The following is a 71,709-nucleotide window of genomic DNA, read 5'->3' on the forward strand; positions in this document are numbered from 1 at the left end:
TGTCTGTCTCCCCCTCCCCTTCCTTCTCCTCTCCAAAGGAAGGTAAATTTGGATGGCCAGAAGATGTCCAGTTGACTGGATTTCACTGGCTAGTTCCTCTCCTCTTCCCTCCTCTCCTCTCCCCTCCCTTCCCCTCCTCTCTTCTCCCCTCCCTTTCCCTACTGTCCCCTCCCATCCCCTCCTCTCCCAAAACCTTAAACCTACTGTACTCAGAAGCTGGGTCACCAATGGGGCCCTGCCTAAGGGCTCTTCTGGACCCTCCTAGCTTTACAATAATTATCAATAGTAACTGTTGCTGTCTCCCTCCCAGCCTGATGTCTTTCTTTTTCTTGGCCTCATTAAAAGCCATGCCCTGGCTACCTCTTAAACAGTCCTATTCAATGAATGCTCATTGCCGCACCCTAAGTGAGTACCTGCAAAGACTTTGGTCTAAAGGGCCCAAGGTCTTCCAGTGCATCCTGGGTCATCTCCAGTCATCCTGATGAATGGTTACTGGATTCAGATGACTCTGGAGGAGAAGTGAGGCTGGTGACCTGCACAGCCCTCCCTCACTCAAAACAAAGTCAAGTGCAAGTCATGTCATCATTTCTGTGATGGCATGGTCTTCTTCAGCAATGAAGGACGAACACTATATGCCATGCACTGTGCTGGTTAAATCCCATGATTTTAAAGACAGATCAGTTTTATATGTTATTTGCTGGAACTAGTAGTCCTTTCCTCAGTCTTTATCTTTCCTGACTTCTCTATTGTACCTAACACTGTTGACCACAAACACTTTCTTTAAAGTTATCAATGTAATTTTCTATGTAAAATCCATAATCCAATTTTGAGAACTAGTTGCTAAAACATACTCCACCTGTATTTCCTATTAGAAACATATGGAAACCAATCGTGTGTGTGTGTGTGTGTGTGTGTGTGTGTGTGTGTGTGTGTGTATCCTAGTTCTTAGAAAAAAAGAGTCTGATGCTGTTGCTTTCTCAAAATTTACTCTTTCATTCAATTAGAAAACTTTCTTATCTTTATCTTATCCCTTTCTCCCCTTTAAAGATATTACTCTGATACCACCCTGAAAGAAAGAGATACTTCAAGGGTCTAATCTTATACATGATTATATAACTGTTACTAAGTATATGGCAAGAATTCATTTGCTCAGCTGCTTAGGATATGAAATTGATTACAATTAAGTAAGATCTTTCCCACTTGCATTCTATCATAGTAACTCAGATGTTTAAGTATTAATCTATTAATTAATAGATTTAGTACTATGACAACAAAAATTTGACTTTCAAATATAAGACCCAAGAGAGGCATAAAAAGGTGAACAGGAAAGAAAAATCATAAGGGATTTAATAAGGTTAAACTATTTACATTCCCCATGAGAAAATGTTCCATTCCTACATGAGAAGATGGTACTTGTAACTCCTAAAAACGTTCTCCTTACTAGGGAATTAGAATGTATATAGACAAGAGGCACAGGGATGAGTTGAATATGATAGGATGATATCTAAAAAAATAAAATTAAGGGGCAAGAAAGAGGAATGCATTAGGAAAGGGGGAAAAGGAGAAGTAGAATGGGGTAAATTATCTTCCATAAAAGAAGTATGAAAGAGCTTTTACAGAGGAGGGGAAGATGGGGGACACAGAGATTAGCACTTGAGCTTATTCTTATTGGAATTGGCTCAAAGAGGGAATAACATACACTCAGTTGGGTATAGAAAATGACCTTACTCTATAGGAAAATAGGAGGAGAATTGGAAGGGAGGAGTTGACAGAAGGGAGGGTGGATTGGGGGAGGTAAAAATCAGAAACAAAACTCTTTTGAGGACAGATAAAGTTAAAGGAGAGAGAGAATAGGATAAATAAGGGAAAAATAGGATGGAGGGAAATACAGAGTACTCATAACTGTGAAAAAATTTTACAGCAAGATTCAGTGATAAAGGTCTCATTTCTCAAATATAAAGAAAACTGAGTAAAATTTATAAAAATAAGAGCTATTCCCTAATTGATAGTCAAAGCATACAAACAGGTAGTTTTCAGATGAAGAGATCAAAGCTATTTACAGTTATATTAAAAAATGCTCTAAACCACTATTGATTAGAGAAATGTAAATTAAAGCAATTTTGAGGTACCACCTCACACCTCTCAGATTGAATAATATGTCAGAAAAGGAAAATGACAAATGTTGAAGGAGATGTGGGAAAAGTGAGGCACTGATGCACTGTTGGTGGAGTTGTAAACTGATTCGACCATTCTGGAAAACAATTTGGAACTGTGCCCAAAGTGCTATAAAACTGTGCATACCCTTTGATCCAGTGATACCATAATAGGTCTGTATCCCCAAAAGATTATAACAATTAAAAGGAAAAGCACTTATGTGTACAAAAATATTTATAACAGTTCTTTTTGTGGTGGCAAAGAATTGGAAGTTGAGGCGATGTCCATCAACTGGGGAATGATTGAACAAGTTGTGGTATATGATTATGATGGAATACTGCATACTATAAGAAATAACAAGTAGGATAATCTCAGGAAAACCTGGAAAAACTTACATAAACTGATGCAAAGTGAAATGAGCAGAACCAGGAGAACATTGTACATAATAACAGCAATATTGCAAGATGATCAGCTGTGAGTGACTTAGCTATTCTCAGTAATATAATGATCCAAGAAAATTCCAAAGGACTTAGGAAGAAAAAAGCTATCCATCTCCAGAGAAAGAACTGATGGAGTCTGAATGCAGATCAAAGTATACTTTTTGAACTTTATGTTTTCTTGCATTGTTGTTTGGTCTATGTTTTCTTTCAGAATATGACTAACATGAAAATATGGTTTACGTGACTGCACATGTATAATCTATACCAAATTGCTGGCCTTCTCAATGAGGGTGTAAGGGAGGGAGTGAGAGAGAGAATTTGGATCTCAATATTTTTAAAATGTTAAAAGTTGTTTTTAAATGTAATTAGGAAAAAATAAAATATTAAAAATATATTAAGCTACATAAAATGAGCAAATATAAGAACATTTCTTTCATAAATTAAGACATTACATTCTGGAGTTTCACATATACAGTGAATCCATGATAGTTGATTCAAAACTTCCAGAAAACTGTTTTAACTATAGTAAGCCTCTAATCTGTATCACCTACTGACCCCGAAGGCAACACTGAAATCTTTGAATTTAAGGTCCATTGCTAGTAAGTTTCACAATTGTCATAAGTGATGCTCAATCATCTATCAGATAACACTCACTTTTTACTATAAACTAACTAGTAAGTTACCCATTTTGGCTGGGAGTTGGTCCTAATTTCTCAACTTTCGGTAGTTTAGAATTTTATCACACTCTATCAACAGGGCTGACCCTGTGTGAATAGAAAGTCCCAAGGAACCTCACAGAAAAGGATAACTCAGAGATCTTTCCTACTTTTTCTCCCAACAGTAAGTTATCATTATTATCCATTTTATATATATATATATATATATATATACCCCATTAAATACTGAACAGTTTTCCAACATTTTTATCACATGCTTTTAACTGCTCAATTTATAATCTAACAGTATCCAGATTAAAAGAGAGAAATTATTTTTCTAATAGCATTTCTGATTCAATGGTTTCCCAAATATCATAATATCAAAAATTTAATAATATATAATATTAATAATAATAATTAATATTTGAGTCACAATAACATGCATGACATCATGTATTTAAGACATGAAAACACTACTAGTCAGGTAACATCAGTTCAGTGGAATGCATTTCCAAATTTTCTTAGAAAATCATTCATTTTATCACTTTCGGCATTCCATACTGATTGCATTCAAGATCAATATAGAGTATTTACATTTACTAACATTTACATAGTGCTTTGGGTTCCTTCCAAAATCACCAATGAGCCAAATCAATTCTTTGGGTTCTAACCAATTTCAATTATTTGCAATAATTGAAAGTCCCTTCTTCAGGCCAAATTTGGCACCCATTGAGATTCTCATATATCTTAGACTAATCTTTGTATAATTTGAGATCTCTGTTCTTAGAGATCTCAAATTCCCATTCAGAAAATCCCTTCTGAATGGGAAATTCCTCCAATCTCAGGCCAATAAGAACTTCCATATTGAGGTACATGGTGGTTTACGAGAGCTGGTACCTATGGAACTCTCCTCATGGACCACTCACCTCTAAGGAGGTAACTGTCTGGATATGGTTCAGGAGAAAATGGAGGGCTAGGGACAAGTGATCCTTAGCAGAGGAAGTCTCTTGTTAGAAATCTTACCAGAGCATCCTAGGGCATTCCTTTGGTGAAGTTCCAGTCACCCTGTGGAGACCTGAAATCTCAATTCCTTGGTGGTTTCCATAACTGTTATGGGTAGAATAAAGACACCAAGTAGTTAGAACCAGACAACAATTTATTTAGTAATGCGTGTAGCTGCAGAAACAAATCAGGTCCCATGCTCTTGGTGGCACAAAGGACCCAAGACCTGGGTTTCTACAGCTATTCTGTAATTGAAGAAAATGGGAAAACAGGATTGTAGGGATTGAGACGCCTGGTTTCTTCCCCCTCTCCCCATTTTGTTTTTGGTAAATAGTATTTTACTTTTTCCAATTACATGTAAAGATAGTTTTCAACATTCATATTTTAATAAGATTTTGAATTTCAGATATTTCTTTCCTCCCTCCCTTCCTCCTCCCCAAGATGGTAAGCTGTCTGATATGGGTTATACATGTGAATCATGTAAACATACTTCTATATTAGTCATGTTGGAGACACCTGGTTTCTTATTGGTGAAGGGGAATAGAAAACACTAAGGTGGGGGGGAGGGGCTGTAGTCTTGTGATTTTCCTTCTTGTAACTTACAAGAAGTTGGAACTTAATTTCACAAAATGGGGGATAAAGGCAAAATAGAGTTACTTATGTTATTTTTAATGTAATAAGCCAGAATCTCTCTCCCAAGCCTCAGTCATGCGTTACCATCAGCCTAGGAGACATTTGAAACTGAACACGTCCATAGCAGAACTCGTTTTCTTTTCCCCAGGCTACTCCTTTACCAAACTTCCCTCTTTCTGTCTTTCATTCTCTTAGTTTTGTAACCTCTGTTTTATCTTCAGTTCCTCTTAGCCTAACCCCACATATGCAATCAGCTGCCAAATATTGCCATTTGGTTTTACTTTTAAAATATCTCCCACATCTGGAGCCTCTTCTCCTCTCACACAACTATTACCTTAGTTCAAGCCATCATCAACTGCTATCTGAATGGTTTCAATGACATCCTATCAGTCTCCCTGCCTCAAGTCTTTCCCCAGTCCTAGTTATCCTCTACTCAGCTAACAAAGTGATTTCCCTTAAACATGGTTCTCATGGTATTATTCTCCTCAATAAATTCTAGTGGCTTTCTATTGTTTTTATGATAAAATCACTAATAATTAAAGAATTGCAAATTAAAACAACCAAGAGAGCACCTCACACCTATCAGATTGGCAAAGCTGACAAAAATGGAAAATGACAAATGCTGGAGGAACTGTGGGAAAGCGGGTATATTTAATGCACTGTTGCTTGAGTTGTGAATTTAATGCACTGTTGCTTGAGTTGTGAGCCATTCTAGAAAGCAGTTTGGAACTATACCCCCAAAATTATTAAACTGTGCCATACCCTTTGACCAACGACACCCACCACAGCTTAGCCTATAATCCAAAGAGATCAGACAGAGGAAAAGGACCCAAATGAGCAAAAGTATTTATATCAGCTCTTTTTGTAGTAGGAAAGAAATGGAAATTAAGGTGGGATGTCCATATTTTGGGGGATCAATGAACAAATTATGGCATACAAACAGGATGAAATACTATTGTGCTATAAGAAATGACAAAAGAGATGGTTTCAGAGAAATCTGAGAAGACTTGTATGAACTGACAGAGTGAAGGAAGCAGAACCAGGAGAGCAATTTAATTATTAACAATAATAATATAGAGACAAACAACTTTGAACAACTGACCAATACAACAACCAACAATAATTCCAGAGAACCAACGATGAAGCCAGCTATCCATCTCCTGACAAAGTGGTGATAGGTTCAGGATACAGAATGAGACATTTTTTTGGACATAGTCAATGTGAGAATTTTTTTTCTTGAGTATGCATATTAGCTACAATGGTGTCAGTTATTTGTTTTTGCAATGGTGAAAGGGATGGAAAGAGGGAAAAGTGACTTTTGTTATTGAAAAAACAATGAATTTAAAATTTTTGTTGAAATCTGGGCAAAAGACATTCTTCATCAACTTCGTCTTATCTAACTAGACGGACATTTTAATCCTTACAACAACCCTAGAAAATAGGTGTTATTATTAACTTAAAGAACAGGAAACAGAGGAATTTAAAGAACGGGGAAACTGAAACTTCCCCACAGTTTGCCCCGGAGCTAACAAGTGTCTCAGGTAGCATTTGAACTTCTTGTTCAGTTGTTTCTAACTCTCCATCACCCCATTAGGGGTTTTCTTGGCAAAGATCCTGGAGTGGTTTGCCATTTCCTTCTCCAGCTCATTTTACAGATGAGGAACTAAGACGGCATTAAATGACTTTCCCAGGGTCACACAACTAGTAAGTGTCAGAGGCCAGATTTGAACTTGGGAAGATGAGTCTTCCTGACTTCAGGCCCCACCTACTATCTACTTCACCACCTATCTGCCCTGGGATTTGATCTTAGATCTTCTCAACTCTAAGTCCAAACCTTTCTCCCCTATTTCCTCTGCCCTGTTGGTTTTGGACTAATTTTACCCAATCAGACTGCAGGAAAGGATGCCCTGAAATCAGTTAACTTTTTTTTGATGTCACAGGATTCCTTCACATAACAGCTTTCCATAAAGTAGATTAAAAAAAAATTGTTTTTTTGTCTCCCCAGCTTCTAGCATATATTAAGTATTTAACAAATGCTTGTTGAATAAATTAAAACTATATTCTTTTAAAAAAGGGTTTTCAATCTCTAATTTCTCTTCTTAAATTCTTTGGGGAAGCATCATGTGGCCTTTGGTTGGATTTTGTAAATTTCAAGCGATGATTTAACAACTGTCCTGGAAGCAGAGATGAGGTTCAGAATATGCAATAATTATCTAGAGATACATTCAATGTTTTTGTTAGTAGGGAACATGAATCATTAAGGCATCAGAAATTAATGTGACAAATAAAATATGATTTCAACTCAGGGTTCATAGGACCATTGATTTAGAACTGGAAGGGAAGGACCTTAATATGTAACCCAAGTCCTTCCTTTTACAAATGGGGAAAGTGAACGTAGAAACAATGATTTGCCCAAGGTCACACAGATGACACAGCTGGAAAGGACATTAAAGGTCATCTAGTTCAAAAAAAGAGGCAGAGAGATTTTCAATGACTTATCCAAGATCCCACAGCAGGAGAAGCAGGATTTGAACCCAGGTCTTTTGATTGGAAATGTGCTTTTCCCACCATACCATACTAAGTCCAAACCTAGTTTTCAGAGGGTCCCAACAGGGACTCTGGAGCCTAGACTTCTATGTGGGATTCAGAAAAACAAACAAATCTTTTCTCTACTAGGGAAAAAGAAATCAGTGATTATGTTTTTAAAATATCAAATTTCTTATCTTTGACAGTGAGGGGTCTGGAGATGACCTCTAAGGTCCCTTCTAAATCCAAATCTATTGACCTATTAATTTTGAGTGTGATTCTGATCTGTGATTTCAGAAGTGTTTTCCAATAATGGATGCCAACTGGAAAATGCTCTCCACAATCCAGAGAAAGACCTATGGAGTGTGAATATAGATAGACTATTTTCACTCTTTTTTGTGGCTTTTCCCTTTTGCTCTTCCTTCTTTTACAACATGACTAATGTGGAAATATGTTTACATGACTGCACATGTATAACCTCTATCATAGCTTTCGGTCTTGGGGAGGAGGGATGAGAGGGAAGGAGAAAATATTTGGAACCTGAAACCTTATAAAAAATGAGATGTGGAAAGTCATCTTTACTTGTAATTGGGAAAAATAAAATACAATTTACCCAATTTACAGTTAAAATTAAAAAACTCAAAGCAACAATGGACATCAGCAACTATTCTTCAACTTACAGAAAAAGCACTGCACTGAGAGGTGAACTGAGTGTCCCAGAGTCATGCAGCTAACAAGACTGACTATTCAAACTCGTGGATGAAGGTTTCCCAGGCTGTGTGGAGTCTGACCTGGCCCACTCCCCACAAGCCTCATACAGCCTGTAGTTCCCAGGTGGGCAGAGCCCAAGGTGTCCTGGGGGTGGGGGTGGAGGGGGTGGAGTGTATCCTTGAGGGTCAAAGGCCAGACTTTCAGGATCTAGGAGAGATCGCAGAGAAGATCCAAGGAGGGGGGGGGGGGGAGCATCAGATTGTAGGGCTTCAAGTTGCTGCCAGAGTAGTGCGTGCATGGACGGGGCGGTACCTGTGGGCATCAGAGGCTAAGAGCCTGCGACCCACAAGGGATCTCAACGGGGCGGGGCAGCAGAGCCTGGGTCCCCAAGGCGCGCTCCTCTGGGTGTGTGCGTGGGGTGGGGGGCTACCCCGAGGGTCAATGAATTCACCAGATTTTAGAGAGGGGACCAAACAGAGCCTGGGGTCAGTCACGTCTGGGCGGGAGTACCCCTGGAGGTCAAAGTTTAGGTTATCAGCTACCGGATCCCAGGTAGCGAATTTCAGGGGTTGGGCGTGGGGTCCCTAGGGAGACAGAGTTGGGGAAGGGGGCCGCAATCCTGACTCCGCCCCCACGGGAGGTGGAAATCACTGACTCCACCCCTGTCCTGGCTAGCCCCAGCAAGTGCGAGAAACAAAAGTGAAAGGAACCGTTTTCCATCTCGGCACGTCCTGGGGCCAGGAACTTGGAAGGAGGTGGTGCCAAGTCGGCCCGCCCCCACCCGGGGGGCGACCGCTTTGTGACTTCACCCCCTTTCGCAGCCACTCCCTCCCCACCCTCTCCGGGGAGATTCGGCCTCGACCCCGCCAGCGTGCCAGCCTGTGTGCCCCTCTGTGCCCGCCTCCGCCACCTAGCTCCCCGTCTTTCTCCTCTTCCCCTCCAGCCTGAGCTAGGACTGCCCCGGGGCTAGAGCCCGGCGCCTCCTGCTCCTCCTTCGCGTCTGTGCCCGCCTGTCCCCGAGGTGGTGCTGCTGCTGCTGCTGCCGCTGCCACCCGCCGTGCCCCAGCACATGTCCAGTCTCCGCGGGAGCCACGGGCACCGCAGCACCCCCTCTGGTACCAGGCCCTGCTGCCCCCTAGCTCGCTCTCGACGACAGGATGCTGTGCTTCATGAAAGGGATGGCCTTTGTCCCCTTCCTCCTGGTAACCTGGTCCTCCGCAGCCTTCATCATCTCCTATGTGATCGCCGTCCTCTTTGGACATGTCAACCCCTTCCTTCCATACATCAGGTAAGGAAGGGCCCAATCTATTTTGGGTAGCACATCCATCAGTGCAAGGTAGGACAAGTAAAAAAAAAAAAAAGACCCAAACCAAAGAGACTGCTGGTGGAAGGGGCAAGGAGAAATTGGCTTCAGATCTTGTCTCATCCTCACTATCTGTGAGGCATGTTGCTTTAATCTCCCTGAGCCTCAATTTCCCCTTCTGTCAAATGTGGGCAGCGGGGTAAATGACCTCCAAGAACCCGCTCCAGCTCTTTGATGTGATTCAGGAATGTTTTGTGACTTTGGACAAGTCTCAGTTTGGGATCTCAGTTTCTTCATCTGTAAAATGTGGGGACTGGGCTAGGTGACCATAAGTCTATGACAGTGCTTCAGAAAAGTCTGTGTGACCTTGGACAAGTCTCTTCACCTCTCTAGATCTCATCTTCCTCATCTGTAAAATGTGATATTTGGGCTAGGTGATGTAAAAAGCTTCTAGATTTCCTCCAGAACCCCAGAATTACACTTAAACTGGAGAAATCCTAGTAAAACCTTGAGGGTACTGAAGAATTTTATTTTCAAAGAGAGAAGAGGAGTGGAATAAGAGTGAGATCAAGTATAGCAGGAAGCATAACATTTTTGACCGGTCAGAACTGTGTGATGAGTGTTATGGGATCTATGCTTTGAAGTTCTTCTCTGGAGCTTTTAAAGAAAAAGGTAGTCCATTTCCTTGAAGAGCAAACTCATGTCCCTCCCAAACTTAGGCTATCCAGAAGAGAGACTTATTAATGTCCCACTCCCCCAAAACCATCTGCCCTCAATTTTCCTATTTCTGTAGGGGGCACTCACTTTCATTCTCTTGTCACCCAAGTTTTCAACTAAAGCCTCATTCATAACTTCTTTCCTAGATGACATCAGTGGTCTACTACTCACGTTCATGTCCCTGCTTCTAGGGCTTTCCCTCTCTTCTCCCTCTCCATAGGAGTGAAGTGTTGCTTCTGAAGACAGAGATCCTGGAATCAGATCCTGCTTCTGACTCTTACTCCCTATGTAACTTTGGGGGAAACTATTGAATATCCTTGGGTCCCAGTTTCTTCATCTGTAAAATGGGTTGATTGGCTTCTGAGTTCCCTTTACCCTCTTCACCTCAAAAACCTTTAATGGTTCCCAACTGCCTCTAGAATAAAAAGCAAAATCAGTTTTGCTTCCCCTTTTGTTTACAGTAATTTCATATTCCTATCAGTCAACAAACATTTAAGTGTTTATTAACTATGTGCTAAGTCTTAGGGGTACCAACTAAGGCAAAACAAAACTCTCCCTGCCCACAAATAGCTCACCTTTGAATGGAGAGGTTATCTACATTAAGAGATACATGGAGAACACCAAGGTAATCTCTTTAAGGAAAGGCACTGGGAAGGTAAAGGGAGAGCTGAATTGTGGGTAGTAAATGCTCCTGCACCAGGTGGGATTTGAGCTGAGCCTTGGAGGAAGGCTTGGGAAGCTAGGAAACAAATTGTCCTTTTTAAGTTCCCAGTACATGACACTCCTTGTGCTTTTTCACAGATGGTTCCCCAAGCCTGAAGTGTCCTCTCCTTATCTCCACCTCCTGGAATCCTTGATTCCCTTCAAAGCCCAATTCAAGTACAAAGCCCCCAGTTGTGAGCTATCTGTCCTCCTTGAAATAGCTTTGCATTACATTGCTTATCTGGATAGACTCCTTGAGAGCCAAGATTTTGTTTTTGTCTGAGTCCCCAGCACCTTGGGTGGTGCCAACACATAGTAGGTGTCCTGCACGCAGTAGGTGTGGATTGATAATCTCTGCTACCTCTGTATTTATAGCAATTTATGTTTCTTTGGTCAGATTCAAAACAAAACAAAACTGCACCATTTTGTTGGGATACCTTTTATTATCTTCTCTCTAACTAGAGTACAAGCTCCTTGAGGACAGGGATTGGATTTTATTCTTTGTTTGTTTGCCCCTCCTTTCCTATCATAGCAGTTAGCACATAATAATCACTGACACAAGGGAAGGGAGGGCAGTGTATTTCAGTCTTGAAGCTAATTGCCTAATCATAGAGTTAGAACCTCAAAGGCCATGCAGTCCAAAGTTCTCATTTTACAGGTGAGGAAACTCATACAGATAGTGTAAAAAAAAAAAAGGATTTGGATCTGAGTCAGGATCAGAGAGCTCGTGCTGGCAGGGACCTTAGAGAATGTCGAGTAGAACTTCCTCACTTGACAGATGGAGAAACTGAGGTTCAGCCAGGTGAATAACAGTTCATATTTGTATAATGCTTGATTTTAGGGTTCACTGTGTTGTCTGCAGATAAAGACATAATAAATATTATTGCCACTGATGGACCTTAGAATAAGTAATCTCTACGATTTGGGGAAAATAAACCAGATCTCTCTGAACTTCGGTATCCTTACGTGTAAAAGGAAAGTTTTTCGATGGCCTCTCAGTTGTCTTCCAGCTCTTGATCTATGATCCTATGTCCTGGGTTCAAATCCTTCCCCTGATACTTACTACCCATGTGACCATGAGCATGATGAAGCCCCCCCTCCCCCAAGACTTAGGTTCCCCATCTTTTGAAGGGACTGGAATAGATGGCTTCTGCCTTCCCTTTTGGCTTCAGATCTGTAACACTAAATCACCTCACCTTCGAGTCTCATTTTCCTCATCTGTAAAGTGGGTTAGACTAGATGGCTTCTGAGGTTCCATTTTGATTCCTGCTCTATGACCCTAAGTGACTTTAACCTCTCTGGGCCTCAGTTTCCTCATCTGTACAGTGTTGGAAAAATGGCCTCTCAGGTCCCTTTTGGTACCAGATCTATAACCCCAAGTCATCTTATCTCCCTGGGCCTCAGTTTCCTCATTTGTAAAGTGAGTTAGACTAGGTGGCTTGTAAGATTCTTTTTAGCTCTAGACCTATAATCCCTTGTCCTCTCAAGATCTGGATTTATTTCTCTAGTTTTATGAATGAAATCTATTGCCTTCCCCTCCTTTGTGTCTTTTCTCCCTGTTAGGGTAGTAGATATTTAAGGTGGATAGAGCCGAGAGAAGTGAGAAGGGGGTTACAGACAGTATTCCGTGTGCCAGACAGATGTATAGCAACGGCTCCTAAAGAGATAGTTCTTGATGCATTTAGGGAGACTTAGCAGTCTGTGTGCCAGAGAGACCAGGGCCTTATTTGGACCATATTTCTTAGTTTATCTGAGGCAGTCTTACAAGGAATGGGATGTCTATTCTGTAACACATGATCCTGGGTAAATATTAACTACCTTTAAGGAGCTGTGATTTCATTGATGTGGGTGCTCACTATCTAGAACTTGGAGAGATGCCTGAGGCTGAGAGATTAAGTGAGCCCCCACAGTTAGCCTGTGTCTGAAGATTATGAATTTAGATCAAGAAGTAGAAAGGACCTTAGAGGTCATCTGGGCTATCCTCATTTTACAGATGAGGAAACTGAGGCTGCAGAGAAATTGTCCAGGGTTGCCCGGTTCTTCTTGACTCCAGTTCTAAGATTCTCCTCACTGTATTATCATCTTCTGTCTCTTTGAATAACAGATCATTCCATTTCTTTAGAACTGAAGATAGGGAAGGCAGTTTTTGATACTCATTTTCAAAGCCACCGTATGAATGAATAAATGAAAGACTGAATGAAAAGGCATTTTATTAAATTCTTAGCCTGCGTGATCTAGGATACAAATATACAACCTGGGCCATTTCTTCCTTCAAAACACTTAAATCTTTTTTGTTTGTTCTTTTTTTTAATGATGAACTTAAAAATATTCACAAATATGAGCATTTCAACAAACAATGGAAATAGAAAATTGTATATAAAGCTGTGAACTTCTGTTACGCAGATTTTTAAAGTACATATTAAATTGAATAGTTTAGTAACAAATCTTCTTATCTGAATTAAAGCACTTCTAATTAACAGGGGAGAAGACACAGATAGGGAAATCCGGGACCAGGGAAGAGGTTTTGGTTTGAGGTGTCCACTAGTGAATGGACCTAGAGCCTTTGGGATGCACTTAGGGGTGAGTTGACTTTAAAGAGCTGGTCAAGTCTAGCCTTAGGCATTTCTAAAGAGAACTAAATTTAGCCTTCGATCTGGTCCATTGACACTTGCATTTGGTCCTAGGGCTTTCATCTTTCTGAATTTCTAAACCTTCCTGCCTTGGGCTTGTTGATCCCCTGACCCCAAATCTTCTGCCCTTGCCTCTGTCACTACCTGTTTGATGAAAGTACCTGCTAGATCTTTCCCTTTCCATTCTTAGATACCACATGTTCTTGACCCAAAAGGCAGAACCTTTTACGTTAATTCAGTGCAACCCCTCATTTTATGGACGAGGAAAATGAAGCCCTTGTAATAAGTGAAAGAAATGGAATTTGAACCCAAGTCCTCTGACGCCATATTTATCCAGATGTAGATAACACACTCTATTATAAGTTTTCTGGAGATGTAGTTGGTCCTTGCATTGATCAGAATCCTCAAATCTGTCAGAGTTATTTTTCTTTTCAATACTGTCGTCCTTGTTTAATCTGCTTAGGTCACTTTGCATCAGTTCATATTACCCAGGGTTCTCTGTGGTCATCTCTTTCAGCATTTCTTACAAATACATAATATTTCATCACATTCATATGCCACATTTCATTCCTTGATTGATGGGCACTCTTCCCCCCACTTTAGATACTAGCTCTTTTCTTCTCTCCCCTCCACTCCTCCCTCCCCCATCTTTTAATCCCCTCCTTCAGGATCAGGAAATGTGTTTCTCTTGCTACTATTGCTTCCTTGGTATGTTTCCTTTTAACACTCCCTCCCCCATCCTCACTTGTTTTCTTGTTAGTTTGATGTATTTATACATAAAACTGTGTGTGTGTGTGTGTGTGTGTGTGTGTGTGTGTGTGTGTGTGTATGTGAGAGAGAGAGAGAGAGAGAGAGAGAGAGAGAGAGAGAGAGAGAGAGAGAGAGAGAGAGAGAGAGAGACCTTCCTTTGTCCATTTCAGATAAGAGTAAGGTTCATGTGATGCCTTCTGCCTCCTACCTCTTCCTTCATTTCAGGATCTCCTCTTGTTTATAGATGAAGCTGCCATGTCTTGTGAGATCCTCATTGTAGTTCTTCGATACTTGAATTGCTTCCTTCTGGATGCTTGCAGTATTTTTTTCTTTGACATGGTCTGCTCTGAATTTTGCCTATAACATTTCTGGAATGATTTTCCTTTGGGGGTTTCTTTCAGGAGGTAATTAATAGACTCTTTCTATCTTCACTCTGCTCTTTGAACCAGTTTTGGGCAGTTTTAATTTAGGGTTTCTTAAATGTTTCAGGTTTCTTTTAAGCCCTGGTTTTCAGGGTTTCAATGATTTTTAAGTGCTTTTTTCTTGACTTTTCCAGGATTGTTCTAAAATATCTTTACATTTTCTAATTTTTCAATCCCTTTATTTTGAGCTAATATTTCTTACTATTTTATGAAATCTTTGATTTCTATTTCACCTATTCTAGTTTTCAGGGAGAAAATTTCTTGGGTAAGATTTTCCATTTTGTTTTTTTAAGTTATTCTCTTTCAAATTCTTTCCTCCAGAGATTTTATTTGTTTGTTTTTTATTTCTTGCTTTATTTCTCGTAGGTATTTGTGTTGTCCTTGTAGAAAATTTAATTTTTTTCCCTTTGAATCTGTAGGAGTTATGTAGTTTATTTTCTCTTTTTACTTCAGTTCATCTCTCTAGCTTTAGTTCTTGGGTTAGGGCTTGGTGCCAGAACTGGAATCCATTTTCTGCTTCACTTTTGGGTAGAGTGGTCCACCCTGCTTGGTCTTACTCTGAGTCTCCTAGGCTCTTGATTTCAGCTTTCCAGGGCACCCCCTTCCCATGTTTGAGGCTTAGAATGCTTGGATTTTCAGGGTTCTGTATAGAATCTCGGGACAGAATGATAGGGACTGCTCCTCAAGATCCTGTTCCCCCCCTTCCCCTCCCCCCATGTGGTTTACATACACTAGAAGGACTTTTTTTCCGGAGAACTATTTCTTCTTATTGCCTCAGGACAGAGAGCCCAGGAGGCAACAGGTATTTTTAGAGCTTCTTTGGTCATGCTTGGAGTCTACAGGCTTCTTTTCCTATGCTCTTGGTCCCAATTTCTGTTACCAGTGGGTTGCTCATTGACTTTGTGTAGTTCTGGGACGAAATAAATCATTTTCTGTAGTTTTTCATTCTTGACTGATATTTGGCCAGACATGCATTTCATTCTTTTGTTGGAGTGGGTATGGAGGAACTGAACAGCGAAACTCTATCCAGTTAACTCTCCATCTTGGTACCCCCTTTTAGGTAGCCAGCTTCCATCTTGGCTGGAAGTAAGGAATTTAGAGGAATAATATATATGGGAGAGAGATGGCCAGGGGAGGTTGTTTTGGTAACTAACTTCTAAGTTTCCTTCCAGCACCAAACTTATGGTCCTGTGATTTCACTATTTGGGGGAGTCTATCTCCTAGAACCAATCCCAACTCCTAACTCCTCTGATGGGTAGAAGAGTAATTCATTACTCTTTGACCAAGCTGGTGACAGAACCTTTCCAGATTTAGGTAGGAGAGTTCTCTGGAATAGTCTCAAGTAGGCACTTGATAAATACTGGAGTGATTGATTGTGAATGAGCCAACAGTCCATAAGCACTTACTAAGTTCCTTACTGGTTCCTTACCATTTTACTTAAACTTCTACAAGGACACTCTGAAGTAGGTGTTACAGGTATTAATATTTAATATCCCTGTTTTATAAATAAGGAAACTGAGCCTCAGAGACATGATGTGACTTTCCCAGGATCACATAACCAGTAAGAGTCAGGAGGTAGGATTTGAATCAAGTCTTTCCTTCCTATGGAGTCCCAGGAGCTCTTGGCCCTATCTAACCCAATACCCTTTTTATGTTTATTGACTCTCAATCCTTTCAGCATAGCACAACCACCATTTTTTACCTTCAACCCTAAATATTGGCATTGGATCAAATGTAGTGTATGTGTTGAGAATCCATTAGTAAAAGAATACCAAACCATAACCATAGCTTGAAAAAGCAGAAGACCTATGATCTCGTAGGATATAGGCAACTCCCAAGGGAGGAAATGAGTTATCAGTGCAAGTTGTATTTTCTCTGAAACTTAGAAACTTAGAGAGTTGTCTAGAGCACAGAGAGGTTAAGTCAGAAGATCATAAGATTTAGAAATACCGGAGGAATTTTAAGAGGTCATTGAGTCCTCTCCTTTTTAGAGATGAGGAAATGAAAACCAAAAAAAGAGTTAGAAGAAACACCCAGGAACAAATTTACTAATATCTCAGTAAGAAATATTGTTTCTTAATTGGCAGAGACAAGCAACTTTTTCACTTATATGTGCTCTTTCTACTTGTCTGTGTATCTCTTTTTATGATAGTAATAGTGATAGCAATTATTATATAATATAAAAGAACTTTCTTCAAAGTAATTTTATTATGAAGTTTATTTTGGAGTAGCTAGGTGGTGCAGTGGATAGAGAACCAACCCTAGAATCAAGAGCACCTGAATTTCCAATCCAACCTCAGATGCTTAATAGCTGGGTGACCCCTAGGCAAGTCACTTAACCACAATTGCCTCACTTTCTTCATCTGTAAAATGAGCTGGAGAAGGAACTGGCAAACCCTCTAGTATCTTTGCCAAGAAAACTCCAAATGGGATCACAGAAAAGTTGGACACAACTGAAATGACTCGATAACAACAAAAGCATTTTTTAAACACCTGCTCTGTGCCAAGTTCTGTGCTAGTTACTGAGGATACGAGGACATCAAGGAAACAGTTTCTGCCTTTACTTAAGAGGTTTAAATTCCAGTGGGGTTATACCAATGTATTACAGGAGTGGTAACTAGGAAAAGGGATTTGGGTCTAGGCAGTCACAAGGACTCTGAGGGGAACCATAGGGAAGTCCAGTTGCTTAGTAAATATTTGTCCATTGTTTGGTGGTCATTGCCCTTTGTCAGGAGCAAGGATCAGATTACTGTTTCCAGAGCTAGAGGGAAAGATGGGAAACTGGGGATGGTTGATATCTTAGTGGATGGCTGGATGGGGGTATAAAGTATGGTCTAACACTCTATTCCCAAGAGTCTAATTTAATGAGTATTTCCGTAATTTTAGGCAATTTATCTTTCAATCAGATTTCTTACAAATGGAACATCCTTTTACATCTTTTCATTTTCTCTCCTTATTGCTTAAAAAAACAAACAAACAACTCTTTGGAAATTCTAGAATCTCTGAATTGGAAGGGATCTTGGAGCTCTTCTCATCTAATCAGTACCTGGATAGGAATTTCCTTGATAATACCTTCCTGTTTGGAGAAACATAAGATCTTGGTATTTCTAAAAGTTTGGTTCTTTTTGCCTTTAATGCCTTTAACTGAAAACTTGCATCTATCGGATATTTTCTTGAGACATGATTCCAAAGATCCTTATATAGTTGATTGCTGCGTCTGGGATGAGAGCCAGGATTCTGATTAAAACAGACTAATTAGATTGTCTCCAATGTTCCTAACTCTACACTTCTTAAAAGCCATAAGAATATGCAGGTATGAGCCTCAAGTCTCAAATCCCTGGTGGAGCTGGTAAAAAGCATTGACTAGTCCTTCCAACGCAACCCCAAACTCCAATACAATAACATGCCATCATCACTGTGCTTGCTCAACCAATAGGAATCTAGGGAAAGGGGTAAAAATTGAAGAATGGGGCCTCCAACTGTTGTATGTCTGGATCATGAAACCCATTAGCCAAAAGGAAAGCAAAATAATTTGCAAAATGTAACTAGGAAACAATGTTGTTCCTTAGTACCTATAATTACTTCTTCATGTTTCACTTTCTTCTGTCCCATGCAGTCTTATGTTAGGTATAAACTGGTATTAAACTTACAGAATTATATAGATCTTACATCTGGAAAGGACCCTAGAAAACTTAGAAGAGTGCCTTGAGTAGTTTTTTTTCCCTAGTTTTGTAATTTAGTCAGTTTAAGAAACTTCCTTCCATGCTTATGTAGATTTACGTCTGCTCTGTACACAATAGATGGTTACCTGGGTCATTCGGTGAGAGGTTAAATGATTTTCCCAGGGTCACACACAGACAGGACTTGAACCAATGGGTTTTTCTTACTGGAAAGTCAGTTCTGTATCTCCTAAGCCACACAGCCTCTGCTATTAATGGTCATTAAAAGATAACATTCAGGAAAGGTGAAATAAATTCTTAGATGCTAGATCAATAAATAATAAGTCATTATGGGATGATATGACCATATCTCACCTAAGAGATTGGACAAGCCATGGGGCTAACTTATGGCTGTGATTTCTTCTGTAAAATGGGAGAGTTTGACTAGGTGACATCAAAGGTCCATCCCAATTTGAAGATTCTATGTCAATGAAATTTTAATTTTATTTAACTTTTTGAGTCAATGAAATTTTAACCAACATCCTGAATGTCTCACAGTCCAGAGACATGGTGCACCTTTTTCTTGTTAGACATGTTTTAATCGCACTGTTTCAAAGTTGCTTCATTCCTGTGCATATGGGAAAACATGAAGTGTATACTGGCTTAGCCTCATAAATTTGTTCAGTTAAAAGAAGGGGAAGGATATTACAAGAACTACTTGGAGCTTTTCAGGCTCAGATTAACTGACAGAAATGTAAATACAGGAAATGTACAAATAAACTGAGTTCCTTAGCACACTAACCCACTCCAAAAAAGGCAGCCAGATTTTATTAATATCTTTTGTTTTTATATTGTCTAGATTTCCCTCAGTATCTCCCTTTCCCAAATTCTGGAGAATCATTCACTATAACAAAGGATTTTTTTCCAAGAGGAAGAAGATGAAAAACCCTAGCCAAACCAATCAATACATAGAAAAAAAAATCTGAAGTATTTCATACCTATGATCCAATGCCTCCTTTCCTGTCTCTGAAAAAGAAGCTTTGGTTCAGGATAGAATATAGCTCCACTTTTCATCTGTTATTGTCATCATTGTCATCATCATCTTCAATAATTAGAATTATTGTTATTTCGCTTCTACCTGCCTTCTTTTAATCTTTTAGGTTATACCTATATGATTTTAAATATTCATATAAAACTGAAATAATAATCAGACCCCCAACGTTTTTCAGAGAGTTGAATGTTGAAGATCACGTGGACACAAGAAAGGAGTCTGCTTGGACAAAGGTCATACATGGCTCTGGCCTGGATTATTGCAGTGATGTCTCTTTGTATTCTGTCTCTTCTGGCTTCATTCTATCTTCCAAGGGAAGGGGAGGGAACCAATCTGTGAATTCATTTATATTAATGAATTCATAATTCATTTAAGGAGGAAACTCCCTCTGCTGTTACAGACTGGTACCTCGTCTGCAAATTAGTTTTGGAGAGTTGTTTGGACCCCTGAGAAGTGAAGGGACTTGTCCAGAGTCATGTAACCAATATGGCGGGGCATAGACCCAGGTCTTTTTGGCTTCTTGGGCACGCCAAACAAACCCCTTAGTGCATCTGACCATATTACTCTGTGCTTAAGAGGATATGACCCTAGGATAAAATACTTTTGACTTTTCCATTTATAGCCTGTCATAATCTGGTACCATCCAGTTCAGGATAATTTCATATTACTTCTCACTCACTATGCAAACCTGCACAGTGATCTGAGATAAATCCTAGAGTATTGGATCCAAAATCAGGAAGACCTGGCCTCAATGTCCTCATCTGTAAAACAGAGGCACTGATAGCCCCTACATCATAAGGTTGTTATGAGGATGAATTGAGTTCAAATATGTAAAATCCTTTATGAAACTTATAAGGCTGTATTCATACTAGCTAATAATTACTGATTTGTCCCCCACCTTTCTCAAAGTCTTAAAAGGGAGTCTTTATTTTATAATTTACTCCTGATTTCCACCATCTACCTAGCTATTATTTTTTTTAAAAAAAATAATACTTTATTTCCCCCCAGTTATTTGTAATAAACAATTTTAAAGCTTTGAGTTCCAAATTCTATCCTTCCCTCCTTTCTCTTCCCCCTCCCTGAGAGAGTAAGCCATCTCATATAGGTTATACATGTTACCTAGCTATTCTTGAATCTAGGCTAAACTCCAGCAACTTCCCTAAAATAGATAATGAATGAATGGGGAAAAAAAGACATTTATTAAGTGATAACTAAGTGCCAAATAGGTAGCTAGGTGGTGCAGTGGATAGAGCGTCAGACCTAGAGTCAGGAAGACCTGAGTTGAATTCCAACTTTAGATACCTACTAGCTGTGTGACCCTGGACAAGTCACTTCACCCTGTTTGCCTCAGTTTCTTTATCTGTAAAGTGAGCTGGAGAAGGAAATGGAAAACCACTCCAGTATCTTTTCCAAGAAAACACCACATGAGATCATAAAGAATAAAGACAACTGAAATAAGTGAACAAGCACTGAGTGCAAGTGATACAAATAGAAAAGCAGACTGTCCCTGCTCTCAAGGAGCTGACTTTCTAATGGGGGGGGCGGACAACACAGAGTAGAAAGTTTTAGCTTCTGAGGGAAAGGGCCCACAGTCCTTGGGCTTCAGTGGCATCTTTGATGTCATTTCCACTCATCAAATCATATCTTTTTTTTGGTGTTGAGGGTTAGAATTTGCTTTTCTGAGTCTCCTGCAGGTGACAGAAACAGGTGGAGGGTGGAGCCTGAGTCACAGTACAAAGTCTACTGAAGGACCTTCCTTAGTGGCAGCTGGGAAAGGAATCATTTTCCATCCCCACCCCCATCCCACCTTCTTCTACGTTTCTCAACCCTGTTTCTAGGCTGTTCCTGGACACATTGGGTTCAGAGAATCAATAAAGTTAACAAGCTTTTATCATACCTTTGCTGTGAGCCAGACACAGCAAAGTCTGAGAATAGAAATATAAAAATGAAACTTTCCCTCCAAGAGGTTACATTTTAACCAAAGAGAACAAGCCCATCGGAATCCATATAAAACAAATGCAAGAGAGCTTTGGGTGGGAAGAAGGCACTAGCAGCTGGGGAGAACCAGGAAAGCCTTCATGTGGAGGGTGGGGATGAGGAGGGTGGGGATGAGGAGGGTGTGTATTCTATTTTTTTCTTCCTTCCTTTCTTTTTTTCCTTCCTTCCTTTATTTATTTCTTTCTTTTTCCTTCCTTCCTTCCTTTTTTCTTTTTCTTTCTTTCTTCCTTTCTTTCTTTCCTCTTTCTTTCTTTCTTTCTTTCTTTCTTTCTTTCTTTCTTTCTTTCTTTCTTTCTTTCTTTCTTTCTTTCCTCTTTCTTTCTCTCTTTCCTTCCTTCCTTCCTCCCTTCCTCCCTTCTTTCTTGAAATTGCAGTTAAGTGGCTACATGTCTGAGGCTGGATTTGAACTCAGATCTTCCTGACCCCAGGACCAGTACTCTCCACTGTGCCACCTACATGCCCTAGAGCCAGTGTATTCTAGGCATTGGGGGACAATGAGGTCAAGGGAAGGTAAGAAGGCAGGAAATAGTGTCCAAAACAGCAAACAGGCCAATGTGACAGAATCAGTGCACAGTAAACTGGGGAGTAAAGTGTGAGAAGATTGGAAAGGTAGGAAGGGCCAAGTTGTGGAGAGATTCAAAAGTAAAACAAAGGAATTTCTGTTTGATCCTTGAGGAAAAAGAAAGCCACTAGCACTCATTGAGCAGGAAGTGATAGGTCAGAGCTGTGCTTTAGGAAGTAACTGTGTAGAGGAAGTGTTAGATACAGACCTGAGAGGGCCCTTAGGGATTACCTTGGCCAATCCATTTCTAGATGAGGAAACGGAGTCTCTGAGGGCAAATGACTTGTCCAGGGTTACACACCTATGGCAGCCACACCATCCAAAGAGTTCTTAGTCACATCACTGAAAAACAGGATCCTTTAAAAAACTGCGGTCCAGCTAACTGGGTCAGCTCACCATTCGTTCCCCACCTACTAAAGCATTCCATCTCCGCCCTCCTGCCTTTTCTATCCTGGCATTGGCAGTCCCTGCATGACTGGCCTGTTCTCACTCCTCACCAAATGTGGGGGTCCTTTTCTGATGGCCATGGTTCTCCCACGGACGTTTTTTATCATTTTATCATCTAGTGTCTAGCACATAGTCAGTGCTCAGGGTCTTACAGCTAGTAAGTTTCTGGGCGCAGAATTTGAATTCAGGTTTTCCTGACTCCAAGTCCAATGCTCTTTCTACTAAGTCACCAAGTTTGACACAAACAGCACCTTGTATTAGTAGGGGCCAGGACCCATGAGTACAATAAGACATTGATCAAACAGCATGCCTTTTGATCCAGTAACACCACTAATAGATCTGTATTCCAAAGAGATTTTTTAAAAAGGGAAAAGAACCTTATTTGTGCAAAAATATTTATAGCAGTTCTTTTTGTGATGGCTAAGAACTGGAAATTGAGGGAATGCCTGTAAGTTGGGGAATGGCTGAACATTAGTTGTGGCATATGATTGTGATGGAATTCGATTGTAAGTATACAAAATAATGAGAGGAATGGTTTCAGAAAAACCTGGGAAGACTAATGTGAACTGATGCAAACTGAAGTGAGTAGGACCAGGAGAACGCTGTACACGTTATTAGCAGTATTGTGCGATGGACAAGTATAAGTGCCTTAGCCATTCTCAGCAAAATAATGATCCGAGGCAGTCCTAAAGGATTCATATGAAAAATGCCGTCCACCCCCAGAGAGAGAACTAATATCGTTTACAGATTAAAGCATGCTTTTTCACTTTTCTTTTCTTTTCCTTTCCTTCCCTCATTCCTTCCTTGCTCCCTCACTCTCTCTCTCTTAGCTCTTTTTTGTTGGAGGGTTCTTGCACAAAATGACTAACATGAAAATGTTTTACACGATTGCACATGTATAACCTATATCAGATTGCTTACTATCTTGGAAAAGGGGAAGGAGAGGGATGGATTTTGGGACTCGAAACTAAAAAAAAAAAAAGAATGAGTGTTAAAAATTATTTTTGATAGAATGACTTTTTGGTAACACAACATCTTGGGTTCAAGTCCTGCCAAATACTAGCTGTGTGGCCCTGGGCCCCGGCAGCTATTAAGAAAGGCTTTATGAAAGAGGTGCTTTTTGAATTGGTCCTTAAAAGATGGCTAGACATTCAAGAGTACAGTACACATTGATGAATATCTGTGAACTATGAGCACTTGACTCATTAAGTTAGCCACATATTCTAGAAAAGGGATCCTTTTTAGAAAAGAAAACAAGCTAGGAATTGAAATCATTAGATTCTTCCTCTGGTCATTTGCAGGAGGCTTTAGAAGACTAGCACACAGTTGAGGTGTGTGCTGTAAGAACTTGAAATTATTTGGATTGCACTTCAAATATAAAGGGTTCAGAGGATTCAAAGGACTTAATTCTTGCCTTCTGGACCCTTGCTGAAGGGAAAGCTTCAGGTGAAATCTTCAAAGGTTTTCAAGTGTGACTTTTAGAAGTCACCAGGTTTTCATTACTTAAGTATTTCAAAACTGTTTCTAAATGTAGAAACACTCCCAGCTGGTCCAAGGGTTTCACTCTGAGCCCTCTCCCCCGCCACCCAAATGTCATCCATTTCAGAATTAATGTATCTTCAAGAAAAGAACAGACTGAACTTCAATTTAATAAATGGTTTATTGAAAACTCAATACTGAACATCAAGGTGGTTAATTAAATGTGCTGCGTAACTGCTTGGATTTAGCGTAATTCAATCCAATGCATAAAATAGCCTAATAGTTTTTCAGACCGTCCCTCTACAAATTCCAGTTTCCAGTAGGATTTTTTTGTCCATTCTCCTTTACCTTTGGTCCAAAGGCTGGAGAGCTGAACTTGAGGACAGTGAATTGTTGTTGAGTTATTTCAGTTATATCCAACTTTTCATGACCCCATTTGGGGTTTTCTTGGCTGAGATACTGGAGAGGTTTACTATTTCCGTCTCAGCTCATTTAACAGTTGAGGAAACTGAGGCAAAGAGGATTAAGTGCCTTGCCCAGGGTCACACAGCTGGGAAGTGTCTGAGGCCAGATTTGAACTCAGGAAGATGAGTCTTCCTGCTCCAGGCTTGGCACTCTATCTGCTGCACCACCTAGCTGCCTCAGGTGCTTAAAAAATACTTTTAATTAGACTGATAGTCTTGAAAATAACAGTGTAAAAGGGATATTATGATTAGTGTTATAGTTGACAATGGCAGTGCTAATCACTGCTATGTCATGGAAAATAACTGATAATCAGTATTATGTCCTGAAACTTGGATTTTGTATATATTGATTCTTTGCAAAGCCATTTGGGAAAAAAAGAAAAAGTGAATCTGTGCATGGACCAAAAAGGAAATGTGTTTAAATGAAACACAGCCAAATTTTCAATTCTCTGATGAGTATATGTGACCCTGGAAGAAACAGAGCTGACCAATCAGTCAAGTCTCCGAGTAAACTAAACAGCGTTCTGGAAGAGAACCCAGACCCTTCTCCTTGGGAAGATCCATGGAAAAAAATCAGTGATATTCATTTTCTTTTTGTAGTGACACAGGGACAACCCCTCCTGAGAGTGGTATCTTTGGATTCATGATCAACTTTTCTGCATTTCTTGGTAAGTTCAGTATAACCAACTATTTTATTTCATTTTTTGTCAATGAACAAGTAATTCATTTGTCTGACTTCCCACCCTACCCTCACTGGGAAGACACAGGAAAAATGTAGCCCTGACCAATACACAAAGTCAAACAAACACATGCTGGTACAGTGAGTTGAAATTTGTTTTGAAAAAATTAGCAAGCCCGGTTGAAGGGACCTATCATTTATAGGTTATGGCCAAATTTTTAAAAATGCTTCCTTTTTAAATAGAGGTTTGCTATACTTTACAAAAATAAGGAAACATATTTACAAAGACTGGTAAATAATTAATAAGAAGAGTTCCTAACTCTACAGAAGTTTGCCACTGGGTTCTTTTAAAAAGAATAATTCATGGTCATCTAATAAGTTAAGATTTGCAAAAGTTTATAATTACTTTGCCCTTTAAAGAATAACACCCCTAAATGTCTTTGGAAAATTGATATTAGGCTTAATTTTTTTTTCTGATTTCTATTTAACAGAGAGAAAGGTTGTATGAAGTGGTAGATTATAAGTCGGCTCAGTTTCAGAAGGTCCTGGGTTCTCACACACAGCTCTCCCATCTCCCCCAGCTGGGCATTGCCACTGCCTTGGATGCTCTCCCTTCTTTATCTCTGCCTCCTGGCTTCCCTCAATTCCTTCACATCCTAGCTAAAATCTCACCTTCTACAAGAAATCTTTCCCAGTATTCCTCAGTCTTAGCAACTTTTCTCTGAGACTACCCCGAGTTTTTCTTCTATCCATATCCCCTCCCCCATTAGACTGTGAACAGGTACTGTCTTTTGTCTTTCTTTATATCCTCAGGACTTAGCACTGTGCCTGGCATATATCAATGCTTAATAAACCTAATTGATTGCTTGATTTATTTAATCCCGCAGATTCCAGGCAACTGTTACTTTAAGTCTGCATTGGTAGAGGGAGTTTCCTCACAAGTTTCATGAAAAACAGAACCTAGGATCAGAGGTCTAGATCCAGAAAGGACCTTGGAGGCTATCTAGAGCTAGAAAGGCAAGCCAACTAGTCCAAGTCTCTCATTTTACAGAAGAGGAAACTGAGACCCAGAGTGGGGGAAGTGTCTTGCCCAAGGACTTTAGAGAGCCTCCTCTTCCTTTACACATGAGGAAACTAAGACTCCCAGAGGATTAAGTGACTTGGCTACAAGTATTAGGTGAAAGAGGCAGGATTTGACCCTAGGTCCTTTGGCATCCAGAGCCAGGGGTCTTTCTATTGTACTGCCAGTCCGTTTTCCACCAAAGGAAGCTTCTGGCAGAGTAGACGAGGCACTGGGTTCTTGAATAAACCCAAACCTTGACACATTTTGTCCAGCTGAAAAGGTATCAAATACAGTTGACTGACTGTGACCATGCTCTCAGAGGATAGTCCTGCCAATTTTGGAGAATGTCATTGCCAAGAAGGTTGGCCTCCAGGGAATGATTATTTTTTGGTCAAAGTAACTCATAGAGTCCAGAGGAAGAGAGACCTGTGGTGGCAGGTTCTCCTGCCTGATGATGTCATGCATGCCCCTTGACTTCCTGAAAAATGGGAATATTTATCACACATCTAAAGGCACAGCCAGGGACACTTAAGGAACTTGCTTGCCACCAACATCTGGGAGGCTTGGGTAGCATGGCAGAAAGATCACAAGTCTTGGTCTGCTTTCTGGCTGCCTTCCCTACTACTTTGTAACTGGGCAAATCACCCAGATCTCAGCTTCCTCACTTTTAAAATATTGGTGTGGGATGAGTGGAAAAAGCACTGGGTGGGGCAAAATCTTGCCTCTCCTTTTACTACCAGTGTGACCTGAGGGAAGTCACAATCTTCGCGGGCCTTATCTCTAACATGAGGGGCTTGGACTGTTTGTGCCCTAGAGCCAGGAGAGCCTCTGATTTGTCTGTAAACAGAAAAAGAAAAAGGAGTAGATTTTTATGTTCACATCAAAACAAAAAACAGATGGCTGTATGTGGATCTCTGAAGGTCTATTATGTACAGCTTTCTTTTTTTTTTTAAGGTATATAATAAATTCAATGTGTTATTTTTCAACTGTACTGTTCATCTGTGTTTCCTTTTGAATGTCCTTCTGTAGCTTCTGGTCTATTTTAATGTTTCAAAGATCCTGCCTTTTTTCTTTTTTTCCCTTCTTCCTTCCTTTCATTCTTTCTCTCTTTCTTCCTTCCTCTCTTCCTTCTTTCATTTTCTTCCTTCTTTCCTCCCTCCCTTCTTTCCTTTCTTTCTCCCTTCCTCTCTCCTTCCTTCCTTCCTTCCTTCCTTCCTTCCTTCCTTCCTTCCTTCCTTCCTTCTTTCCTTCCTTCCTCCCTTCCTTCCTTCCTTCCTTCCTTCTTTCTTATCAGTAGACCCTCTCCCCTCCAAATTCCCTCCCATTAAGAAAAAAGACAGATCTCTTGTAAGAAAGATGAATAGTCATGTTAAGTAAGGCATTGAACTTGGAGTCAGGAATGCCTGAGTTTCAATCCTGCCTCAGACCTTTACTAGCTGTGGAACCCTCCGCAAATCCCTTAACTTCTCTCAGCCTCAGTTTCCTCATCAATAAAATAGGGATAATAATCGTTCCTACCTCCCAGGATCCTCAAATAAAATGAGATGACATTAGCAAAGTGCTTTGCAAATCTTAAAAGCACTATATAAATGCACTGAATAATAATATTTATTATTATTGCTGTTACTAATGCAAAGCCATGCTGCCCATTGTTCACCTGGTCAAATCTTTGTCTCTGCTTCTGAGTTCCTTTGATCCTATGAATTTCAAAGCTTCTTCCAGTCCTTGGTTGTGTGGTCACAATTCCCGCCCTCTGCTGGATGAACAGGAACATAACCACATGGTCCTTGGACGGGAAAACTGTATTTTGTCATTCTCAAAGTATGCATCCCAAGTAGCTGACCAGGCAGTCTTCCTCATTACTTGTTCATCCATTAACCAGATTAACTATGTGTTGACAATTCATTTCAGGTCTAAGATGGTTACCATAACTTTTGCCTGGCTTATTTCTTCTTTCCCACACATGTTCCTTGAAGAAGAGAAATATTTCTTTCCCAAGCTCACCCTTTCTTATGTTAGAGCACGTAGGCATTATCCTATCCAACAGCCTTTTGTGAGGAGGACTTTATGAAGGCTGAGTTCCTAGAGGCAGTGTTTGACAGTGGGGAAAAAAACTGACTGGAATCAAGAACCTGGGTTCAGATCTCTAGGACTCAGTTTCTTTATCTCCAAAACAGATTAGCTGGCCTCTGAGGTTCCATCATCTCTAGTTCCAGGATCCCTCAGTTTCCTTATTTGTAAAATTATGGAGTTGAACTAGATGGCATCCGAGCTTTCTTCCAGATATAGACTTATGGTTTTTTAAGGATGTGTAAAGAGAGAACAAGAATGTATAGAGGCAACATGATGGCACAGTGGAAAGAGGACCAGTCTTGGAGTCAGAATCCTTGAGTTCAAATCCTTGTTCTGTCATTTAGTTAACTTGGGTGACCTTGAGCAGGTCACTGCACCATAATGGGACTTCCATTTCTTACTGGTAGATGAGAGAATTGAATTGTATGGCCACCAAGGTCCCTTCTAACTGAGGTCTTTTGATCTGTAAAATGAGAGGATGAGATTTTAGGTGGCCTCTGAGATCCCTTTCAGTTCTGCATCTGTAAGCCTTTGCCTCGTTCTTGGACATCAGTATTTACTCAGACTTTTCTGGTAGAGTTAAATCCTTGACTCCTCACTTCATACCACCTCTATCCCTCAATCGAAGTCAGTTTTATATCTCCTGAATATTCCTCCTTCTCTCCTCTGAAACTGTCCCCACCCTGGTGCAGGTACTCCCCACCTCACAAAAACAGGCTTCAAAAATTATGATTCTAATGATTTTAAAGGAGGAAAGTGATTCTCTGGACCAATTATGTTTCAAATGGAGGTATTAGACTATGCCTTTAAATACAAATCACTCTGGTTTTCACTGAATGGCCAAAGTTCCCCTGCCCAAGCCTCTATGACTCACTATTTAATTTTGACGGCTTAGAGTGAGTGTAAATAGCTGTTGTTTTCTGTTCTGACCTGGAACTTGGGGGGTCTTCCTCTCCCAGACTGATATTTTTGTGATGGTAAATTAAAGTCATCTATTGTCTCTGTCCTCACCCAGCCCTGTCTTTGAATGGGTTAACTGAGCCACTGAGGCCTGGGAAAGACCTTACTTGAGAAAAGCCATGGTTATTTACCGCCTCTCTGGCCTTCATCAGTCATTGACTTTTGTCTTGCCATTGGACTCCAGAAAAGAGAGTTGAGGCTGTTGACTTTCACAGCTCTGCCTCACTTAAATTCCCTAGCAAATCAAAACCTCACGCTCAGATGTCATTGGTCCTCTTTGGGAAAAAAATGAAAGATGAACATTAAAATTTGGACTATTGTAATAGCCTGCTCGGGGGTTGTGCCTGCCTCAAGTCTCTCTCCACTGCAATTCATCCTCCCTTCAGCCACTAAAGTGGTAAATGCGCTCGTGTCTGATTCTATTTCCCCACTCAAAAAACTCCAGTGGCTCTCTATCCCCTCCAGGAATCAAGTACAAAATGCTCTGTTTGGTGTTCAAAGCTCTTCATGACCTCCCTCCCCTTTCCTTTTTCATGTTCTTATACCCTGCTCCCGAATATGTACTCTTTGATCCAGTGACACTAGCCTCCTGGCTGTCCCATGCATATCTCTTGGCTCTGGGCATTGTCTCTGATGCCTTAGGATACTCTCCCTCCTCATCTCTGCCCTCTGGCTCCCTTGACATCCAGACACAGCTAAAATCCCATTCTCTATGGGGAGCCTTTTCCAATTTCTCTTAATTCTAGTGCCTTTTCTGTTAATGATTTCCTTTTTATCTGGTACGTAGCTGACTTGTACATAGTTCTTTGCTCATTGCCTTTCCTATTTGATTTGAGTTCTTTGAGGACAGTGATGGTCTTTTGCTTTTTTTTTAAATCCCCAGCATTTAGCACTGTGCTTGGTGATGGGGTCCAGGCTCTGGAAACCCCCTTGAACTCTCCTTGAATCTGCCCCCTTGATGTGGAGTTCACCTGAGGCTATAATCCCTCCAACTGGCCTTTGATTATCACTAAACCCAATTCTCTGTTACTCTTAATCTAGCCCAGGCCTTCATAGTCTGTTATCTATGGATTGCCTCCGACTACTTCCCACCCTTGGTTCTGTCTAAACCCCATTCTCTTGGTTCCTGGCCTCTTACCTCTAGTCACCCCAGCCTATCAGCCACTCTTATTAAGATTCTCCCTACACCCCTCCTCCAGTCACCCCAGCCTACTGGCCATTCTCATTAAGATTCTCCCTACACCTTTCCTCCAGTCACCCCAGCATACTGGCCACTCTCATTAAGATTCTCCCTACACCCCTCCTCCAGTCACTCCAGACTACTAGACCAACTCTAGATCCTTCCTGCAGTCTTTCTGTATATAAGATCCATCTCAGTCTCCATTAAGGTGTTCAGATTCAATCTGGCCAGCTTGCATGAGCGATATAAGTGCTCAGGTTCTTTAAGTCTGGACAATGCTAAGATTCCTTAAGAGTCTGGCCAATATGGTGGATTTTTAATAAACTTGGTTTTCTTTGGCTGAAAGAAAGCTTAGGTCGAATTCATTTGGGCAGGACCCCTGTGTCACTACTTCAGGGTCCCAGCACCTCTAAACCTCAACACCTGGCACATAATGGGTGCTTTATAAATGCTAATTGATTGAGTGACAGGTAGCCATTCTGTTATCTATCTGTGAGGGCATGTTTGTCCTGTGCTTTGGGAGGTAGACAAAAGGAGAGTAATAAGCAATGGAAAGGAGACCCTTTGCACTTTCTCCCTTCTCTCTGTCCTTCATTCCCCAGGCAGGAACACGTTCATCTGGTCTCAGATCTTAGGAACTAGACAAATTATTTTATTCTGAACAAACAGCGGGGTCAAGCTGGGTTTAAAAAATTTTGAATTGGGGCCAGGTTAAGTAGGCAGACAGGAATATCTGCTTGAATATTAATGAAAGAGAAAAAAATTACTTTGTAATGTAAAAATTTTTTTATTATCATTTTAAACCTAATATGTACTGAGATCAGAAGATTTGCTTTTTCCACTTAGCCTTAGATATTTCTCTGTATCTTAAAAACTGATTTCAAGGTTCACTAAAATGTTTGAGTTGGAGAAGTGTTCAAGTATCTTTTTATTAAAAAAAATTAACTTCTTACAAAAACCTTACAGTATAAATGTTTTTCCTTTACAGGTGCAGCCACTATGTACACAAGATATAAAATTGTGGAGAAGCAAAATCAAACTTCTTATTTCAGTAGTCCGATTTTTAACCTGGTGTCATTAGTCCTTGGATTGGTGGGCTGTATTGGAATGGGCATTGTAGCCAATTTTCAGGTAGGGATAAGTTAGAAAAGAACAATAACCTATTAACATAATATGATGTAATATAATACAGTATAATATAAATATCTGTATTTGGTTGAATGTTTCTCAGTGAGAAAAAGGTGGACAAAGGAAGGCATGGTCTAAAGATAACAGTGCTAAAGTTTAGTCATTCCAATTTGAACAGAAGGTCATAGTAACTGGAGATGAAAGGGACCTACCAGGTCATCTAGTTTAATCCTCTCTTTTTACAGATGAGGAAACAGAGACTCAGGTTGGTTAAGTAAGTGACTTGCTCCAGTAGTAAGCATCAGAGGTTGAATCTGAACCCAAGCCCTCCGTCTTTAAGATCAGTACTCATTTCCACTCTGAACACCCTTGCTACATGAGTTTCTGGAAATGGTCTTTAAAAATAAATTACATTAGGTTTTCCCTAAAGTGCAGTTAGATATGACCTTAAAGATCAATTCATTTGAAATACTCTTTTCATCCTACCACAATGCCTGGTGCATGCATACATACATACACACACACACACACACACATTCATGCATGCACATACACTGTCTTATAATAAAGAAAAACGCAGTTAAGCTAAACCAGTTGACCAATGATTATGCCTTTCTTTGTAAGCATCATTTCTCCACCTGTGTTCCCTGAGCTCTTCAGCAAAAGGTGGGGGGGGGATGGGGAAGAGAAAGGATGTTTCCTCATCTGGGATAGTGATATTTTCAGTGACTTGCCCAAGGTTACTCAGTATGTGTTAGATGTGGGACTTGAACCCAGGCCTTCCTAATTTCCTAGCTCAGTGGGTGTTGGAGGCCAAGATTGCCCATTGAACCTTTTTAGCATTTATCTTTGTCCTGTTCATTTACATAACTGCAGTTAGTGTAACCACCTAATTTTCTAAATAAGAAAACTTGGGAACCAGAATTTTCTGAGTTCACGTGATCGGATAGTGACAATTGCTAGACCTACGTAAGGCCCAAATCTATTAATTGGGTGGGTATACCACCTATAAACACAATCCAGACAGCTAACGCAGAAATTCTAATGTGTCAAGTGTTATCAAAAAAACTTTGTAAATATAAGAGTCAAGGTAACACTGTGTGGCTTAGCATAGTTCCCAGCATACAGTAAGCACTTAATTAATACCTGTTGACTTGTCTGAAGGTAACATGTGGTTCTTGTTAACTTCCAATGTGACTTTTAACTGAGCCACGGATCGATTACTTCATGGCTTTCTTAATCCGCAAATTAGGTAAATACATAATTTTGCCAAATTGGTTTCATGAAGGACACTGCAGAAAGATGACATACTAATTACACTGATCACCCCAATAAAAAATGGAGTGAAAAAGTTAGAAATGTTAGAAAAGTTAGATGTAATCATGTAAACAAAGGCAGTTTGCTATTCAGTTATTTCAGTCATATCTAACTCTTTGTGAACCCATTTGGGGTTTTCTTGCCAAAGATACGGGAGTGTTTTGCCATTTCCTTTTCAACTAATTTTACAGATTTCTCATCTGTAAAAACTGAGGCAAACCAGGTTAATGGATTTGCCCATGGTCACACAACTAGGAAGTGTCTGTAGCCAGATTTGAACTCAGAAAGATGAGTCTTTTTGGCACTCCATTCACTGTAGCACCACATAACTACATATAGGCAGTTTAGGAGTTAGGGTATCTTAAATTTCTAAGTAGTAGGCTACACAAGCCTGAAAAGGAATTTACTGTTTACTCTTGGTGGGGAAAGTAATGTGTTAAGCAAATTCTTATTAGTAATTCTACTACTACTGATAATAAATGTCATTTATAAAGCACTTTAAGGTTTACAAAGTGCTTCTTATATCATCTAATTCTTTTTTTAAATGTTTATTTATTTTTAGTTTTCAACATTCATTTCCACAAAATTTTGAGTTCTAAATTTTCTCCCCATCTGTCCCCTCCCCCCACCTCATAACACCTTGCATTCTGATAATCTGCTCCTTCAATATGCCCTCCCTCCTATCACCCCCCTCCCTTCCCTTATCCCCATCTTCTCTCTTTTCTTGTAGGGCAAGATAAATTTCTATACCCCTGTATTTCTTATTTCCCATTTGCATGCAAAAACAAGTCTCAACATTCATTCCTAAAACTCTGAGTTCCAACTTCTCTCCCTTCCTCCCTCCCCATCCATCCCCACAGAGAAGGCAAGCAACTCAATATAGGCTCTATATGTGTAGTTTTGCAAAAGACTTCCATAATAGTCATGTTGTGTAAGACTAACTATATTTCCCTCCATCCTATCCTGCCCCCCATTGCTTCTATTCTCTCTTTTGACCTTGTTCCTCCCCAAAAGTGTTTACTTCTAATTACCCCCTCCTCCCATTTGCCCTCCCTTCTATCATCCCTCCCACCCCACTTATCCCCTTCTCTTCTACTTTCCTGTAGTGAAAGATAGGTTTTCGTACCAAATTGAGTGAGCATGTTATTCTGTCACCTAATTCTTACAACAGAGGGGCAGACACTGAAATTTTTTGGGGGGGGGGGATACTGGGAGTAATGTTTTCATTCTTAATTTCAAAGATTAATATCTAAATGGTACATGTTAAATAAAATACAACATTTTGATCTAGTGAGATTATATGTGAAGTGCTGTATACATTCTAAAGCAATTCATAAATGTTAGTATTATTACCATCCCCTTTGTCATTATTGGTCCATACTTGCCAATTCCCTGGTACAGGGTGACCCTGTGTCAGAGAACTCTCTTTACCAATGCAAGTCAGCAATGGCTCAGTCATTGATAGTCCTAGAAAGTTTCCTGGGACCCTGAGAGGAGGTAGCTGTATGTGTCACAGGTGGGTCTTCCTGTTTGAGGGCCAGCCCTTTAGCAGGCAGGTAGGACCAAGGATAGAGTGCTAGACCTGGAGGCTGGAAGTCCCAAATTCAAATGTGGATTTAGACATTTACCAGCCATGTTAACCCGGGCAAGTGACTTAACCTTTTCTTACCTCAGTTTCCCATCTGCAAAGTGGGGATAATAATAGCATCTATCTCCTGGAATGTTGTGAGGATAAAACAAAATCATGTTTACAAGTGCTTTGCACACTTTAAAACACTATAAAATGCTAGCTATTATTATCATACCCTTTTATCTCTTCTATAACAAAATATGAATTTATCTTAGGGGATATATTATTGCTTCCCATCATGTGTAGCACTAAGCACTTAGTAAATGTTAGATCAAATGAAATTAAACTGGCATTAAACACGCAATCTCACTGTACTTGTATCTGGTATCCTATGTTGTTGTTTTAATATGAAATATTTTAAAGAGATTGATAAAAAGGATTTAAGAAGAAAAGAGGTAGCCACAGGGGCCCCCTCAGAGATAGGAAGACCAGAGTTTAAGTCCCACCATTGATCAAAGCCCTCCCAGAGCCAAGGCTGTAGGTGCAGAAGTCCAGCCAGCCTCTGGAGTGCTCTGAACTAGGTACTATAGGGCTTAGTAAATGGGGCAGCAAACCCAGGTCATCAACACCTACCAGATTTCCATCCCCAGGAAAACAAAGAGCTGGGGAGGGTGGTAATTATCCCTGAGGTGTCCGCCTCTCTGCTTCAGATCTTCCAGTAGTTAAATGATTCCTAGCACCATCCTAGGCTCTGGGGAGCCATTTATAGAGCTGAGGGACCTAGGATTATTTGTATCCTATGGAACTCTGTGTGCTGGTCCTCCCATTAGTGTGGGTGCCATCAATTTATCAACATCTCATTGAAATTGCTTTAAAGAATCACTAATGAGGCCTCAAAAAATATTTTGGGGGAGTTTTGAATTACAGTCCTTCCACTTATTACCAGTGTGACCCTGGGCAAATTACTTGTCTGGACCTCAGTTTCCTAAATCTGTAAAATAAGGGGAGTAGACTAGATTAGATTGAAAATCTCTAAATTTCCTTCCCACTCTAAATCTGTGGCTTTGTTGCTCCAGGCAAGTCTTCATGAATTCAAATCCTACCTTTGACACTTTCTACCCTTGTGACCCTGGACAAGTCATGTACATCTGTGGGTCTCAGTTTCCTCATTTGGAAAATGAGGCGGTTGTATTTGATTTGATTGAACAAGCATTTCATAGTCTTAGATTTAGAGCTAGAAGGACCTCAGCAGTTTCTAGTCTAGCCCCATCATGTTACAGATGAGGAAACTGAGGCCCACAGAGATTAAGTGACTCACCCATGGTCACAGTTAGTCTCAGACGCAGCATTTGACCTCTTTCTGCTTTTTTTTTTTAACCTTAGTTCAAACACTTCTGTACATATTTTTCTGAAATCCACATCCATCATTTTTTACAGTGGAAAAATATCCCTTCTAGATTTGACTTCTTTCAGGTATATATCTGGGCAATCTTTGTTTTTTAACATTGAAACAGATTTTATTGATTTATCATTTTTTAAAATTGTGTAGGTTTCTCCCACTCCCCCTTTCAGAGAAATATCTCTTATAACAAATCTTGTCTTATTTAATCTTTTTTCAATTAGTGCAAATCCACTGTTTCCTTCATTCCTTTCCCCCACTCCATTGAAAAAAAAAAAAGAAAAACAAAACCCTTGTAAAAAATACGCCTAGTCAGGCAAAACAAAGTTCATGAGTTGGCCGTGTTCTATGTATCTATATGTGTACACATGCAAGCTTTTATATGTATATGTATGTGTACATGTAAACATGTATATGCATGTCTACATATACATATATCTACGTATACATAGACAAGTCATTTATTTTCTCTGGGCCTCAATTTTCTTGATTGTAAAATGGAAAGCGTGTTAGTCTACAAAGTCTTCAAGGCTCCTTCCAGTTCTGAATCTATGACGGGCAAGTCAGTTCACCTCTGTGGCCTCATTTTCCTCATTTGTAAAAAGGATGAGTATTAGACTCCATGGCCTTTTAAGATCCCTTCCTTCTCTCAACTTGTGAGCCTACAATACTATATTGGATGTAAAGCTCATTGAAAATCCAAGAGCCCTTTGGAAATTGCTCTTTTGGTAGAGAAGCATTGCTTTGTGTATGCCTTTCTTCAGCTTTTTCAGTCTCCTTTCGCTTGGAGTGTAAAGCTCTGTCTGCTCACAGCGGTTGACTCTTGCTCCTTGTCTCCTTGGCTGTGACTCTGGGATGATTTTTCTCTCCCCAGGAGTTGACTGTTCCCGTAGTCCATGATGGAGGTGCCCTGTTGGCTTTTGTCTGTGGTGTTATGTACACCCTACTTCAGTCCGTCATCTCTTACAAGTCATGCCCGCAGTGGAACAGGCCTTCGACCTGCCACATAAGGATGGCCATCTCTGCTGTGTCCTGTGCTGCTGTCATTCCCAGTATCCTTTTGGTTTATGGCAATTTCCAAAATCTTTCTGTCAAGAGACACAGAAAAACATGGAAGATCACCAGGTCACTCTAAGTTCTTCCAAGTTTATAAAGGAGAGAAAAGTGTAGTGGCTATGTTGGAATGTAGAGAGAGCCCTGGTTCTGGGATCAGAAGATCCAGGTCCTGATACCATCTTTGATGTCTGCTGCCAGTGTGCTTATGGGCAAATCACTTCCCTTTCCTGGCCTCAGTGTTCTCATCTGTAAAATGAGAAGTTTGGTCTAGGTGACCTCTAAGGGTCTGTTCTACCTCCTAATCCACAATCCACCCTTGACCCTTGTTATCTGTGTGACTTTGGATGAGTCAGGGTCTCAGTTTGCTCATCTGTAAAACGAGAGGGTAGGACTAGACATCCTCTTTGTCTCTAGATCTATAATCTTAAAATTTGGTTCTTCCCTTCAGGGTAGCCCAGGGTATCTTTATTGTGAGAATATCTCCATAGAATTTGGTTAGGTAAAAATAATCTTTGGGGAAGAAAATTGGCCGAGGGGTGGGGGTGTTGGGGGTGGTGAAAGGAGGAAGGCAGGGAAACCTGGAACCCTTCAGTTTTGACTTTCATTCATGAAGAGTCAGTTTTCTGAGTCATGTCCTTTTCCTTTGTGGTAGCCCTCCCTAACGAGAGCCATCAAATATTAATATTGTACTTAAGTCATTAGCTTAATTAAACTCTCTACCTGGAAGCTCTTTCATCAGTTATTTTTGTAAAGCATTGGCACATTAGTTATACCTAAGTGAATGAAGGTGACTGAAAATCTTGGGGGCAGCGTGGTATGGTGTAAAAAGATTTAGAGGCTGGAGGACCTAGCTTTGATTCCTTGCTGCATCTTGGAAACCTTGGGTGAGCGCAGGCCTCAGTTTTCTCTGCTGTAAAATGAGGGGGTTAAGTGAGGATTTTTGATCGAGATCTCTATGGAAGCCTTCTGGTCCATCCTCTTTATTTTACAGATTTTACATCTAAGAGTCTAAAGTTACTCAGGTGTAGTCAGTGTCAGAGGTGGATTTGAACTCATGTCCTCTGACTAGATGACTTCTAAGATCCCTTCTCATCTACAGTCCTTTGACCCTTTCTTTTCCTGTTTAAATACTTGACAATCTTAACTCTATATACAAAGAGGCAGCAATGGTATGAGACTAGGTGGAGAACCTATAGTCTCAAGGGCACATGAGACCTAGGTGCTTGAGTGTGGCCTTTTGACTGAGTCCCAAGTTTTACAGAACAAATCTTTTATGAAGGGGATCTGTTCTGTGAAGTCTGGATTCAGTCAAAGGGTTGCACTTGAGGACCTAGAGGGCCACATGTGGCCTCATGGCCACAGGTTCCCCACCTCTGGTATAAGACATAGAAACCAAATATGGGAGTAAGGGAGGTCTGTTTTCAAATCCTCCCTCTGACACAGACTAGCTATATGATCCTGTGAAAGTTGTTTTAACCTTTCAGGGACCCCACAAATCTTTGAGGCTAAAATTTGCTGAACAATTATCTGATTTTCATTGATAGAGGAAATTTCCTCACTGGGAGTGACCTGTAGCAATGGAATCATAGGCCCAGATAAGAAAATCTTTAAAAATGAAAAATACATCTTCATGTATAACTGCAAGTCGTAGGATCATAGTTTGAGAACTAGAAAGGATCTCAGAGGCCATCTTATATCATTTTACAGAAAAGGAAATTGAGGCCCAGAGAGGTTAAGTGAGTGAAAATAGAGACTAAGGATTTGGGGTTTCACTACCTTCCTCCTTTCACCACCCTGAAATCCCTATTCCTCAGGCAATTCTCTTCCCCAGAGATTATTTTCATCTAACTGAATTCTATGGAGATATTCTCACAATAAGGATTTACACTTTTCTCCCAGTCTTTTGCCTTTTTCTGAAATCTGGGCTACTCTGAAGTAAAACTGTCCCACACCTAGCATAGTAAATGATGTCAGTGGGAGGATCCAAACCCAAGTATTCCTTATTCTAAGTCCAGTATACTATGCTGCCTTTCAGAAAACTGTACCTTCTGATCCCAGATGACCTTCCATCCAAGTATTAACAGCCCGATCGGGTTTGGTGTTTCTAAGACAAGCTAAGGCATGTTCTGGATGGTATGTCTAATGATGGTTATTCACAGGTAATATGCAAAAATAAGCAAAGAAATTCACCCCTCATGCCCCCCAATCCTGCCAAAGAGGAAATGAAAGGGGAAGGGGAATTTCTGAAATCTGCATCTGTCTGTGCAAAACTTTCTAAGGCTGAGAGGTGAGGAACAAAAAAATTCCCGTCTTTCAAAACATCTCCTGCAGCTGTAGTATAGAAAACTGTTGAATCTCAACCAAAAGGAGGAAGTTGGGGGAGAGCTTGGAGGAAGATGGCAGCTGGATTGGTAGAAACTGGTTAATTACTTGATGTGGTGGTTTGCAGTTTTCAAATGAGTAAGACTCGAGGGAGGTGATGGGTCATGCGCTTGGGCATCCGGTAACTGAGTCTCTCTACAAAAGGCGTGGAAAAGACTGCAAATGAATAAGAAAATGTTTTTGGTTCCCCTTCTTCTCTTGGGCAGAAGAGGGACTGACTCTGCTTCAGTTTCCTTGAGAGAAGACAGGCTTGTTTAAGAGCGTACCTCTTACTGTCTTGGTTACTGTCTTGGCACATTCAGTGCATGGAATAAGAGGCTAATGCCACTTTCCCTCAGAATATTCCTTTTTAATATTTTTGGCTGATGTTGAACCCAACTTAGAGATCATGGGTCACAGGCACCCAGAGTTGGAAAGGACTTTGGAAGGCTTCTAGTCCACCTTGTATCTCACTGAGAATCTCTGCTTTGAGATCCTCAGAAAGCCGGCATCTATCTAGTCTTTGCTTAAGGATCTCAAGTAAAGAGGAACTCACTGTCTAGGACAGTTGTCATTGTTGGAAAGTACTTTGATTATGTCAGACCTAAAGCTGACTGTACAGACTCCACCCACTTTCCTGGAAGCACAGTGGAACCGTGAGAAAGGGTGTTGAATTTGGATTCACAGGACTTGGGTTCTCATCCTGACTACTTGTGTGACTTTAGACCAGTCACTTGAAGCTATGAGAGGTTGATAATATTAATATTATTATTACGATCTAATATAGTATTATTAATATATCTAATATATTATTATTATTACGATCTAATATATTATGACTATCCAGTATGTAGTGGATTCAGGAGTCTAGCAGATTTTCCATCATGTTTCAGGACTGGATAAATAAAACCATTTTGCATTTTAAAAGTTTTCTGTAAATAATCAGAAAAGATAGTTACTAAGACAGCTTGTATTTCTTGCCAGCTACCACCATACCTTTATTAAAGCCATTCAAAATCAATATGACCCAAATGCTCCCCTCCCACACTTACTGCTCTTAGGGCTGTCTGGAGACTGACTCAATGGCTTATTTTTGTTCTTGTGTATATCTAACCTGAAAATCCACATTTGTATTAGAAGACCGCTCCACTTGGGGTCCAAGGAGCTTTTGTAGACCAGACGGTTGTTCCTTTACCACTTATTTTCTCAGTGATTGCCTGTGCCTCACTAATCTCCATAACAAAATTGGAATGGAATCCACATGAAAAGGTAAGACTTGCCTAGGGGTGTGACCTGAAATTGGGTGGAGATGGACCTGCTTTTTGGTGGAGGTGGAGAGAGTTGGGGTAAAACTTATTAGAGAAACACAATAATAAATATATCATAAATCATTATAAAATATAATAATATATCATTTAATATTTACATATAATTTACAAAATCTGTGTATTTATAATATAATACTTTATATATTTATAAATTATAACAAATCTATAAATTTATCAATGATAACTTATAAATTTATAATTATGTATTTATATATTATAATTTTTAAATAATTTAGAAATTTTATATTATAATTATACATGTTTATAATTTGTAAAATTTGGTGTAGTATATAAATAATTGTCATATATAATAATAAATAAAAATATTTATTAGAGAACACAGTGGATCCCAGAGGATTATTGATCTAGAATGGGAAGAAGTCTCAGTGATCATCTAGTCTAAAACCCCTCATATTACTGGTGAGGAAACTGAGGTCCAGAGAGACTAAGTCATTTGTCCAAGGTCATACATATAATAAGCATCATATATAGGATTTGAACCCAGGCTTTCTGAATCCAAGTAATAGGATTTGTTGATGTTAGACATAAAGATGAAGGGTATTTTGTGCAGAGATGACAATTGAATACATACAGGCTGGTGAAATTGTCAAGAGCAGAGGGTCTAGGACCAAGCCTTTGGGGGTGCTTATGATTCTGGTGTGGAAACTAGATGTTGAATCAGACAAAAAAAAAGGTGAGGAGTTATCAGATCATGTAGTCGTAGACCATGTTAAGAAAGCTTTATGGGCAGAACGAGGAAGCGAGAGTCCCACTGCACTCTGCCCTGATTCAATCCCTTTGGGAATACTGCATTCCACTCTGGGTGCCCCATATTAGGAAGGCCATCATCAGACTGCAGCACCTCCCAGTGCTGGCCCCCCAGGTGGTGAGAGCCCTGGAGACCCTTTATTCCAGATGAGGACAGATGCTGGAGAAGGCAAGATGATCAAAGAAGCGTTTCTTTGAGAAGTACCCTTTCTGTCCTCTTCATTGAGAAATTAAGGTTGAACCAAAAGGAAAGCAACCCAGTTTGGGGGTAGGAGTGTAACCTAAATCCCAAAGAATACAGTTCCTTCTTTCGTTGATGAAAACTGCCAGTTGGTGTAGAATCCTGCAGCTCCAAGTTGTTTTTATGACAATGGACAGTAGGGGGCAGCCTCTCACCACAAATGGGATAGATCTCTATGTCACCGTAGGTATCTGTTAACAATAAATGGACAGCTGAAGGCTTAGGGACAAGTATTTTTCTTCATGCCAGTTACCTCTGTTGATAAAAAACAAATGTGTAGTTCAGGAGCGGGGAACTCCTGTGTTCCTCTAGGTCCTCAAGTGGGGTCCTTTGACTGAATCCAAACTTCACAGAACAAATCCTTTTAATAAAAGGATTTCTTCTGCAAAACTTGAGTTCAGTCAGAAGCTGTACCTGAGGACGTGGCCTTGGGCTCGCAGGTTCCCCACTCCTGGTCTAGTGACTAGCTCATTGTTTCAGTTCAACCAGTTTTTAAAAATCATAGGCTGTCGGAGAGATTTCAGCTATATGGGGGTCATAGAGTCAGAGAGCCAGAAGCTTAGAGGAGACCTCAGAGGCCCTCTGGTCCATCCAACCCATTCATTTTATAGATGAGGAAATGGGTCCAGGAAGGTGATGCCATCCACCCAAGGTAGCCCAGCCAGTGGCAATAAATACCCCATTGGAGGTGACAAACAGCAGTACCTCAGTTCAAATCATTGTACTTACTTGTGTGACACGCCCCTTCACCTTTGTGAGCCTCATCTGCAAAACAAAAGGGTTGGATTAGATGGCCTTCAAAAGTCCCTTGTGATTCTAGATTTATCATACTATGACATGCCCTTGTGACATTGGGTAAGTCACTTAATCTCTCTGAGATATGGTTTTCTCATCTGTAAAATGAGGTTGTACTACATGAATTCCAAAGTTTCTTTCAACTCTAAATCTCTGATCTTTTAAACATTATCAAAGATGCAAAAAATTTTTCTAAATTAGGAACAATTAAAAATTAGATTTGCTGAGAGACCAAAAAGTTTGGTGTAAGGGAGGGTGGCAGCTGGGAAATTGTTGTGTAAAGCTCAAGTTGGTTGATGACAGAGGATGCAGATAAAACCATCCACTGCCTCCCCACGTCAGAGCATCACTAGTTAATTCCTTCTTAGAAACCTGAAAACATTTTAGTGCTCCAAATAGTACTGATGTAGAGGCCAGAGGACCTGGGTTCATATCCTACCTGCAAAATTTGCTAAGGGTAACCTTAGGAAAGTTACTTCACCTCATTGGGTGAGGTCCCTCATTGGGGACTCAGTTTCCTCATCTGTAAAATGAGGAGACTGGACTTAATGAATTCTGAGGTCCCTTCCAGCTTTAGAGCTACGATCCTTCTCCCCCATTCACCCCTTGCCTCATTCCAGGACTTTGGGGAAGTTCAAACAACATCTTGAAAAAATAATTGGAGAGTGTTAGAATCATGGAATCTTAAGGGGAACTACCCAGACCAGCAATTCTGGACCCTATGGGGAAGGATCTGGTAAAGCCTATGAACTCCTTCTCAGAATAATGTTTTTAAATGCATAAAATAAGATTACAAAGGAAACCAATTATACTGAAATACAGTTATCAAAAAATTTTTTCTTAAACTTCATAGATCCTGGATTAAGAACCTGTGATACAGAGTCTAGGCTCTAGACCAAACCTCAACTCTGTTTTCTCACTTATAAAATGACAAAGTTGACCTGGATTTCCTCTGTTGTCCCTTCTAAAAACTAATTCTCTGAGGCTTTGGTCCTCGCATCCTTGTCACCTTTGGCCATCTCCCCAAGTGTCTTGTGTGTGTTCTTAATGAGTAACTCTTACCTGGTGAGCTCTGGTCCTCAGGGATGGTTTAGGACTCACCCTCCAGTGAATAGTTTTGTCTGTTTCACATTCCCACCAGGATTACATGTATCATGTAGTGAGCGCAATCTGCGAGTGGACAGTGGCTTTTGGCTTCATTTTCTACTTCCTGACTTTCATCCAAGATTTTCAGGTGGGTATTTGTCACATGGCAGAAGCTGTAAGCTGACTGGTAGAATTTTGGTGAATTATTAAAATGCAGGATATTTTCTGCCTTTTCTAATGACTTTCCCCATGTAGCCATCTTTTTGTCATTGTTTAGTCACATCCATTTCAGGTTTTCTTAGCAAAGATATTGGAGCGCTTTGTCATCTCCTTCTCCAGCTCATTTTTACAGATGAGGAAACCAAGGCAAACAGGGTTAAGTGACTTGCCCAGAGTCACACAACTCCTAAGTATCTTAGTTCACATTTGAACTCAGGTCTTTATGACTCCAGGTTTGGCACTCTATCCACTGTGCTACACTGTGTCCTTATATCCCATCAACTAACTGATCTCCCCTTTGCATTAGTTCCAGCTTCCCACTCCTCCCACACAGGGCCCACGTCCCTGAAATAGGTGCTAATTACCATTAGCTTTCCAATAGGTCTTCCTCGCCTCTCTTGCCCTCTCTAAATCATCCTACCTGAGAAGTCTTTAGTAAAAATCAGCCTGGATGTATAACTTCTCTGCTCAAAAATCTTCAGTGGCCTCCTATTATTTACCAGCTAAAGTTCAAATTTTTCCTACAAAGTGGTGCTACCCTACCTTTCCAATCTTATTTCATATCTCCTCCCCTACCCCCATGCTGCAAGTGAACCACTGGTGAAGTCTTCTACCGGAAGCCTTCTCCTCCCCTTTGTTAATTATTTCCCACTTCTCCTTTATGTGTTTGCTTATGGTTTCCCCCATTAGACTATAAGCTTCTTGAGGGCAGGGGCTAGCTTTTGCCTCTTTTTGCATCCCCAGAACTTAGCCCAGTGCCTGGCACACAGTAGGCACTTAATAAATGTTTATTGCCTACCCTCTCGAAGGGCACAAATGATGCTTCCATGTCTCTGTGTCTTTGATTACCCCGTGACCTTTATGTACTGTCTCCTTACACTTTTCCTTTACCTTTTGAATTCCTATCTATCCTTTAAAGCCTAACTCAAAAGTTACTTTCTTTCAGGAAACCTCTGGTCTACCAGTAATGTTCTGCCAGATGGTATTTTGCTTTGGAACATTCTAATGGCCGGTTTCCTCCCTGGGCTTGCCTCTAGGGTCCTATTCTGCAGCTCCCTGTCTCTGTAATTTTTCCTATCAAACATTTACCTGTCCTTCGTCCCATTCCCTTGGGGTCTTGTACTTTGATAAATGCTTCAGTATGATACTGGAAAAAGTACTGCTCTGGAATCAAAGTACCTGGGTTCAGATCCCATGTCGGATGCTAATTACCTATGTGACCTTGGGCGAGTCACTCAGACTCTCTGGTCTTCAGTTTCCTTATCTGTAAGATGAAGATAGTTGATCCCTGAGGTCCCTTCCTGCTACTCTAGGTCTATGATCCTGTGACTCACAGTTTGGCTCCTGCTCATCTTTCTAACTTACTTCACTTTATTCTTCTGTACAGATTCTATATTCACAGCTGAACTGACCACTTCGCCCTTATACCAACTTGATGTTCCTTCTCTTCTCTCCATGCCTGTGCAGAGGCTCTTCTGTGTGCCTGTGATGCATTCACTGTCACCTCTTAGAATCCTTGGCTTCCTCCAGAATCTCAATCTTCATGCTACCTCTGAAGCCTTTCCTGATTCCTCAACTTCTACTTTCCTTATTTAAATTCTATTGTTTTTAGTTTCTCTTTGTAAATGTTGTGTTCCCTCCAGTAGACAGTAAGTTCCTTGAGGGCACCTAGCTTGCACATAGTGGGCACTTAAATGAATGCTCATGAGAGTCAGTGTAGAGGGTTGTATAGAGAGCTGGTCTTGGAAGCAGAAAGACCTGGATTCTCCTACCACCTCAGATATGTACTGGTTCTGTGACCATAGGCACTTTTCAGTGCCCTCATCAGCTCCCTAAAACTCTGAGTTACAGAGCAGGTGATGTTTGGTAGAGGAACTCACCAGGAATTCCCTAAACATCAGGACTCCAGCTATGCTAGATAGATGGCTGGCTGGCTTGCTGGAGTGATGGATTGGTGGGTGGGTGGGTGGGTGGATAGATAAATGGATGGAAAGATAGATAACTGAATAGAAGAATAAGTATATGGATAGATAGATGAATCAATAAAAGGATGAATAGATAGAAGACAGATATATAGATGAATGAATAGAAGAATATAAAGATTGATGACTGGATAGAAGGATTGATACATGGATAGAAGGATAGATAAAAGTAGATGGAAGGAAAGATAGATGGATATATAGAAGAATGGGTAGATACTTGGATATCTGCATAGATAGATAGAGACAGACAGACAGACAGATAGATAGATGCTTGTTGAATTGAATTATAATCTCATTGAGGGCAGGAATATCATCAGTGTTTACTAACTACCCCAGACTACATTGAGCTAGGCTTTGAAGAAGAGTAGGGTTCAATAGATAATGGGGGTGGACTGGGGAATGGGGGTAATATGTATGACATTTTTTCAGTTGGCCAGCTCTAGGATCTCTGACATCTTTCATTCTCTTTTATTGTAGAACGTCACTCTAAGGATATCTACAGAAATAAATGACTTCTGAAGAAAGAAGATCTCTCTTTTAGTCAATGCATCTTGTGGACTTGGATCCAGCCACTGATGCAGAGAAATCAGGTTTCAGTGTTGACCTGATCTTAGGGCTGTGCTGGACAAGTTTGTGACTTGAATTCCTCCCCGAAAACTCCCATATTTGTACTAGTCCCAAAGGTATGTTTCCAAAAAGGCTTTAGGGAATAGTAGAAATATTTTGTATTTTTCTAAGAAGACATTTAAAAGTATATATACTAACATAAAGTTGGTGTACTGAAAAGATTCCATATTTCCAAAAGAGAGAATGCTTTATTTTTGTACCAATCCTAGGTGGTTGTTTGCTTTTAAAGCTTTATACAGGGCAAATTTTCCATTCTTTTTATTAAAATCTTATTTTGTTTTTAAAGAGTGGCTTGCCCAATTTTTAGTGAGGGCATTTATAAAATCCAGTTAATCGTAATAATTCCAAATATGTCCTATCTCTAAAGATCTTGGTAAACATATTAACACTGTCAGGGTTAGTGGTCTCTAACTCAAATAGAAATGGATGCCTGCAGGCTGCATGTTGACTTGGAAAACTACAAATTAACATTGTCTATTTTGTATTTTCTTTTTACTTATTTTGCTAAACATTTGCAAATTTCATTTCATTTTGGTGTTCCATCAAGGGTTTTGAGGCAATAAGTTTGGATGCCTCTGGACTAAGAGACTTTTGGGATTTTTCGATAACATATTAAATGCTTCAGTGAGAGGTCTAGTTCCATGTGAGGGTATTAACTTTAAGTAAGACTGTAGTTCTGAAATCTTACGCATTTATAGGAGATTTCAGCCTTCAGTACTGCTAACAATGGGGGATTCACCATGGGGCAAGTCTCATTGGCTGTCCCAAGAATCCTGCTCACCCAGGACAAAAATGGCTAAATAACAAATTCGAAATTTAAAATCTAATTCATAAATCAAATAGAGCTAAGTTACGGTGTGAGGGGAAATGAGGGGAAAAAAACAAAGTGAAACTTTTTTTTAGATTTTCTGTCCAGCACCTTTTGAAATGAATATGGGAAGAAAAGGGTGGAATTTCTAGTAACTGTTAAACTCTAGAAAAATTTATATTGGAAAAGCATTTAAAGTTTAAAAAAATTCATTATTTGCAGTGTGACTGAGATTCAATCAGTACTTGTATTTTACACTAGCATACATATCCATGATATTAGCTGAGGGCCAGTATGGAAGAAGATGCAGAAGTTTTTTTCCAAAGACGCATTTATGTAATCATTGGTCTCCTTTGTTTCTGTGATGGCCAAGAAGAATGCTGTAGAACAGAAAGGCTAAACGAAGGTGTGCACAGATCCAGCTGGCTCAGTGGTATCTCATGCACACACACTCTCACTTGCCTTTACCAGTTTTATATTTTTTTGATCTCCTCCAACCCAAAAGAGATTTCATCAGTGAAAAAACAGACATCAATCAAAGGAGAAGGGGGGACTTGCCTCTAAGTTTGGTCAAGAGACTACCGTGAAAAGGATGAGCTCCATGTAGCTTTCTTGGACACCCAGGCTTGAGGAAAGAAGACCAAACTTGTAATGCCAGTTAGTTGAGCTCTCAGGACACACACCAAGGGCAGCCCGATCATTTTTTTTAATCTTAGTGAGAATCAGGAAAATGGTGAGCACAGAATAGATGCTCAATAAATACTTTGTTGATTGATGGGCTGGACAAAATGACCTCTGAGGTCCTTTCTTACTCTGAGATTACATGATTGTTTGATATCACTCAGCTAAGGGGACTCATTAGATCCAGGTCAGGCATTCCTCTAAATCTTAAATGACTGCCTTTGTTTCCCTCCAGATGGGAACTGTAGCTGTTTCAGGAGTCATTACAGTGGGCAATAACATGGTAGGATCTCCAAGTCTCATTGAAGTATGGGATGAACTACTAGGTCAAGTTTTTCTTATTATGATAAGAAAGATGAACAATATACTGTATTTATATGGGACCTACACTAAAAAACCAATTGTGAAATAATGAGATACTTTATAAGGGATTTAACTCTTCATTCATTTTCATCATCTACTAGTTAGTTTTGATAACCAACTAGAGTGTATATTGTGTGTTTTATTTTGTGTATTGTAAACATTTCAGTTTTGTGTGGGTTTCACCATTTTATGACAACTCTCTCCAATGTGGAAAGTTACGGCAGAGACTGAGCTTCTGTATGTTATGTGGACTAGACAAAATGGCGCCTCTTGGCTTGGAAAACAGGCAAGGCCACATGTCGCTCCTTCCAGACTGGCCAGTTCTGCTGAATGTAACCCAAAACTGGCCTTCTCCACACATCTGTATTGTTTTCAATGTTCACAAAGTTGTGTTTCTTTTTTTTTATACCTCATGGCCTGAAACATTTAAATAAAGGGAGTATTCCTCTGTGTGGTGTCTGTCATTTGGGTCTGTGCAAAAGCTGCCTGTGTGAAGTAAATCGATCTGTTGGAAACAGCTCTCCCTAGAGGATGGTAGAAGATCTGATTGGATATTAGGTCAGTTAGTCATCCATAAGCATGTATTAAGTGCCTGCTATGTGCCAGGTACTCTGCTAAACACTGGGAATACAAGAAGTTAAAAAAGAGAAGACAATCTCTGCTCTTGAAGAGTTCACAATCTAACCATAGTGATGGGAACTGGACCCTGGGATATCTTTGGTATAGAAAACTCTTGGGTAAGCAGACTCTACCAGTGCAGATTGACACCTTCTCTTCAATCAATCATTTTAGAAAGTTACCTAGAGCACAGAAAGTTTAAACGAGTTGCCTAGGGTCGCACAGCCAGTATGTGTCAGGGGCAAGACTGGAACCAAGCTTTCCTGGCTTTGAGGTCATCTCATCTACCATGCTACACTGCCTTTCGTTGGATACTAAAGATGTCTATAATTTGAATCCTGGTGTCTTCTAACTTGGAGCAGCTAGGTGGCTCAGTGCATGGAGCACGGGGCCTGGACTCAAGAAGATCTGAGTTTAAATCCAACCTCACACATTTACTAGCTGTTTGACCTTGGGCAAGTCACTTAACCCCTGTTTGACTAGGTGACTCAGTGGATAGAATGCTGGGCCTGGAGTCAGGAAGACCCAAGTTCAAATTCAGCCTCACACATTTCTTAGCCGTGTGACTCTGGGAAAGTCATTTAAACTCTATTTGCCTTAATCCACTGGAGAAAGAAATGGAAAACTAATCTAGTATCTTTGCCAAGATCCATAGGGTCATGAAGCAATAACAAATTTTCTAAGTCCATATACATTCACTTGTCATTCTGAGCTTGTCTTTAGAGAAGTTGAAATTTTAAAATTAATTGAACTAATTTCCTAAGAGACAAAATGTATATTCTGAGAACCTGTCGATTAAAAAATGTTTAATCAACTGTTTTTTCACATCTTGCTCACATCCCAGTGACTCCCCTTCCCAGGCCACCCCTCAGTATGACCTTCCCTTATGAAAGTAGCTGAGCCAAGTGAAGCGATTTGTTTTAATGGCCTTTCCTTAAAATGTATAGCTCATTCTTCACCTTGAGTCCACCCCTTTTCAGATGATCATCTGGAGGCGTGCTTCAGATAATAAAAATGCCTTGGTCACAGGCTCATAACTCCAGAGCTGCAGGGACCTCAGGGACCATCTTGCCCAGCCCTTTTATGTCACAGATGATAAAACTGTGGTCTGTAGTAAGTAATACATTTAGGTAGTATTCACAGTGGTGGTGTCTGCATTCTCATTTAACCCATAACACCTTGTGGGGAATAGAAAACAGGTTCCATCTGCCTTGAGGGAGTTAAAAGGCGGTAGAGTCAAAAGAAATATGGGTTAGGATTGCAGAATCGATTATGGATTTAGAGCCAGAAGAGACCTTCAACGGTATTGAGTCCTACCCCCTTATTTTACATATGAGAAAATTGAGGGTCAAAGAAATGACTGGTCCAGGGACACATAGCTAGTAAGTCTGGGGCAGACTTCAAACCCAGGTCTTCCTGACTCCCAAGTCTTGGGCTCTAAACCACTGCTGTATTGACATGCCTCTAGTCTGGGAGTCAAGACGGCTGGATTTTCATTCTATCACTGCCCAGCTATGCGACCTTTAATGTCCCCTTGATGTTGTTATGGGAGTAGGTCAGTCCTGGAGTTATTCATTACTGTTTCCTGAAACACTCTTGTCATCTCAGCCCCAGAGATATCCTTGGTGCTTGGGCCCTGGATGGGGAAAGGCACTCTTGAATGAATAAATGGGAAGACATTCTTTTTAGTACTTACTGTGTGCCAGGCACTGTGCTAAATGGTGGGAATATAAATATATATTAAAAAGTGCCTGCCTTTGAGGAGTCTGTGTTCTAATAGAAGATGGTACGTAGAGGGAAATGGTGGTCAAAGAAGTTAAGAGGAATGGTGGTTTTGGTCAGGACGCCTGGGTTTCAGGCCTGAAGAGGGCAGTCACACAAAGGGAAAGAGTCCTAGATGCTCAGGGCTACCTAAAGTCTGCTGATCTCTGTTTCCGTGTATATACTACAGTAAAACTTATTCAAGCAAACCAACTAGGCATTGACTTCTTGTGTCAGACTCCCCTGAATCCAGGAGGGGCAACAAAGATAGTCTAAAGGAAGATGGGGACCTGATTCTGGGTGTGGCCTGGGGGATTTGTTGCCTGAAAAATATATCCATACTACATTGGGAGTGGGGGAGTTGGGACCCCTGGGGGCAACTGGCTTCTCAGGGAGCTGGAAGATCATGGACCCAGGAAGGAGATTTTGAGGCAAATATGAAGAAAAAGATAACCAGTGGAGGATATATAGATATAGATAAGTGGTGGTTTCCATTATCAGGGATGTGGTGGAGGCGGAGCCCTACCACGAGGCAGTGTCCTGTCCGACAGCATCCTGCAATAACTGGCATTGTACTGAGATTGAACCACAGTAGAAAAAGCTATGATATTTTTGGTATGGAGAACCCTTGGGAAATCCAAGGGGTAGCTCTACAAGATGGCAGCAGAAACCATCTAGAGTGGATATCTTGAAAGCCTTCGTTGCATGAGGAATACAAAGAAAAGAGAGAGACACCAGGTAATCAGAAGGATCATGAATCAGAGAATGAGAGTCTAAAGCAGACAGAGAAGATGGATAATGAAGAGAGTGAGAGAGATCCTTTTTTGGAATGGAGTGCAAAACATGAAATAAAAACCACTAATGAACAGGATTCATTGAAGGGGAGAGAAAGGGGGGGAGGGGAATGGCAGGGAAGAATTATGAGACCAGATAAATGAGGAGAAAAAAAGGAAAGAATAAGCAAAACCTCAAAGGGAAAGAGGTAAGAAAGGAGAGGAAGGGATCAGAGGACAGGGAAAGAATCAGAGGGTACAGAGACACCTTAAAAAAGATTAAGGTAAAGTAACTGAAGAAACATAACACTGTGTCTATAGCAGAAGGCGGCAGGGGGAGTGGGGGCGGTGAGATAACTTGAATTCAGGACCCAAACAACCCATCTGGGACTCAGTTTTCTTATTTGTAAAATGAGGATGTGGAAATCCAAGAATCTGAGATTTGAATGGGATCCTTGAAATTCTCTAGTCTTAGCCCATCACAAATCCCTTCTAACCTGACAAGTGGTCATCTAACTTTTGCTTGAAAAGCTTGGTGAAGTGACAGAGAGCTCACTCCCCACTGATCTGTAGCACTCAGGAGTAAGTGAAATGCAGATGGCTGCTGGTCACTCCCCACTCCCAACAGAAGAGCAGTCTTAGTCTTAGATTCTATTTTTTCTCTCTGATTCTCCTTCTGTTGTCAGATGCTGTTTGCTTTTTTTTTTTTTAATCAATTTTATTGCTGTCTTTTGTTTTTACATTAACTAAACCTCCTTCTGGGCAGCTAGGTGGGCTTGGAGGTAGGAAGATCCATCTTCCTGAGTTCAAATCTGGCCTCAGACACTTACTAACTGTGTGACCCTGGGCAAGTCACTTCACCCTGTTTACCTCAGTTTCCTAATCTGTAAAATGAGCTGGACAAAGAAATGACAAACCACTCCAGGATCTTGGCCAAATAAACCCCAAATGGGGTCACAAAGAGTCAGAAATGAGTGAAAAGGAATGATTATTTTTATATATGTGTATGTGTATGTGTGTGTGTGTGTGTGTGTGTGTGTGTGTGTGTGTGTGTGTATGAGAGAGAGAGAGAGAGAGAGAGAGAGAGAGAGGGCCCTTAGGCAATTTGATGAAGTTTCTTAGAGTGATGTCTTAAATACACAAAATGAAATAGATAAGATTAGAGAGGAAAACCAATAATATTGAAATGCAGTGATCAAAATATTTTCTCATCCAAATTTGTGGACCTCCGGATAAGACCTTCTTGCCTTATAGCAAGGAATTTGCTGTTTGCTTCTGATAGCAGATCCCGTTTATATAGTGCTTTGGGTTTGCCAAGCACTTTATATATGCAGTCTCACATATTCCCATTTTACAGATGAGAAAAATAAAGCCTAGATCACACAACTAGTAACTGTCTAAGGCAAGTTTCAGACTCAGATCTTTCTCATTCCTGTTCAACACCATCTACTTTACCACTCATCTCCTGAACTCCCTCTATATTTTTAATCTCCATGGTAGCACCAAGGAGTGTTTCAGGGCAGCTAAGTTTTAATAAGGAAAAGTAGAGGGGAAAAGATCAAGGGAATATGGTGGAACAGGCCTGGTTTGGGGTTAGGCACTAGGGAAAAAGCAAAGAGATGAATAGGGAATAATGGACCAATGGGGTCTTGAGAAACAAACTGCATTAACCCAACAATTCTATTGCTTAAGGTCAGCTCTGCCGAGAAGGTAACTGAAACCGAAGGAGGTATCTGATTTAGGATGAAGAGTGATATGTTTGGAGCTGGCCAAAGCTTTGACAGATGTTAATGTAATCTTTAACTTGTGTATTAGAATTAATTCAAAGCTTAGCTCAGTCTGTCATTTTTTATTAATACTTGTCAATGCCACCGTTTTCTTTTAATGTTCTCTCAAAAGGCTTTAGTGCAAAGGTTTATCCTTCCACTTCACTGCATTTGGAGACTTGATTTCAGGTAAGATCCACCTTGAACCAGCTTCAGCTGAGAAAACCTGAGCTTCTCTGGCCAAGAAAAGGAAACCTGGGCAGGTTTGGAGATTGATTAAATAATTAGTGAGTTGTTGACATGGTATGGAGAAAGGGAGTTAGAGGTGGCTGGCCAGGATTGAGCAGAGTTAGCAACGCTCTGAGGTCAGGAGATTAAAGAGAGGAGTAAGAAGACACTGGGGTATTCTTATGACTTCTGGATCAAGGCAGCAAAATCCAAGGTCATATGCCTCCAAATGGATTAATCCCATCTTGACATGGTACAGACAGTTACTGTGAGTGGCTTCATGATCAAATCAGGTTATGCTGGGCCAACCACAATGCATTTCATAACGATGAAGTCATGTCTTCATGGAATGGAATGGAGAGTCAAACTGGGTGGAGGATGACAATTTGGGGAGAAAGAAGTCATAAATTCAATAATGAATTGAGTTTTTCGATCTCCTTAGTGCAGGGGGTTTGAATAGCATGATTAGGGTAAAATTCTGAGCTCCATAAGTGATTTTAAAAGTACTCAATTTGAAATGTGTAATGAGAGTGGACCCAGTTTAATGATGCATTAGATCACCAGTCTCCAAAGTGGGGGCCATGCCATAACTGCAAAAGGTTGTGATTCGCTAATAAAAATCCATTCCTCTCCTTGCCTTTCCCTAGATGCGATGGAAAGATATGGTGACCAATTGAAGGGATTGTTTTCAACCCAACCATCCCCCATCAACGTCATCCCTCCCCCCTTCCTTATCTACTAATACCCACCCTGCCCCCTGGTGGGGCAATTAAAATTCCTACTCTCTCCTAGGCAGTTATAATCTAACCTTGGCCCAGACACCCACACATCCATCAGCAAGCATTTATTAATCCAGCTGCCCAGTTGCTATCAGGAAAATAACCTCCTTCCCTCCCTCATCTTCTGGGTACTGACACCCTGAGCCCCAAGAGCTCACAATAGATGACCTCAGTCTTTTCATTAAAGTATGAGAAAAGGTCACCTACTAAGAGAAAGAGGGGGAGGAGGAAAGTTAGAGGATTGAGGACGGGGAAACGGGATCACAGATTTAGAGCCAGACAAGATATCTGAGGTCTTTGAGCCCAAATCACTGGGGACCAGAGAGAAGTGACTTACCCAAGGGCATGCAAATAAGGAGATTTAGTCCCAAGTTCTTCTGAAGGCCCAGGTGAGGTGCTTACCTAAGGTCATACAGGAGGTAAAGTGCTTAGCACATAGTAGGCACTTTCTTCCCCTTCCCAGACCGTAGACTCAATTTCAAGTTCTCTTAGCCTAATTATCCTTTCCAGTCCACTCTACTGATTCCCATCAATCCATCCATCCATACATCAATCCAGAAGCATGCACTTGAGTTTATAATTTAACCTGGGAGATAATAGAATATACAATGGATACAAAGTAACTTATAGGGTAAGGCACTAGCTGGTGTCAGGGAGGAAGGAAATAATGAAAAACTTCAGAGAGAAGGGTGTTTCTAGTTCCTGTGAGTGATGCACTGAACCTGGAGCCAGGAAAGCCTGAGTTCAAATTTGCCTCAGACACTATCTGTTTGACCTCGCCCTTCTCCTTATCCACTCAGTTCACTGTGTGTGGACCAAACGGCTTCTGAAGTTCCTTTCAGCTCTGAATCTAGGGTTCTGGGAACCACAGGCCAGTGAACACCTGAGGACGCCCTATGATGATTCGTTGAGTTGAGTAGATGGAGGGCAGTTATCATACCAGGAGCTCCCTGCACCTGTGGCAGTAGGATCTAGTGGAAAGAGTGCCATCGTTGAAGAAGGAGGATCCAGGCTCCAATTCCACTTTCTTGCTACCTGCATGACCTTGGGTATATCACTTATCTTCCCTGGGACTTGGATTCTTCATCCATAAAAAGAGAGGATTGGATACTGTGACCTCTGAGGTCCTTTCCTGGCCTAAGGCTAGGATCCTATGAAATCACAGGGCCAGACACCTCCAAAATGACCTACTTTGCTGTTTTTCACTGTTTCGTTTTGGGATTTTTGAGAATTCTGGGGCAGAGCGAGGAAAAGACCTTCCTCTGCCTAGCCTGGAGCTGGTAAATAGCTTTTCTATTATGTCACATGAATTTGTCATTCACATAATAATGAATGTTTTCCAGAAATGTGCATTAGGGGGCACTGAAGGACTGCGCTGGGGTTCAGCAGCCTGGTAAGTATTCCTGGCTAAGTCAGAAGGACCCGCTCAAGTCTTGGTAACAGCGGACCTGGAGATTTCTTCTGTAACTGAATGGAAATCTACTGAGATAGAGCTCTCCTCCCACTTTCTGTCCTCTCTCTCCCTTCCCTGAGCTGTGCCCCACGGACTTGGTCAGCCTCTTCCTTAAGAAAGAAGGCATTTCCCCTACATTTTTCTCCTTCCCGTCCTGGGGGGTAGGACCTAGTCTAGGCAATTGGCACAGAAACCTCCGTGGATTCCAGTGTCCACATTTCTGCTACCGAAATCTCCTTTTAACTCAGGTGACCAAAGGACATCAGAGTTGGAAGGTATCAAACAGGTCATCTAGAGGAACCTGCCCTTCATTTTTTGCAGTTGAGGAAACTGAGACCCAGAATGGGGATATGACTGACAATGGCCACACAGGTAGGGAACAAAGTGGAATTAGAAGCCAGATCTCCTAAATTCATGTTCTGTGCTCTTGCCAGTATACCACATAACCTGTCATTCAGTTATTACACATTCATTAAGGACCTACTGTGCTCAGCACTGCAAATAGGCCGTAGTTTCTCAGCCTCTCATAATGTACTTCCTTTTGTCTCCAACAATGGTCCAAATCTGTAGGAACCAGAAGGAACCTCTGAGATCACCCAGGTCAGCCTCCTCTCATTTTACAGATGAGAAAACTGAGGCTCAGACAGACTAAGTGAATTTTCTAAGACCCTATAGATAGCAAGTGACTGAGCTGGAATTGGAATCTACCCTCCTTGTGATTCTCTCATCCTTTGAGGAGCTAAAGTACCCAGCCCCATCTTCCTAAAACCAGCCCTTCCTTTCACCAGTCACTCATCTCTCTCATGTTGGAGAAAATTGGATAGTCAGTCAACAAGCATTAAGTTCCTACTGTGTGCCAGTCCTGCTCTAAGTCCTGGGGATGCAGAGAAAAGTAAAAACAGTCCCTGCTGAGAAATTCACGTTCTAACAGAGACAAAAGGCAAACAACCGCGTACAAGCAAGATATACACAGTATGAATGAGAGGTGATCCGAGGGCAGTTAGGTGGTGCCAAAGTGCACTCACTAGCTGTATGACCCTGGACAAGTCACTTAACCCTGCTTGCCTCAGTTTCCTGAACTGTAAAATGTAAATAATAACATCAGCCTATCTCGGATAGTGAGGATCAAACGAGGTAGTATTTGTAAAAAGCACAGTGCTTGGCCCATAGTAAGCCCTATGTAAATGCTTATTCTAGTTCTCCTTCCCATTCTCTTCCCTTCCCTATCTGACCTTCTGGGCCTCAGTTTCCTCATCTGTAGAGTGAATGGGTTGGCCCAGATGCCCTCTGAGGTTCCTTCCTGCTCCAGCATTCAATGTGTTTCACAAGCTTTGGAGCTGGAAAGTTCTCCCCCATGTCTAACCTAAATCTCTCCTGCTGCTGTTAATAGCCTATCACCCCTCCCTTAAGGAACATGGAAAACAGCTGTCTCTCTGCAGTCACCAGCACCCCTAGCTCTAACTCCACACTGCTTCTATTACAAGAATTGTGGATTCAAAACACATGCCACCACGGGGGCACCCTGGGGCTTTCATCTCTCCTTGGGTTCTTTTCCCCACATCCTGGACATCACAAAGAGGTCAGGCCATTCTGTGGATTGTCACATGGCTGGAGGAAAAGGCTCCCCTCCATCACCTCTGCTGAGCTGACCACAGATCAGCTGCTCAGCTTCTCACTGAGTTTTCTGGGAGCATTATTGTTCATGACAGGAAAAGTACCCTTGTTTATTGGTGCCTTTTGTAGAGGAAGGACTTGGGATCAGGAGATCCAGGTCCAAATTCATCCCCAAGTATCTCCAGCTGTGTGGCCACAGGCAAGTGACTTAACCACTTTGAGCCTTAGTTTCCTCATCTGTAAAATGGGGACAATAGCATTCTCCTTATTTCACAGGGCTGTTGTGAGGAAAGTGCTGTGCTTAGTCTTAAAGGGCTAGTCCCAGCCTATCTTTGGGGGCTGGTTACACAGGTTCCCCCCTTCATGTACTCTGTGTTCGAGCCTAACTGGCCAACTTAATTTCCTTTGACTTCAGCAGCATCCTGATCTTCTGCTTCTGGGCCTTCCTTCCTGCTTTCTCCCTCCCTCTTTTCCTTTCCTTTGCCTTCCTTTCCTTCCTTCTCTGGGTCCTCCTCTCTTTCCTCTCTATGCCCTCTCACATGGTGATGTCATCAGCCCCCTCGGGTTCAGTCATCTCCATGTAGATGATAACTAGATCTATGTCTCCAGACCGAGTTTTTCTCCTCAGCTCCAGCTCTAAATCGCCAATGGCCTGCTGGACATTTTGGGCTAGATGTCCTATAGGCATTTCAAAATCTACATTGTCCAAAACCAGAACTTGTTTCCCCTCCCCATCTTTTGAATTTTCCTACTATAGTATCAAGAGCACCACCCAATCCTCCCTCTCAGCATGATTCTCCACTCCTTCCTTCTTCACCCTACATCCACATTCAGCCTTCAGTTCTTATAATTTTCTCTACAACAGCTCTTATTTACATTTCCTTCTCTCTTCTCACACCAGCTTCCCTGTAGTTTAGGCCCTCATCATCTCTGGCCTGGGCTGTTGCGATGGTCTTCCAACTGATCGGAAAACAGTATTCAGGAACAAGAAGTAACTCAGCAGTATGAAAGGATATCACCAGGTCAAGGAGGATAAGGCCTAAAAGAGGAAAATCCCTTGGGTCTGGTAAGCAATCACTGGTGATTGTTATACTAGCAGTTTCAGCCAAGTGGAAACCAGATTTCAAGGGACTGAGGAGTGAGGCAGTAAGATAGTCATGGCATCAGGTGTGGACCATTTTTCAAGAAGTTTGATCATTAAGGAAAGGAGAGAGATGTGTTGAAAACTCCATGGGAGTGGAAAGTTGGAAGAGAAACTTTTTTTTGAGGATTAAGGAGCATGTGTATAGGCCCATGGGAAGGAGCCAGTGGAATGGGAAAAATTGAATGAATGAGAGGATGAAGGCTAGAGCAAAGACACAGAGATGCATGTCATGGTGAAGGAGTGGAAAATACACTGGCTATGGAGTCAGAGAACTCAGTTCATACCCCACTTCTGATGCTTGTACTATCCATGTGACTTTAGGTAAGTCACTTAATTTCTCTGGACCTCAGTTTCCTCTTGTGTAAGATAAGGGGTTGGCCTAGATGGCTTCCAAGATCTCTTCTACTTTAAGATCTATGAACATATGAAAGATGGCAGAGCCTTAGTGAAGGTCTGTACTTGTTCAGTCATTCAGTTGTGTCTGACTCTTGATAACCCCATGAACCATAGCACACCAGCGTTGTCCATGGGTTTTTCTTGGCAAAGATCCTGAAGTGGTTTGCCTTTTCCTTCTTCAGCAGATTAAGTAAACATAGGTTAAGCGACCTACCTAGGGTCACACATCTAGGAAGCGTCTAAGGCCACTAAGGCCTGAACTCAGGTCATTCTCATTCTAGGCCCATTCACTCTATCCACTGAGCCACCTCGCTGTATCTAGTCAGAGTCTAACTAGTCTCAAAATTAAATAATCTTGCTGGTGAGATTCTCTCTGGGTCTGGGATATTTCCTGCTCCTCATGGGAAGAGAAACTGTTGTCAGATCAGACAAGAAACTGTTCTGTCAAGAGGCGTCTGGTTATTTCTGAGCCTTTAAAAGAGGCATTGTTCCTCTTGGGCCTGGTGCTTTAGCTGGACCCCCCCCCCCCGAAATGTGTGAAATACTGTTATGTATATACATCAAAAAGATCCCCAAGGAGCAAACCAACTGCATGGGCATGGATCAAGCCCTTCTTTTTCCTAGACACAAGCTAGGAATGCCAAGGGGAGCTCTCTGTGGTTTTCTCAACCTTCTCTGCCTGCTTCTTTCTCCACTTCACTCCTCCTCACACTCTTGCTGGGCTCTTTTCAGGTAGAGGTGGGACATGTTTTCTGGTTCCCTTCTCTGTTCTTGGGGGACATTCTCCAAATGGACGCACAGAGAGTCTTCAGTGATATGTTGCTCTTAGCAGATGTTCTTGAGGTTTCAAGTCTCTTCTTCTTTCCCGTACCTTTGGGGATGGAGGCCAGCATCCATCCATCCAATCATTTAATTGACCAATCACTTAATCACTACGCATTTATGGAACCCCTACTAGGTACCAGATACCATACATGCACAGCACTGTGGACTCAGATAGAAAAGCAAGACAGCCCCTGCCCTCAAAAAGATGACATTTTATTTGGGAAGACAATCTATAGGAAGTTACAGTTGAAAAGTTCTTCTGGTTCTTAGTGTAGAGTGGCAAATATGATGAGATGAAGATAAATAAAGATGAGAATACAGCTCCCCTGCCCTTTGGAGACTGGGTCTCCCTATCTCACCCCAGTTAGAAATGCAGAGGCCAGTCATGACATCAGCAGCTTAGGTAACTTTGGCTTCATCCCATCACCTTCCTCAAAATAAAGACAGGAGGTAGGACAGTTAGATTCTTTAAAGGCAGGGACCATGTCTTGATTTCTATGGTTTCCCCGCCTCAATCAATCAATCCATCAACAAGCATTTATTAAGCACCAAGTCTGTGCCAGACATTATGGTGCTGTGTTTACAGAGACACAAATGAAACTCTCTGCCCTCAAGGGGCTTATGTACCACTAGGGTACATATTCATATATAAATATATACAGAAATGAAATAAATACAAGGTGGCTTAGGGAGGGGCAACTAGGTGGTGCCATGGTGCACTGAGCGCTGAGCCTGGAGTCAGGAAGACAACCATATGACATGATATTTGCCTTCTTTGACCCTTGAGAATTTGACATGTCTGGGGAATGAGGGAACAACCAATCTGAGGCTTTGTTTTCAGTGAGTACATCCACAAGATGTGCTTTTTCCATCTCCTAATTATAAAGCATGGAAAACATCATGAAGACATTGCTGTCAGTTTATAGCAAGGGACAGGATGGGTTCAGTGCACTTTGGAAAAGCCAGTTATGTTCTTTTTAAACAATATATTATTTTTTTCCAATTACATATAAAGATAGTTTTCAACATTCTTTTTTTTATGAAATTTTGAGTTCCAATTTTTTTTTCCCTTCATCCCTCTCATACCCCTTCCCCAAGACCACAATCAATCTGATGGAGGTTATACGTAGGCAATCATGTGAACATATTTCCACATTAGTCACGTTGTGAAAGAAGAAACAGAACAAAAGAGAAAAGCCATGAGAAGCAAAAAGAGGGGGAAAATAGTATACTTCAATCTGCATTCAGACTTCGTAATTCTTTTGCTGGATGTGGATAGCATTTTCCATCATGAGTCTTTTGGAGTTGTGTTGCTGAGAAGAACTAAGTCTATCAAAATCAGTCATCTCACAATGTGGCTATTACTGTGTACAATGCTCTCCTGGTCCTGCTCACTTCACTCAGCATCAGTTCACGTAAGTCTTTCCAGGTTTTTCAGAAATCCACCTGCTCATCATTTCTTATGGCACAGTATTCCATTACATTCATATACCACAACTTGTTCAGCCATTCCCCCATCAATGGGAATCCCCTCAATTTCCAATTCTTTGCCACTAAATAAATATTTTTGTACATGAACATCCTTTTCTCTTTTTTTATGATTATCTTTGGGATACAGCCCTAGAAGTGGTATTGCTGGGTCAAAGGATGTGCACCGTTTTATTGCCCTTGGGGCATAGTTCCAAATTGCTCTCCAGAATGGTTGGATCAGTTCAAAACTCCAACAACAACATATTAATGTCCCAATTTACCCACATTTTCTCCAACATTTATCATTTTCTTTTTCTGTCGTATTAGCCAATCTGATAGGTTTGAGGTAGTCGATCAGAGTTGTTTTAATTTGCATTTCTCTAATCAATGATGATTTAGAGCATTTTTTCATATGACTACAGACAGCTTTAACTTTTTCCTCTGAAAACTGTTCATATCCTTTGAACTATTTATCAATTGAGGAATGACTTGTATTCTTATAAATTTGACTTGATTGTCTATACATTTGAGAAATGATGCCTTCATCGGAAACACTTGCCGTAAAAAAAGTTTCCCATCTTTCTGTTTTCCTTCTAATCTTGATTGTATTAGTTTTGTTTGTGTAAAATTTTTTAATTTAATGTAATCAAAACTATCCATTTTGCATTTCCTAATGTTCTCTCTTTTTGGTCACCAATTCTTTCCTTCTCCATAGATCTGACAGGAAAACTATTCCTTGCTCTCCTAGTTTGTTTATAGTATTTATTTATGCCTAAATCATGTACCCATTTTGATTTTATCTTGTTATATGGTGTGAGATGTTGGTCTATGTGTAGTTTCAGTCATACTATTTTCTAGTTTTCCCAGCAGTTTTTGTCAGATAGTGAATTCTTATCCCAGAAGTTGCAGTCTTTGGGTTTATCAAACAGTAGATTACAATAGTCATTTACTACTTTGTCTTGGGTACCCAATCTATTCCACTGATGCACCACTTTCTTTCTTAGCCAGTATCAAATAGCCTTGATGATTGCTCCTTGATAATATAGTTTTAGATCTGGTACAGGCCACCTTCCTTTGCATTTTTTTTTCCTTCATGAATTACCTTAATATTCTTGACCTTTTGTTTTTCCAGATGAATTTTGTTATTATTTTTTCTAGCTCTGTAAAATAATTTTTGGTAGTTTTATTGGTATGGCACTGAATAAGTAAATTAATTAAGATAGAATTTTCATTTTTATTATATTAGCTTGGCTTACCCATGAGCAATTGATATTTTTCCAACTGTTTAGATCTGACTTTGTGTCAAAGTGTTTTTTAATTGTGTTCATATAGTTCCTAGGTTTCTTTTGGCAAGTAGCTTCCAAATATTTTACATTGTCTACAAGTATTTTAAATGCAATTTCTCTTTCTATCTCTTGCTGCTGAGATTTGTTGGTGATATATAGAAATGCCCATGATTTATGTGGGTTTATTTTATATCCTGAGACTTTGCTGAAGTTGTCAATTATTTCAAGTAGTTTTTTAGTTGCTTCTCTAGGGTTATCTAAGTATACCATCATATCATCTATAAAGAACAATAATTTTATTTCCTCATTGCCTATTTTTATTCCTTCCATTTCTTTTTCTTGTTTTATTGCTGTAGCTAGCATTGTTAATACAATATTAAATAATAGTGGTGATAATGGATAGCTTTTGCTTAATCCCTGATCTTACTGAGAAAGCTTCAAGTTTATCCCCATTACAGATAATGCTTACTGATGGTTTTACATAGATAATACCTATTTTAAGGAAGGCTCCATCTATTCCTATGCTCTCTGCTGTTTTTAAATAGTAATAGGTGTTGTATTTTGTCAAAAGTTTTTCTGTATCTATTGAGATAATCATATGATTTCTGTTGGTTTTGTTATTGATATGGTCAATTATGCTAAGAGTTTTCCTAATATTGAACTAGCCCTGCATTTCTGATATAAATAAATCCCACCTGGTCATAGTATATTATCCTGGTGATAAATTGCTGTAATCTCTTTGCTAATATTTTGTTTAAAATTTTTGCATCACTTATTGATTAGGGAAATTGGTTTATAGTTTCCTTTCTCTGTTTTGACCCTTTCTGATTTAGACTTCAGCACCATATTTGTGTCATAAAAGGAATTTGGTAGGACTTCACCTATTTTTCCTAGTAGTTTATGTAGTATTAGAATTAATTGTTCTCTAAATGTTTGGTAGAAGTCACTTGTAAATCCATCTGGCCCTGAAGATTTTTACTTAGGGAGTTCACTGCTGACTTGTTCAATTTCTTTTTCTAAAATGGGGTTATTTAAGTATATTATTTCTTCTTCTGTTAGTCTGGGCAGTTTTTATTTTTGTAAATCTTCATCCATTTCACTTCGATTGTCAGATTTATTGGAATACAATTAGGCACTGTTGTGTCCTGAGTTCCAGGGCTGGCAGTTTGCCTGCTGCCCTGGAGCTGGAGGTCTCACAGCTGCCCTGCTGAGCCAGGACTGCAGAGTCTTGGGTGTTTATCTGTGTTGTAGCTAAGCGCCTTCCACTGGCTTGCCTGGGCACTGCCTGTGCTGGACTGCACTCTCCTTTTACCCAAGTGAAACATACTTTTCCTGAAGTCCTTCTAAGTTATCTTGGGCTGAAAAAAATGTTTCACTCTGTCATTTGGTGGATTCTTTTGCTCCAGAATTCTTTTAGAGTCTTGATTTAAGGTTGTTTCCAAGGGAAACTGGGGAGAGCTTAGGCAACTTTCTGGCTTCTCTCCACTATCTTGGCTTCACCCCCAAATCCAGTGATATTTTACCCTGTTGTATGGTGGAGTAGCAGTCGGAAAGAATCCTCTAGGAGACATATGGTCAAGCCAATTATCTTTTAATATGCTCACTGGAACTTACTCTACTTTTCAAGGTACCTTCTTTGGGATCCAGATCAAATTAATGAATGAATTTTGTTGGGGAAGGATGTATGATCTTACAACTACAGCAGCATCTGAGGATATCAATAATTATAAATCTCAGGTGTGACTTCACTTCATAGGACCAAATTTTCTTCTTCCTCCTCTTCCTCCTCCTCACCACCATCCCATTCCTCTTAAAAACACTTTCCTCTGGTTCCATCCCAATTAGAGACCAGCTTTGGTCAGTTGCCACATAAATGTAACAGTCAAGGCAGAAAGAGAAGGTGACCAGTTTGAAAAGTCTTATATTTGCCATCCCACTTGTCCCCTCCCTGGGATTCTTTTTTTATAAAAAACATTTGCATATATACATATATGTGTATACATGTGTGTATGTATATCTGTGTATAAGCACAAAATATGCATATGTGTACATATGTAGAGATACACATACATATATGTATGTATATGTCTAAGTATGTTTGTATATATGTATATATTGACTGTGTTAACTTTGATTCAAATGCAGTACTACAAAAGAAATGTGGAAAAATATGTGTCTACCAGCTTTAAAAAAAGATCCTCACCATATATATAGAATACAGTCTCTAGGAGATTCCTGCATTTCCACCAGTGGCAGAGAGAACACACAGAAAGAAAATATATGACTAGCAAACTTATATGGAGAAGCTTATTACATAAGTAACTTCTTCTTCAAATATTGCATATTGACTGATGGCCTCTGGCAATGTCATCATGCTGTTGTTTTTCTCCAGTGTGAATCAGTGCCCTCTTTTGGATCTCTCTTCTGAGTTTGCTACTCCATGGCTATCAGTTCATCTGGCACTTATGATCTATATGACTTTGAGAAAGTTATTTAACTTCTCTAGATCTTAATTTCCTTGTATACAAAATGAATGGATTGGACCGGAGGACCTCTAAGGTTCTATCTAGCTTAGATCTGTGATCCTATGATAGTCTCCAGTAGGGGGACAGGATTATTACAACTCTTTATAGCCCTAGGGCTATTTTATCTCTTCTGTGATGCAGACTCCAGCAAAACACACCCAGTCAGCTTTCTGGAGAAACTCTGTGACATTTTAAAGTCTATCTTTTGAATTCTTTTTTCTCCTATTGCCAGTAAGAGTCATTTAGTATGAATTTGTATCTGAGTTATGGTTTGAACATTCCTTTTAATTCCCATCACAGTCATGGGTGAGAACCATGTCCCTTCAAATAGTTCTGGGGACTCCACTGAATAAAGCTGTAAAGTCTCTGGGTAGGGCTGTGGTAAGGGGATTCCTTTCAACAGTGCCAGCACTATGCTGTTCTTGATTGCCATGAGAAAATCCACTCAGAAATAAGACTGAAGAGGGCCAGGTGGGGCTGATGGGATGGTGAACCTTTTTCCTACTTCAGCAGTAACCAAAATTTCTCTACTTCCTACACAATAAAGAAAAATAGTTAAGGAAAACTGAGCCACACAGAATTTGCTCTCCTGCTCTGTGAGGAGGGAAGTATGATTCCTTGACCGTATTCTTGAACCATGATTACCTTCAATGCATGTAACCCAAGTCCTTCTGTCTTTCAGTATTTCTTTTATTCACATTATTTCAGTCACTGTGTACATTATTTTCTTGATTCTGCTTTCTTCCCTCTGTATCAATCCATGAGTCATCCTATGATTCTCTGAATTCTTGAAATTTATCATTTCTCAGAGTACAATAATATTCCATTATCTTCAGATACCAAAATTTGTTCATCCATTGACCAATTTATTGTGTCAGTCTTTTGCCATCGTGAAATTTTGTGAATTCTTTGGAACGTATGGGACCTTTCCTTCTGTCTTTGACATCCTCGAAGTATATGCCTACTTGGGGAAGGGGATAAGGGGAAAAATAACGTGTCACTGAGTTGAACTTTGGACTTTTTTTCATATAATTTGTTAAAGCAATCATACCTCCATCAACAATGTATTAGTGTGCCTGCCACCTCACAGCCCTTCCAACACATGCTATATCTGCCTTTTATCATCTTTCCAATTTGACAGGTGTGAGGTTAAACTTCAGAGTTGTTTTAACATGCATTTTTCTTATTATTAGTGATTTGGCACAGTTTTTTATATGGTTGTTGATGGCTTGAAAATCTTTTGATTCTTTGATCACTTGTCTGTTAGGGAACAGTGCACTGTCTTACATGTTTGTGTGTTGAATGAATTTTTTAAAAATATGGCCCTCTATAGAAAGAAAGACACTGAATTCTTTAAGTCCTGGTCATGAATAGCTGCTTTCTCCTCTGTTCCAATTGCCTTGCTATCCCTCCCATCCCCAAGTTCCAAGGAGTAAAATGTCACCAACGCAGATTTTTCCAGCAGTGAGGTTTTCTTCCTCCAGTGGTAGAAGTGTGGGCCAGATCATGAACTCTGAGGTGAAGCCTCTGACTGCCTTAAAATACTAGGCTTTATTTTTGGCTTTTAGGTAACCTCCCCCTCTTTTGGACACATATCAAGCCCCATCATGCCTTTTGGCCTGAGCACAGGTAAGGATGATGGAACTCAGTTCAGTTACTTTTCCAGAGCAGAAATTGTGCATCACTGTAGGATAGCATGCCATGGCTCAGAATTCCCCATTCAACATGGCTTCCTTTGCCTTTCAGCACTCAAGGAGATGGGCTCACTGGGGATGTCCACAAACCGTAAATTTCCATTCAAATGATACTAATCTTAACTCAAGTCATGTGGGTCACATCACTCTCCCATTGACCCTGCCAAAAACATCTTCTTCTGTAGTTACCAGTACACCGCCATGGGGGCCAACATCAGGAGTTCAAAAGGTCCTGGTCACTGTAGGGGCTTTCCAAATGACAGTATGAAGGTACCAGGCCCCTTGAATTTAGCAACATCTAAGTAGAAGTTGAAAAGTCGAATTATATCACCCAGGATTATCTCATTATTTGTGACTTATTACTAGATAAAAGAACACACACGTACACACACACACACACACACACACACACACACACACACACACACTTCTCAAAGTGAATGGAATGGCCAGTGAACTGAATTTCGAGGGCTTCATAGATTTAGAATCCTAAATTCAAAACATACCTTAGAACTCATTTGACTCAACCCCCTCATTTTACAAATGAAGATGCTGAAGCCCAGGGAGGTGGAGAAATTTGTCAAAGTCTCTGTGACTAATTTGGATTTTTTCTGCAAATATAATGTAGAGAGGCAAAATGATGAAGGGGATGGCTAGCAGGCTTCAGGATCAGGAAGACCTAGGTTCAAGTCTCATCTCTGATGTATATGGAGATCCTGGACAAATCCCTTAACTGCTTAGTGACCTGGGTCACTCTCTAAGGCTATAGGTTGCAGAAAATGGACTGCTTTGGTAGACAGAATTTCTTTATCTTCTCTCTTTCTGTCTCTGTCTCTCATTTCCATTTCTAATCCTAATTTTGAGCTCACAGGGCAAATGCTAACCTGCATTGGTAGAAAATACCTTATCTGGGAAGTTCCCTATGGCAGATCTAATCTTCAGTCTAACTCCATATCTTATATCGTTTATACTTGTAAATATTTTTTCACAGCAGATAGAGTACTGTCTTTGGGGTGAGGAAGAACTGAGTTCAAATCTAGCCCCAGATACTTACTAGCTCTGTGGCCCTGGGCAAGTCACTTAACCTCTGCCTGCCTCAGTTTCTCCATCTGTGAAATGGAGATAATAATACCTCATAGAGCTGTGAAAATCAAATGAAATAACATATATAGAGCACTTGGCAATCGTGAAGGCATCATATAAGTATTGGCCGTCACTACATTAATATTAACAATTACAACAGAAGTGAGTCTTTTGCAAGAAGGGACTGCTTTATTTTTATCTTTTTTATATTTATATAAAATATATTTTATTTTACATTTTTATATTATATTTTTATTCAGATTTATGCTTAGACATTAGCATAGTGCCTAACACATAGTAAGAGCTTAACAAATGTTTGTTAATTGACCTGGGACCAGAACTATATTTACTACTGATTTTCCACCAGCGTTTTCTGTCTATCAAGAGGGTGATTTACATTGATTAAGGACTGGAGTGATTCAGGATACAGGTTTCCCAAATCCCAAGCTTTCTACAGATATATAACAACATGGATACATTAATTTATAGATTTCTCTTGCTCTAAGAGAAACTCAGTATGCCAAAATTCAAGTTTATAAAACTCTTTAGCCATATTACTAGGAGAGCATTATGGTCATTCACATAACAGAAAGATCCCTTTCTCTGCATAAGGACTCAATGTTTTTGAAAGCTAGAGGACTAGCCCTGGAGTTAGGAAGACCTGGACTCAAGCCCTATCTTTGACACATACAATAGATTTGAAACTGGAAGGAACTGTTAAAGAAATCTAGTAAAATCCCTTGGTTTTACAGATGAGGAAATGAAGCCCAGACAGGTGAGGTCCAACAGATAGTAAGTAGCAGAGCTGTGATTTGAACTCAGGTTTTTGGACTCTAAATCCAACATTCTTTCCACTGCCACACATTGCGTTCATGGGCAAGTGACCACCTCTCATGCCTTGGGCCACCCTCTAAGACTCTAAGATACAGAAGAGTTGTTGATATGTATTCCCAGGGGGTATTCCCCACACCAACAAAACCATAGGCCGATAAAAAAAATGAAAGTTTTATTATTTTTCTTTTCTTTATTAGGACATAGATGAGAAAAATTTGAAAACTGAGAGACAGCCAAATTGATATTCATCGTGTTAACAGAGTTTATTACTTGCATTTAGGGAAATAATTCAAAAGGATTTTTTCCCTTTTACTATCGACCCACTTCTGAAATATATAATCTGTGTAATCTTTGGCAGGTGATTTAATGTCCCTGGACCTCAATGTCCTTATCTGTAAAATGAGGGGATTGGACTAGATGGCTTGTGAGGTCCTCTCCCTATTTAGAGCTATGACCCAATGATCCCTTCAGCAATGCCTCACTATCTATCGGGAATCCCTCTTCCACAAGGACTCTGCTTTAGACCACCTCCATGATGGTGGCAAATACTTTTGGTGAACATGCGTCTTCCTCTCTTATGCCTTGTTTGACATTAATAATCAGAAGGTCATTGAACAAAGTTATCCTTCTATATACAATCTACACAGCCATTCTGCAAAGCACTTTGGAATCATACCCCAAAATCATTAAACTGTGCATGCTCTTATACCCAGCAATACCCCTCCTAGTTCTATTACCCCTAAAGAGATAAAAAAAAGGAAGAAAAAGCTCCTTATTTACAAAAATATTTATAACAGCTCATTTTGTTATAGAAAAGACTTGGAAACTTAGGGGGTGCCTATCAATTGGGGAATGGCTGAAGAAATGAGGGTATGCAAATTTAATGGAATATACTATTGCCCCATAACAAGTGAGGGGGATAGTTACAGAGAAACCAAAGGAGACTTGCAAGAGGGTTGCAGAGCAAAGTAAACTGACCAGGAGAACAATTTATATATTAACAACATTGCAATAAGAAATAATTTTGAAAGACTTAAGAAATCTGATGAGTGCATTGACCAACCAGGTTTCCAGAGGACTCAGGATAAAGCAGTACACTCACCTCATGATGAGAGGTGATGGGCTCAAGATCCAGAAAAAATATACATTTTGAGGCTTGCCTAATGTGGGAATTTGCTGTGTTTGACTTTCTCTCTCTCTCTCCACATATATGAATATATATATGTCTGTGTGTATGTATATGTATATCTATACGTATATGTTTGTATGTATGTGTGTATATATATATATGTCAAGGCATGGGGAGTGGGAGTAAAATAAATGCTGTTTAATTTAAAAGTAAAACCTGAATCTACAAACATGAAAGACAACTCATTCAAGGGAAGCCTCCAAGTCAACATTTTGCTCTACTAAATCAAAATTGGTTTTAGTCAAGAATCACAGGAAGCACAATCTTACTCTTACTGACAAGATTACTAATCTTGTATTCTCTGCACCTTTTCAGTTAATCTAGTATGATTGCGAAGTTGTGGTCTGCTTTGAATGTTGTTTGCAAAGTCTGCCTTTTCCCTCTTGAACTTTCATCATAGGGTTATAACCCTAGAATTGGAAGGAAGTTTTGAAGCCATCATGTTCAAGCCCCTGATTTTGCAGATGGGGAAACTGAGGCTCAGAAAGGTCAAGTGTCTTGCCCAGAGTCACATGGGTAAAAAGGATCAGGATAGAGATTTGAACCCAAGATGTCCTTGATGCATGTTTGGATTGGTTTCAGAAAGCTTTTGTAGAAATGGGAAAGAAAGCAAATGGGTACATAGCTATTAATTGTTTCTGTCATCTTATCTTGCAGTGATATTCTAAGCTATGAGGATTCTCCCCTCTCTCAGATATCTTGCCTTTAAAATTTAGCATCTTCATCCCTGATCTTTTCCGAGGATACTTGGTCTAGCCCTGCTTCCCATTTTTGTTTTCTTTAGCATAGTTTCTACTTCACCACACAACAAACATATTAGATTCTATGATGTTAGAATCCAAACTTGCAGTTCCACTGTTATTGATGGAGAAAAGTGTTTGCCAGAGGAATCTTCATAGATCTGTTCCACTTCTGCCTTTTTGTTGTCATTTTTCCAGTTTCATCCCTAAATGTTCATGGGATGTAGTTAGATCTCAATAGGTTTTCTGTAAACTTGTCTTTCCTCTCTACTCCTTCTTGCTATTTTATGAGGTAATACTTTGCAAAATCTTCCACTATCCATCCTCTTTTGTGAGATTTTACAAACAAGTTTATATTCTAAACCAGTGTTGACCTTGGCCGCCATCTCTCACCACTTGGCAAGGAGATCAAGTGTTTCATTCTGAGGTGATGTCTAGGCTCATTTAATCTCGTCATTGTGGTTTTGATTTACATTGGCTAAACTTCCTTAGGAAGTAATGATATTCTGTGTTGATGTCTGTTCTTTTACTCATTTCCTATTTTATAGGGTCAACCATTTGTTTAAATAGATCAAGCTGGTGTTGTCTCAATTGCACACCATGCTTTCTTCTCATTTTACTCTTATAATTTGATATTGATTTTGATCTTTGCACTAACAAGTCGATAGTTCAACTGTACAGAGAAAACTGATTCAGAAATTACTCCTATATTAATTATCATTAATTTTCTATATGTTAAAATATAATCAGTATAATTTTTGGTGATTTTTTTTTCTTTGTGTGCTTACTATCCAGAGACCCCTGACTATCTTCCTGGAAAAAGTATTCAGGTGTAAGGTTTCTGTGAAGTATGTAAGTCTTTGACTTCTTTCTTTGTTTACTCATGAGCCATGTTTTCTAACTTTCTTGGGGTCATTCTCCCTTATGCCTTTCTTTGTAATGAAGTTAAGATCAGGATAGAAACTGTACTTGTGAATTTATTTATATAAGGAACTTCCAGATGAAGAAACTCCCTTTACTGAGGCAGATCAGCACCCTCTTGGTAACTCATAGTCTTGGAGAGTTGTCTAGATCACTGAAAGATTCAGTGACCTTCCTAAAGTCACACAGCCTACAGAAGCAGGATCAGAATTCAGTTCTTGGCTTCAAGGCCAGCTTTCTAGTCATTATGCCACATTGTCATTCTTATACTAATGTTCCTAAATATTAAAAGATACTTGAATAAGCAGAGGCTCTATGGTTTAACATAAGGCAGTCCTAGTGTGGAAGCTCCCCCCACTCACAGATTGCAATGTATCTATAATTTAAGAGGTGATTCCTGGGGCATTGCATGAGGTTAATGAGTTGACCAAGGTCACACAGCTAGTAAATTATCATAAGCAGCATTTGAACCAAGTTTTCCTGGCTTGAGGTCTAACATTCTGTGCCATGATGCTTCTTAATAAAATGTATATTTTAAAGGTGTATATGTGTATGTGTGTTTTCTTTCTAATATAGAGATACAGCTAGCTGATGGGTAACAGGGATAGATATAATCTGGG

General features: G+C 40.3%; 1 protein-coding gene across 1 annotated transcript; it reads left to right on the top strand.

The window, feature by feature from the left end:
• The first annotated feature begins 8,798 nt into the window (after positions 1–8,798).
• Positions 8,799–48,440, top strand: DRAM1 (DNA damage regulated autophagy modulator 1). The gene is made up of 7 exons (XM_072655732.1): positions 8,799–9,410; positions 24,907–24,974; positions 31,250–31,392; positions 36,550–36,727; positions 40,303–40,361; positions 43,366–43,458; positions 45,989–48,440. The coding sequence occupies exons 1-7, from the start codon at positions 9,280–9,282 to the stop codon at positions 46,028–46,030; spliced, it is 714 nt and encodes a 237-aa protein (XP_072511833.1). The 5' UTR covers positions 8,799–9,279; the 3' UTR covers positions 46,031–48,440.
• The last annotated feature ends 23,269 nt before the right edge of the window (positions 48,441–71,709 follow it).

This window comes from Notamacropus eugenii, chromosome 3, assembly GCF_028372415.1.
Source record: "Notamacropus eugenii isolate mMacEug1 chromosome 3, mMacEug1.pri_v2, whole genome shotgun sequence".
Classification (NCBI taxonomy): domain Eukaryota; kingdom Metazoa; phylum Chordata; class Mammalia; order Diprotodontia; family Macropodidae; genus Notamacropus; species Notamacropus eugenii.

Bases quoted from the DNA above. Each gene is read 5' to 3' on its own strand.
- DRAM1 (XM_072655732.1), top strand. From the start codon at position 9,280: ATGCTGTGCTTCATGAAAGGGATGGCCTTTGTCCCCTTCCTCCTGGTA. The intron at 31,393-36,549 runs GTAGGGATAAGT...TTCTCTCCCCAG, and splicing joins GCATTGTAGCCAATTTTCAG to GAGTTGACTGTTCCCGTAGT. The intron at 36,728-40,302 runs GTATCCTTTTGG...TTATTTTCTCAG, and splicing joins CTGTGCTGCTGTCATTCCCA to TGATTGCCTGTGCCTCACTA.